At 48.9% G+C, this 70,063-nt stretch overlaps 3 protein-coding genes across 3 annotated transcripts; 2 read left to right on the plus strand and 1 right to left on the minus strand.

Moving 5' to 3' along the window:
* Positions 1-3,109: 3,109 nt before the first annotated feature.
* On the minus strand, positions 3,110-20,025 carry TMPRSS13 (transmembrane serine protease 13). Its single transcript, XM_067470824.1, has 12 exons — positions 19,912-20,025; positions 19,678-19,812; positions 15,092-15,214; positions 14,860-14,989; positions 14,669-14,761; positions 11,908-11,951; positions 11,629-11,788; positions 11,102-11,283; positions 9,154-9,252; positions 7,873-8,015; positions 4,886-5,038; positions 3,110-3,736 (listed from the first exon to the last, which is right to left on the minus strand). The coding sequence occupies exons 1-12, from the start codon at positions 19,931-19,933 to the stop codon at positions 3,722-3,724; spliced, it is 1,299 nt and encodes a 432-aa protein (XP_067326925.1). The 5' UTR covers positions 19,934-20,025; the 3' UTR covers positions 3,110-3,721.
* A 7,902-nt stretch (positions 20,026-27,927) lies between these two features.
* IL10RA (interleukin 10 receptor subunit alpha) lies at positions 27,928-36,778 on the plus strand. The gene is made up of 6 exons (XM_060787735.2): positions 27,928-28,203; positions 28,314-28,455; positions 31,410-31,591; positions 31,698-32,021; positions 34,891-35,006; positions 35,133-36,778. The coding sequence occupies exons 1-6, from the start codon at positions 28,158-28,160 to the stop codon at positions 35,739-35,741; spliced, it is 1,419 nt and encodes a 472-aa protein (XP_060643718.2). The 5' UTR covers positions 27,928-28,157; the 3' UTR covers positions 35,742-36,778.
* Positions 36,779-45,771: 8,993 nt separating this feature from the next.
* Positions 45,772-66,201, plus strand: TMPRSS4 (transmembrane serine protease 4). Its single transcript, XM_060787715.2, has 13 exons — positions 45,772-46,015; positions 48,481-48,514; positions 50,168-50,281; positions 55,301-55,453; positions 55,581-55,710; positions 59,246-59,347; positions 59,506-59,546; positions 61,327-61,486; positions 62,762-62,928; positions 63,936-64,031; positions 64,291-64,433; positions 65,762-65,914; positions 66,004-66,201. The coding sequence occupies exons 1-13, from the start codon at positions 46,013-46,015 to the stop codon at positions 66,013-66,015; spliced, it is 1,308 nt and encodes a 435-aa protein (XP_060643698.2). The 5' UTR covers positions 45,772-46,012; the 3' UTR covers positions 66,016-66,201.
* The last annotated feature ends 3,862 nt before the right edge of the window (positions 66,202-70,063 follow it).

Genomic DNA, 70,063 nt, shown 5'->3' on the forward strand with positions numbered 1-70,063 from the left:
CCAGACCCTAGATCTGCTCCCTCCTCCCTGTGGCTTCCTCTCACATATTTATACGTGGCTATCATATCTCCTCTCAGCCTTCTCTTCTTCAGGCTAAACATGCCCAGCTCCTTAAGCCGCTCCTCATAGGGCTTGTTCTCCAGACCCTAGATCTGCTCCCTCCTCCCTGTGGCTTCCTCTCACATATTTATACGTGGCTATCATATCTCCTCTCAGCCTTCTCTTCTTCAGGCTAAACATGCCCAGCTCCTTAAGCCGCTCCTCATAGGGCTTGTTCTCCAGACCCTAGATCTGCTCCCTCCTCCCTGTGGCTTCCTCTCACATATTTATCCATGGCTATCATATCTCCTCTCAGCCTTCTCTTCTTCAGGCTAAACATGCCCAGCTCCTTAAGCCGCTCCTCATAGGGCTTGTTCTCCAGACCCTAGATCTGCTCCCTCCTCCCTGTGGCTTCCTCTCACATATTTATACATGGCTATCATATCTCCTCTCAGCCTTCTCTTCTTCAGGCTAAACATGCCCAGCTCCTTAAGCCGCTCCTCATAGGGCTTGTTCTCCAGACCCTAGATCTGCTCCCTCCTCCCTGTGGCTTCCTCTCACATATTTATACGTGGCTATCATATCTCCTCTCAGCCTTCTCTTCTTCAGGCTAAACATGCCCAGCTCCTTAAGCCGCTCCTCATAGGGCTTGTTCTCCAGACCCTAGATCTGCTCCCTCCTCCCTGTGGCTTCCTCTCACATATTTATCCATGGCTATCATATCTCCTCTCAGCCTTCTCTTCTTCAGGCTAAACATGCCCAGCTCCTTAAGCCGCTCCTCATAGGGCTTGTTCTCCAGACCCTTGATCATTTTAGTCGCCCTCCTCTGGACAAATTCCAGCTTGTCAATATCTCACCATGTTCTCTTGACTTGAAGATAAACAATAACAACAACAACAATATATAGTCCTGTCTCCAACAGCCCAAGGGACCATGAACTGGCCCTCTGCAAAGTGTGAGGAACCCTGGGTTATCCCTTTGCTGCCTATGACCAACTGGACTCCCTCATCCCCAAATGATTTGGAGACTGTTCGTCTCGAAATTCGGAACATCGAAAGTCTGAGTGTGTAGACTGTGGAGAGTCTGTATGGCCATGTCCCAGTAGCATTCTCTCCTGACGTTTCACCTGCATCTGTGACTGGCATCCTCAGAGGTTTGTTTAGAGGAAGTCAGGAGAGAATGCTACTGCAACATGGCCATACAGCCAGAAAAAAAATCACAGCAACCCAGTGATTCCAGCCATGAAACAAATCAAAACAAATCAAAAATCATATTTTTTTCCAGTGCCCTTGGAGAACTGTAAATCATAGGGAGGTGGGGAGTGTTGTGATAGTGATAGCGTGTTCATATTCTTGGCGAACGGCTGTTATGTAATTGATCCTATATGTATTGGTTAATTTTGATGTTGATGTATGATATTTTAGATTTTAGTGTTCGCATTGAATTTTTGCTCAAAAGGCCGTCTAATTCAAACCTGTTCCTTTTGCCAGGCAAAGCACCATCAAAGCCCTCCTGACAGATGCCCATCCAGTCTCTATTTAAAAGCCTCCAAAGAGGGAGGCTGCACTACACTCTGAGGCAGTGAGTTCCACCGTTGAACAGCTCTTCTTATAGTCAAGAAGTGCTTAATAATAATAATAATAATAATAATAATAATAATAATACAGATGCCCACCCAGTCTCTATTTAAAAGCCTCCAAAGAGGGAGGCTGCACTACACTCCGAGGCAGTGAGTTCCACTGTTAGACAGCTCTTCTTACAGTCAAGAAGTGCATAATAATAATAATAATAATAATAATAATAATAATAATAATAATAATACAGATGCCCACCCAGTCTCTATTTAAAAGCCTCCAAAGAGGGAGGCTGCACTACACTCCGAGGCAGTGAGTTCCACCGTTGAACAGCTCTCCTTACAGTCAAGAAGTGCTTAATAATAATAGTAATAATAATAATAATAATAATAATACAGATGCCCACCCAGTCTCTATTTAAAAGCCTCCAAAGAGGGAGGCTGCACTACACTCCGAGGCAGTGAGTTCCACCGTTGAACAGCTCTTCTTATAGTCAAGAAGTGCATAATAATAATAATAATAATAATAATAATAATAATACAGATGCCCACCCAGTCTCTATTTAAAAGCCTCCAAAGAGGGAGGCTGCACTACACTCCGAGGCAGTGAGTTCCACCGTTGAACAGCTCTTCTTACAGTCAAGAAGTGCTTAATAATAATAATAATAATAATAATAATAATAATAATAATACAGATGCCCACCCAGTCTCTATTTAAAAGCCTCCAAAGAGGGAGGCTGCGCTACACTCCGAGGCAGTGAGTTCCACCGTTGAACAGCTCTTCTTACAGTCAAGAAGTGCTTAATAATAATAATAATAATAATAATAATAATACAGATGCCCACCCAGTCTCTATGTAAAAGCCTCCAAAGAGGGAGGCTGCACTACACTCCGAGGCAGTGAGTTCCACCGTTGAACAGCTCTCCTTATAGTCAAGAAGTGCTTAATAATAATAGTAATAATAATAATTATATACTTTATTTATTTTCTGCTCTATCTCCCCGAGGGACTCAGAGCGGATTACAGAATACATATATGACAAACATTCAATGCCATTATACAATTAACATGAAAAACATACAGTACATAGACAAAGATAAAGGCCTTCCCCCTTTTCATCTCCAGAATTGTGCTCAACTCCGGCCATGGGGAGGTGCTCTTGTTCCATTTTTCATGCCGAGGAGCTTGTTGTCCATGGACACCTTCCTGATCGTATTGCTGGCATGTCTGCACAGGTGTCTTTTATCTCCCCGATAAATCAGTACCTATTTATCTACTCACATTTGTATTTGAACTGCTAGGTAGGCAGAAGCTAGGGCTAACAGCAGGAGCTCAATCCATCCTGCGGCTTTGAACTGCCCATCTTCTGGTCAGCAAGTTTTTCTGCAGCTGGCGGTTTAACCCACTGTGCAAACATGCCCCTTCCTAAGGTTGAGTGTAATCTCCTTTTCTGCAACAGGTAGAACAGGTAGAAGGAGGCTGCCCGCACACAAAGCATCCTTAAATAACAAATTAATTTTTAATAGACTTCATTGTGTTGGCAAGATGTGCCATGTGCCGTGCCAGCTGAAAGAGGAGGTCTGGAAGCTACATGGCAGCAGAAGAGAGAGAGAGAGAGACAATCCCCGCAAGTGATATTCCAGGACAGGCCTGCAGAACCTCCAAGTCCAAGGGAAGTCTACCTGAAGACTGGCACAGCTTCCCTTCAAGTACCTTGAGGGCGGCACCCCGAATGCCCAGGAGGGGGAGGAGAAAAGAAGGCCCATCTCGGTCATTAGCGAAATGTGTCTGAACAGCTGGGCAGAGCAGAGAGGCCCTCTGTGTGTGTTGGGCTCTTGAACATCTGGATCTGTGGGTTTTCTGGAGCGAACAAACAGGACGTGAAGAGAGGGAGGGGACCCCAATGCGCCCCGAACAAGGCCGCATCCTCCTCTTCTTCTGGGGTACTCGCAGCCACTGCAATGGGTTCCTGAGCTCTTGCAGCTCCGCATCTGAGCCGAGCCTCCACTGAAGCTCCCTTTGACCACACAGGGAAGTCGCTTTGCCCATGTGCCTCCCTCCCATGTATGTGTGCGCACGTGTGTATGAGGCCCTTCCTTCACTCGCTCGTCAATGGCTTTGGCTCTGGAGATGGAGAGAAGGAGACAGAGAGATTGATTTAGCTTGTGGGAGGAACTCACAAGGAAGCAACACTGGACTATAATCACAGTCTCTTTCGCATTCGGAGGCATGGAGGAGCGAGCGGAGCTGTTACGTATGCGCAAGAGGGTGTGTGTCGGATGTCTATAAAGGCCAATCACGTATTTAAATAGATTAAGCCTATTTTTAAAGTAGCCCTGTGGCAAGTCTGAAAAATTAATGTTTTCTTGCTTATGGCCTGCCCACTTCACCACTCTAAACAGGAGAGAAGCCGAAATGGGCCAAGCACAGGCCAGATGTGGGCACCAGCTCAACTCAGGCCCAATTCCCACCCCTTTCTCCCATTTCCCCTGCACACGTTCCCATAGGTCAGTGTTTCTCAACCTGGGGGTCGGGACCCCCGAGGAGGTCACAACGTGGTGTCAGAGGGGTCGCCAAAGACCATAAGAAAACACAGTATTTTCTGATGGTTATGGGGATTCCATGTGGGAAGTGTGAGCCAATTTTATCATTGGTGGAGTTCAGAGTGTTCTTTGATTGTAATGAACTATAACTCCCTGCAACTACAACTCCAAAATGTCAAGATCTATTTTCCCCAGACTCCACCAGTGTTCACATTTGGGCATATCGAGTATTCGTGCCAAGTTTGGTCCAGATCCACCATTGCATGAGTCCACAGTGCTCTCTGGATATAGGTGAACTACAACTCCCAAACTCAAGGTCAATGCCCATCAAACCCTTCCAGTGTTTTCCATTGGTCATGGGAGCCAAGATTGGTTCAAACCCATCGCTGGTGGAGTTCAGAATGCTCTTTGATTAGAAGTGAACTATAAATCCCAGCAACTACAACTCCCAAATTACAAAATCAATCCTCCCCCAACCCCACTAGCATTCACATTTGGGTGTATTGGGTATTTGTGCCCAGTTTGGTCCAGTGAATGAAAATACACCCTGCATATCAGATATTTTCATTATGATTTATAACAGTAGTAAAATGACTGTTATAAAGTAGCAACGAAAACAATATTATGGTTGGGGGTCACCACAACATGAGGGACTCTATTAAGGGGTCACGGCATTAGGAAGGTTGAGAACCACTGCCATAGGTAAATACCCAGTCAGGTGCACACTCACCTCCATCTTGCTGTAAATCCAGCTGAGCATCTGGGTGACTTGTGTGTAGACCCCTGGCTTGTCCTTCTGGCCGCACCCAGTGCCCCAACTGGTGACGCCGGCCAAGTACCAGCGGTTGCCGTCCTCACAGACCAAGGGACCCCCGCTGTCGCCCTGAGAAAGAGGAGTCAATGGGGAAAACCCTCACCTTGGCCCTTTCATGCCCATGCATCTGGGCTGAGAGGCATGGCCAGGTTTTCCTTTCTAATGATCCTTTAATTGGGTTGTTGTAGGTTTTTTCAGGCTGTATGGCCATGGTCTAGAAGCATTCTCTCCTGACATTTTGCCTGCATCTATGGTAAGCATCCTCAGAGGTAGTGAGGTCTGTTGGAACTAGGAAAATGGGTTTATATATTTGTGGCATGACCAGGGTGAGACAAAGGGGAGGCCCTGCTCTCGATCCCACCTGTTTCTCAAGCACGGCTGGCGGGGACGAGAGATAGGGCCTTCTCAGTGGTGGCTCCTTAGCTGTGGAACGCCCTTCCTACGGATATTAGACTAGCACCATCTCTAATGGTATTCCGCAGGAAAGTGAAGACCTGGCTGTTTGAGCAGGCATTCGAATAATTAGTGCAATGATTGGTTAATGAACATTGGAACGGAATAATGGATGACAAATCTGGATCATGTTTTTGATGATGAGATGATAGTGAATAGTAAATGGTTATTGTAGTAATTGTTTATTAATTATGTAATATGTTAGGTTGTTAACTGTTTTTACACTGTAGCATTGAATTTTTGCTGTTCTTATTTGTTGTGAACCGCTGTGAGTCGCCTTCGGGCTGAGAACAGCGGTATATAAGTAAGGTAAATAAATAAATAAATAATAAATAAAGGACTCTTGTCTGCTGGAGCCAGGTGTGAATGTTTCAACTGACCACCTTGATTAGCATTTGATGGCCTGACTGTGCCTGGGGCAAACTTTGGTTGAGAGGTAATTAGATGTCCTTGTTTGTTTCCTCTCTGTTGTTGTGCTGTTGCAATTTTAGAGGTTTTTTTAATACTGGGAGCCAGATTTTGTTCATTTTCATGGTCTCTTCCTTTCTGTTGAAATTGTCCACATGCTTGTGTATTTCAATGGCTTCTCTGTGTAGTCTGACATGGTGGTTGTGAGAGTGGTCCAGCAACAAAAGTTTGCTCCAGGCACAGTCAGCCCATTGCATGCTAATCATGCAATGGTGGTCAGTTGAAACATTCACACCTATCTCCAGCAGGCCCTTTCATTTAATAATATGGTTGCACTGTTTACAAAAACAAGGTTTCCATAACACAAAGAAACAAATACGTAGTAGCTTTACACGGAACAGCCTTCACACTGGAGCTTTCTCACACGAGGCTTCTCTCACACTGAGGTTTACCCCACAAAAGGAAAGGGACTGAGGCTGTTAGGAATGGTGGGAGTTGAAGTCCAAAACACCTGAGCTACAGGCATTTGCCCCACCCTGGTCATTCCACAGATATATAAACCCTTTTCCCTAGCTCCAACAGACCTCACTACCTCTGAGGATGCTTGCCATAGATGCAGGTGAAACGTCAGGAGAGAATGCCTCTAGAACATGGCCATATAGCCCGAAAAAACCCACAAGAACCTAGTCAGCCCATTGTATGCAAATCAAGGTGGTCAGTTGAAACATTCACACCTAGCTACAGCAGACAAGAGTCCTTTGTCTCACCCTGGTTATTCCACAGATATATAAACCCATTTTCCCAGTTCCAACAGACCTCACTACCTCTGAGGATGCTTGCCACAGATGCAGGCGAAACATCAGGAGAGAAGGCCTCTAGACCATGGCCATACAGCCCAAAAAAACCTACAACAACCCAGTGATTCCGGCCATGAAAGCCTTTGACAATACATTGATCCTTTCATTCTCACAAAAAGACTCTTCTGATTATATTTTCCAACTTGGTGACATGTTATAGGCCAGGCATGGGCAAACTTGGTCCCTCGTTGGGAAAGCGAGTTCCACAGGCAGGGGGCCACAGCCAAGAAGGCCCTGTCTCTCGTCCGTGCCAGATGCATTTGCAACGCTGGCGGGAGCAAAATGAGGGCCTCCCAGGATGATCTTGAACTGTGGGACGGGACATAGAGGGAGATGTGTTCAGACAAGTAAGCTGGGCCAGAACCCAGGCATGGACCAATTTGGGCCCTCCAGGTGTTTTGGACTTCAACTCCCACCATTCCTAGGGCCGGCCCAACTGGCACAACGGGCTTGGGTTGGTTATCTTATCTGTCCCACTTGTAGGGCCTGCAGCAGGCATGCGCAAACTTGGGCCCTCCAGGTGTTTTGGACTTCAACTCCCACCATTCCTAACAGCTTCAGGTTCTTTCCTTTTGTGGGGTAAACCTCAGTGTGAGAGAAGCGTTGTGTGAGAAAGCTCCAGTGTGAAGGCTGCTGTGTGTAAAGCTACTACGTATTTGTTTCTTTGTGTTATGGAAACCTTGTTTTTGTAAATAGTGCAACCATATTATTAAAGGAAAATGCCTGTAGCTCAGGTGTTTTGGACTTCAACTCCCACCATTCCTAACAGCCTCAGTCCCTTTCCTTTTGTGGGGTAAACCTCAGTGTGAGAGAAGCCTCCAGTGAGAAAGCTCCAGTGTGAAGGCTGTTGAGTGTAAAACTACTACGTATTTGTTTCTTTGTGTTATGGAAACCTGATTTTTGTAAACAGTGCAACCATATTACTAAAGGAAAGGGTCTAAGGCTGTTAGGAATGGTGGGAGTTGAAGTCCAAAACATCTAGAGTGCCCAGGTTGACCCACAGGAACCATTCCCAAAGCTTTGTGCGCAGTTGCCAGGCAAGCTCTGGATTGGAGACCCCACCCCACAAATCCCACAATGGAAGGGGGTGCCGGGTGCTACTGACCTCTGACCAGGGGGCCTCTTTGTCCCTCACTTTGTCCCAGAACTTCCTATGTCCCCCCTCTCCCCTTTCCCAAGCCCCACCTGGCAAGAGTCCCGGCCCCCCTGCAAGTATCCGGCGCACATCATGCGTGGGGTCAGGAAGCCCTCATAGACATTGGGCTTGTTGCAGCGGCGGAAGTCAATGATCTCCACGGCGGCCTCCCGCAGCTTCGGATTTGTGTTTTCTGTGGGTAGAGAGATTCCCATGAGTATTTGAGGGCATCTTGAAAGAGGAGGACTTCCACGTCCAGCCCTTCCACACCTGACCTTTGCAAGAGGAGAAGGGTGATTGGAAAGTGATGCCGCTACCCACACCCTGGGTCAATGTTTCTCAGCCTGGGGGTCAGGACCCTAGGGGGTGTCAAAGGGGTCACCAAAGACCATCAAAAACAGTATTTTCTGTTGATCATGGGGGCTTTGTGTGAGAAGTTTGGCCAAATTGTATCATTGGTGGGCTTCAGAATGCTCTCGGATTGCAGGTGAACTAAAATTCCAGCAACTATAACTCCCAAATGTCAAGGTCTATTTTCCCAAACTCCACCAGTGTTCACATTTGAGCATATTGGGTATTCGTGCCAAATTTGGTCCAGATCCATCATTGTTTGAGTCCACAGTGCTCTCTGGATGTAGGTGAACTACAGCTCCCAAACTCAAGGTCAATGCCCACCAAACCCTCCCAGTATTTTCTGTTGGTCATGGGAGTCCTATGTGCCAAGTTTGGTCCAATTCCATCATTGGTGGAGTTCAGAATGCTCCATCATTGATTGAGTCCACACTGCTCTCTGGATGTAGGTGAACTACAACTCCCAAACTCAAGGTCAATGCCCACCAAACCCTCCCAGTATTTTCTGTCGGTCATGGGAGACCTATGTGCCAAGTTTGGTCCAATTCCATCATTGGTGGAGTTCAGAATGCTCCATCATTGATTGAGTCCACACTGCTCTCTGGATGTAGGTGAACTACAACTCCCAAACTCAAGGTCAATGCCCACCAAACCCAGAATTTTCTGTTGGTCATGAGAGTTCTGTGTGCCAAGTCTGGTTCAATTGCATCATTGGTGGAGTTCAGAATGCTCTTGAATTTAAATTAACTATAAATCCCAGCAACTACAACTCCCAAATGACAAAATAAATTCCCCCAACCCCACCAGTATTCAAATTTGGGCATATTGAGTGTGTCAAATTTGGTCCAGTGAATGAGAATTACAGTAATGGAGCCGCAACAAAAATAATGTTGTGGTTGGGGGTCACCACAACATGAGGAACTGCATTAAGGGGTCGCAACATTAGGAAGGTGGAGAACCACTGCCCTGGGTGCTCCTACCTTCGTGCTCATTGACTTTGCCATATCCGGTGATGAAGCAGGTCCGTCCTGGGTCAAACTTCTGGCCCGACATGGGGAGGCAGGCAGGGCGCACCTGAGCTGCAAAAAGGAAGGAGGCAATGTGAGTGAGTTGGGGGTCTCTGGGGAGGGGCCATGTGGGGAGCGAGCGTGGGTTCAACCCTTGTGCTGCTGAACTGCTGACCTGAAGGCTGGCAGTTTGAATCTGCGGAACAGGGTGAGCTCCTGCTGCTAGCCCTAGCTCCTGCCAACCTAGCAGTTTGAAAACATGCAAATGTGAATAGATCAATAGGTACTGCCTTGGCAGGAAAAGGCAAAAAGATGCTCTATGTAATCATGCCAATCACATGACCAGGAGGTGTCTATGGACAACACAGGCTCCTCAGCTTGGAAATGGAACAACAGCACCACCCCCAGAGCCGGAGATGAACACCACCTCCCAAGCTGGAAATGAAAGAAGAAGCCTTTGCCTTTGTTTGTGCCTTTGTGTCTCATTGTGTCTCACTGTAACAAGGCATTGAATGTTTTCCTGTGTCTGTTTATATGCTGTAATCTGCTCTGAGTCCCCTCAGGGAGAAGTGCGGAATATAGATAAAGTAATGAAAGGCGAAGCTTTTGCCTTTGTGTGTTTGTGTCTCATTGTATGTCATTGCAATGAGGCCCTGAATGTTTTCCTGTGTCTGTTTATATGCTGTAATCTGCTCTGAGTCCTCTTGGGGAGAAGCATGGAATATAAATTTATTATTATTATTATTATTATTATTAGCACCACCTCCAGAGCCGTGAATGAAAGGAGAAGCCTTTGCCTTTGTGTGTTTGTGTCTCATAGTATGTCATTGCAATGAAGCATTGAATGTTTTCCTGTTTCTGTTTATATGCTGTAATCTGCTCTGAGTCCCCTTGGAGAGAAATGCAGAATATAAATAATAATAATAATAATAATTATTATTATTATTATTATTATTAGCACCGCCTCCAGAGCCGTGAATGAAAGGAGAAGCCTTTGCCTTTGTTTTTGTGTCTCATTGTGTGACACTGTAACAAGGCATTGAATGTTTGCCTGTGTCTGTTTATATGCTGTAATCTGCTCTGAGTCCCCTCGGGGAGAAGCATGGAATATAAATAAATTATTATTATTATTATTATTATTATTATTATTATTAGCACCAACTCCAGAGCGGTAAATGAAAGGAGAAGCCTTTGCCTTTGTGTGTTTGTGTCTCATTGTATGTCATTGCAATGAGGCATTGAATGTTTTCCTGTGTCTGTTTATATGCTGTAATCTGCTCTGAGTCCCCTTGGAGAGAAGTGTGGAATATAGATAAAGTATTATTAATATTTTATTATTATTAGCACCGCCTCCAGAGCCGTAAATGAAAGGAGAAGCCTTTGCCTTTGTGTGTTTGTGTCTCATTGTATGTCATTGCAATGAGGCATTGAATGTTTGCCTGTGTCTGTTTATATGCTGTAATCTGCTGTGAGTCCCCTCGAGGAGAAGCGTGGAATATAAATAAATTATTATTATTATTATTATTATTATTATTAGCACTGCCTCCAGAGCCGTAAATGAAAGGAGAAGCCTTTGCCTTTGTGTGTTTGTGTCTCATTGAATGTCATTGCAATGAGGCATTGAATGTTTGCCTGTGTCTGTTTATATGCTGTAATCTGCTCTGAGTCCTCTCGGGGGGAAGTGTGGAATATATTTATTATTATTATTATTATTATTATTATTATTATTATTATTAGCACCGCCTCCAGAGCCGTGAATGAAAGGAGAAGCCTTTGCCTTTATGTGTTAGTGTCTCATTGTATGTCATTGCAATGAGGCATTGAATGCAGACCTGTGTTTGTTTATATGCTGTCATCTGTTCTGAGTCTCTTTGAGGGAGGGGTAACCGCGGAATGTAAATAAAGTGTTATTATTCCTCACCAGAGAGGGTCAGAGGTCGTGACAGCTTGAGGAGGGCGATGTCGTAGTCGTCGTGCTCCTCACTGTAGTTGGCGTTGATGATGACCTCCTTGACGGGGACCCCCTCCCACCCACCTCCTGGGCGCTTCAGGTCCGAGACCCCCGCCACCACTTTCCACCGGTCCAGGATCTTCATGTTGTTCCTAGGGAAGGGGCACAGAGTTCAATGAGGGGAGGTAAACAATAGGTATAGATCAGGCTTGGGCAAACTTGGGCTCTCCAAGTGTTCTGGACTTCAACTCCCACCATTGTGAACAGCCTCAGGCCCTTTCCTTTTGTGAGGTAAACCTCAGTGTGAGAGAAGCTCCAGTGTGAAGGCTACTGATTGTAAAGCTAGGGGAGGAAAGGAAGAGGCCTGAGGCTGTTCGGAATGGTAGGAGTTGAAGTCCAAAACATCTGGAGGGAGGGCCCAAGTTGTCCCATACTTGAGATAGCCCCCCCCACACCACCACCACCACCACACACTTTCCCTTTGTGTACTGACTTACATGAAGAAGCAGTGGGCGGCGGTGAGGACCCATTGGGGGTCGAGGAGGGTCCCTCCGCAGATGTGGCTGGAGCCGAACTGGAGGCTGACCTGCCAGGGCCACTTGCTGGACGGGGCCTCCGCGCCCTCCACGATGCGCCCTGACATGCGCTGTCCGCAACCTGAGCAACCCAGGAGGGAGGGGGAGCAGGAAGAGGAGACTGAGACCACTGGGAGCAATGAGGACATGCCCCCAGCCCCACCCCCTTTCCCCAAGACAGCCCACCCTGAGTCTACTTACTCAAGCAGCGGAGGGTGACATATCTTCTGGAAGGACACTCCGAACTTCAGGTGAGAGAGGGAGGGAGAGGAGGGTCGGAGGAGAGGGAGAGGGAGGACAAGTCAGTCAGGCTCCGAGGCCCCACCCCCACGAGTGCAAGTCCCACCCACAAGTCAAGGCTTCACCCTCAAGTCGGGCCCCGCCCCCAAGTTAATGCCCTGCCCAAGTTAATGCCCTGTCCAAGCCTCAACCTCAAGTACAGACCCCGCTCTCAACTACAGCCCCCTCCCCCAAGTCCAGGCTCCCAAGCCGGAAATGAAAGGAGAAGCCTTTGCCTTTGATTGTGTCTTTGTGTCTCATTGTATGTCATTGTAGCTACTTGAATGTTTGCCTGTATCTGTTTATAAGTCCAGGTCTCACCCTCAAGTGAAGGCCCCGCCTCCAAGTATAGGCCCTGCCCCCAGGTCCAGGTCCCACCCTCAAGTGAGGCCCTTCCTCCAAGTCTAGGCCCCTCCTCCAAGTACAGTTCCCCCACAGGTCCAGGTCTAGGTCTCACCCTTAAGTACACACCCCACTCCTAACTACAGCTCCCTCCCCCAAGTCCAGGCTCCCAAGCCGGAAATGAAAGGAGAAGCCTTTGCCTTTGTCTGTGTCTTACTGTATGTCATTGTAGGATGACACTGAATGTTTGCCTGTGTCTGTTTATAAGTCCAGGCCCCGCCACCAAGTCAAACCCTTCCTTCAAGTCTAGCCCCTCCTCCAAGTCTAGCCCCTCCCAGGTCCAGGTCTCGGCCTCAAGTACAGACCCCGCCCACAAGTCCAGGCCCCGCCCCCAAGTGCAGATCCCTTCTACAGGTCCTTCTACAGGTTTTTCCTCCAAGTCAAGGCCCCACCCCCATTCCAGCCCCCCTCAAATGCAGACCCTCCCTCTTCAAGTAGCTCAAGTACAGACCCTGCCCCGCAAGTCTAGTCCCCGCCCCCAAGTGCAGATCCCTTTCACATTTCCAAGTTTTTCCTCCAAGTGGAGGCCCCACCCCAAGTCCAGGCCCCGCCCCCAAATGCAGACCCTCCCTCTTCAAGTACCTCAAGTCCAGGTCCCGCCCCCAAGTGCCGACCCCTTCCACATTTCCAAGTTTTTCCTCCAAGTCAAGGCCCCGCCCCCTAAATGCAGACCCTCCCTCCTCAAGTACCGCAAGTGCAGACCCCGCCCTGCAAGTCCAGGCCCCGCCCCCAATTCAGGCCCCGCCCCCAAGTGCAGATCCACATTTCCAAGTTTTTCCTCCAAGTCCAGGCCCCACCCCCAAATGCAGACCCTCCCTCTTCAAGCACCTCAAGTCCAGACCCCGCCCCACAAGTCCAAGCCCCGCCCCAAAGTGCAGACCCCTTCCACATTTCCAGGTTTTTCCTCCAAGTCCAGGCTCTGGAGCCGGAAATGAAAGAAGCCTTTGTGTCTCATTGTATGTCATTGTAGGAAAGCACTGGATGTTTGCCTGTGTCTGTTTATTAGTCAAGGCCCCGCCTTCCAAATGCAGACCCTCCCTCCTCAAGTACCTCAACTCCAGGCCCTGCCCCCAAATGCAGATCCCTTCCACATTTCCAGGTTTTTCCTCCAAGTCCAGGCTCCCGAGCTGGAAATGAAAGGAGAAGCCTTTGCCTTTGTGTCTCATTGTATGTCATTGTAGGAAGGCACTTCAACTCCAGGCCCCGCCCCCAACTCCAGGCCCCGCCCCCAAGTGCAGATCCCTTCCACATTTTCAAGTTTTTCCTCCAAGTCGAGGCCCTACCCCCCAAATGCAGACCCTCCCTCCGCATATACCTCAAGTGCAGACCCCGCCCCACAAGTCCAGGCCCCGCCCCAAAGTGCAGACCCCTTCCACATTTCCAGGTTTTTCCTCCAAGTCCAGGCTCCCAAGCCAGAAATGAAAGGAGAAGCCTTTGCCTTTGTCTTTGTGTCTCATTGTTTGTCATTGTAGGAAGGCACTGAATGTTTGCCTGTGTCTGTTTATAAGTCCAGGCCCCGCCCCCCAAATGCAGACCTTCCCTCCTCAAGTAGCTCAAGTCTAGACCCCGCCCCCAACTCCAGGCCCGGCCCCCTCCACAGGTCCAGGTTTTTCCTCCAAGTCGAGGCTCCACCCCCCAAATGCAGACCCTCCCTCCTCATATACCTCAAGTGCAGAACCCACTCCGCAAGTCTAGGTCCCGCCCCCAACTCCAGGCCCCGCCCCCAAGTGCAGATCCATTCCACATTTTCAAGTTTTTCCTCCAAGTCAAGGCCCCGTCCCCAAGTCCAGACCCCGCCCCCAAATGCGGACCCTCCCACCAGTATCTCAAGTCTAGGCCTTGCCCCCAACTCCAGGCCCCGCCCTCAAGTGCAGACCCTCTCCACAGAGAGGAGATTCCACCTGAACATGAGGAAGAACTTCCTGACTGTGAGAGCCGTTCAGCAGTGGAACTCTCTGCCCCGGAAGGAGTGTGGTGGAGGCTCCTTCTTTGGAAGCTTTTAAGCAGAGGCTGGATGGCCATCTGTCGGGGGTGATTTGAATGCAATATTCCTGCTTCTTGGCAGAATGGGGTTGGACTGGATGGCCCAGGAGGTCTCTTCCAACTCTAGGATTCTAGAATTCTATGATTCTAGGTCCAGGTTTTTCCTCCAAGTCGAGGCCCCGCCCCCCAAATGCAGACCCTCCCTCCTCAAGTACCTCAAGTGCAGACCCCGCCCCGCAAGTCTAGGCCCCGCCTCCAAGTGCAGGCCCCGCCCCCACGCCAGGCCCACCCCCCTCACCTGTTGAGGCTCTGCTGGATGGTGTCCTTCAGGGCGGCGGGGAGGAGGCTCTTCCCGGCGTGGGGCAGCGCCACGGAGTCGCTCTCGGAGACGCTAGAGGAGGAGAAGAAGAAGGCGGGGCCGGGTCAGGCCCCCAGCAAGGCAAGCCCCGCCCCTTCCCTCTATACCCCCCCCCCCAAACCAGGACTCACTTCCCGAAGCCGAGCTGTCGGCAGGTCTTCTGGGCGAACTCCCCGGTCCAGGCTTGGCTGCAGACGGGGAGCCACTCCTGCTCCGCCGCCGAGAAGACCCACAGCAAGGACTGGTTCCAGCCGAAGCGCACTAAAGGGCAGAAGGGGTGGAGAAGGAGGAGGAGGATGAGGGAGGGGCGGGGCTTGAGCCTGGGAAGCCCCGCCCCTTTTCCCTCCCTCCCTCTCTCCTCACCGCAGTCCAGCTCGTCGCTCTTCTGGGAGCAGTCGGGGATCCCGTTGCAGCGGATGGCGGGGGACTTGCAGCTCTCCGCGGGCTCCTTGTACACAAGGTCCGTCCCAGAGCGCCAGAACAAGACTGCAAAGGGATGGAGCAACAAGCATGCCACATGGGGCCCTCCTCACAGCCTCAGCCCCCTTCCTTTTGCGAGGTAAACCTCAGTGTGAGAGAAGCTTTATGTGTGAACGCTTTGAAAATTTGCCAAAAATCCGTGGATAGGTGAAACCTTCTGAAATTGGGTGGACTCACAGTGGTGGGTGTGCTCTACCACTATGGAAAGTTTCACCCCAATGGCTTTTAAAATGAGGTAGATAGGAGCTTCTGAAGTTTTCCCAGTACTAGTCATTGAGTTACAGTGTTCCCTCGCTACTTCGCGGTTCGCTTTACGCGGACTCGCTGTTTCGCGGGGTTTTGCCACCCAGTTTTTGCAGCTCTCCGCGGGCTCCTTGTAAACAATGTCCATCACAGAGCGCCAGAACAAGACTGCAAAGGGATGGAGCAACAAGCATGCCACATAGTGCCACCTGGGGCTCTCCTCACAGCCTCAGCCCCCTTCCTTTTGCAAGGTAAACCTCAGTGAGAGAAGCTTTATGTGTGAAGGCTTTGAAAATTCGCCAAAAATCCGTGGATAGGTGAAACCTTCTGAAATTGGGTGGACTCACAGTGGTGGGTGTGCTCTACCATTGTGGAAAGTTTCACCCCAATGGCTTTTAAAATGAGGTAGATAGGAGCTTCTGAAGTTTCTCCAGTACTAGTCATTGAGTTACAGTGTTCCCTCGCTACTTCGCGGTTCGCTTTACGCGGACTCGCTGTTTCGCGGGGTTTTGCCACCCAGTTTTTGCAGCTCTCCGCGGGCTCCTTGTAAACAATGTCCATCACAGAGCGCCAGAACAAGACTGCAAAGGGATGGAGCAACAAGCATGCCACATAGTGCCACCTGGGGCTCTCCTCACAGCCTCAGCCCCCTTCCTTTTGCAAGGTAAACCTCAGTGAGAGAAGCTTTATGTGTGAAGGCTTTGAAAATTCGCCAAAAATCCGTGGATAGGTGAAACCTTCTGAAATTGGGTGGACTCACAGTGGTGGGTGTGCTCTACCATTGTGGAAAGTTTCACCCCAATGGCTTTTAAAATGAGGTAGATAGGAGCTTCTGAAGTTTCTCCAGTACTAGTCATTGAGTTACAGTGTTCCCTCGCTACTTCGCGGTTCGCTTTACGCGGACTCGCTGTTTCGCGGGGTTTTGCCACCCAGTTTTTGCAGCTCTCCGCGGGCTCCTTGTAAACAATGTCTGTCCCAGAGCGCCAGAACAAGACTGCAAAGGGATGGAGCAACAAGCATGCCACATAGTGCCACCTGGGGCCCTCCTTACAGCCTCAGGCGCCTTCCTTTTGCGAGGGAAACCTCAGTGTGAGAGAAGCTTTATGTGTGAAGGCTTTGAAAATTCGCCAAAAATCCGTGGATAAGTGAAACCTTCTGAAATTGGGTGGACTCACAGTGGTGAGTCCAGGGGACAGTTCCAATCTTGTCTCCTGCATATGCCATCAGTTGGGGACCTCTCCCCTCAGCACCAACTGCTGCTCTGGGCCAGAGTGAAAAGAGAGGGGCCAGGGGACAGTTCCACCTTGTGTCCTGTGCTATGCTGATAATATAATATAATATTGTATATTTATAATATTATAATGTAATACAATACATATATTTTATAGTACATGTAATATAACTAATAATATTACAATATAATGGTACAATACAATATGGAAATATAGGTAAAGGTAAAGGTAGTCCCCTGACATTAAGTCCAGTCATGTCTGACTCTGGGGGTTGGTGCTCATCTCCATTTCTAAGCCCAAGAGCCAGCGTTGTCCGTAGACACCTCCAAGGTCATGTGGCCGGCATGACTGCATGGAGTGCCGTTACTTTCCCGCCGGAGCAGTACCTATTAATCTACTCACATTTGCATGTTTTCGAACTGCTAGGTTGGCAGAAGCTAGGGCTGACAGTGGAAGCTCATGCTGCTCCCCGGAATCGAACCTGCGACCTTTCGATCAACAAGCTCAGCAGCTCAGTGCTTTAACCCACTGTGCCACCGGGGGCTCCTATAATGTAATACAATACATATACAGGGTTAGTCATAATGCATAGGCCAATAAGCCATTCAATTGAATGGCTTATTGGCCTATGCATTTTGACTAACCCTGTATTTTATAGTACATGCAGGCCTGTAGCCAGGATTTCAATTCGGGGGGGGGGGGGGGGGGGTGCTGAGTTTTTTTCAGGGGGAGTTTCGGGGGGGGGGGCTGAGTCTGAGTGAAAGAGGGTCTAGCCTAGCAAACCTTTTGTATCATTACCCCAATACCCCCATGCATATGGGATACATTGTGTATGGTGATCAGATCATGATATGAATAAACATAACAATTTAAATAATGCACCAGTAAGGCCTTCTCGTGAACCACCATGAGAATTTCGGGGGAGGGGGCTGAAACCCCTCAAGCCCCCCCCCCCCCCCCGGCTACATGCCTGAGTACATGTAATATAACTAATAATATTACAATATAATGGTACAATACAATATGGAAATATAGAATACTGATATTGTACTATGCTAATAATATAATGTATTGTATGTATATGTATCTTGTAAGCCGCTCTGAGTCCCCTTCGGGGTGGGAAGGGCAGCATATAAATGTTGTAAATAAATAAATTATAATAAATAAATAAAATAAATAGAGAAACATGACTATAGAAGGCTTGAAGAAGGTTGTCATTTCCAGCAGGCACATCCCTGCAGCATATTCGGCTCTAGTTTTTGAATTAGTATCTCATTGGGTCTCTAGGAATTCAATGTGGCGGCAACAAAAACAAAGTTTCTGGAGCAGAACAACTACTTCCAAACTCAGGACCGCACAATGAAACAGGAAATTACACTTCCAAACCAGGAACAGGGCATTGTTTTCCAAATTTGGTTAACCACTTAAGCAGAAAGGGAGCAGAGTATTTTCCCAGAGTGCTTTGCAAAACCTCCACGAGAAAAGAGGAGACCCTATGGTAGGCACAGGCAAACTTGGACCCTCCAGGTGTTTTGGACTTCAACTCCCACCATTCCTAAAAACATACATAGAACTTTCCCACACAGCAGCCTTCACACTAGAGCTTTCTCACTGGGGGCTTCTCTCACACTGAGATTTACCTCTCACTCCTCAGGATGAAAGTTTTAGACATCAACTCCCACCATTCCTAACAGCCTCAGGCCCTTTCCTTTAATAATATGGTTGCACTACTTACAAAAATAAGGTTTCCATAACACAAATAAACAAATGCATAGTAGCTTTACACACAAAACAGCCTTCACATTGGAGCTTTCTCACAAGAGGCTTCTCTCACACTGAGATTTACCTCTCACTCCTCAGGATGAAAGTTTTAGACTTCAACTCCCACCATTCCTAACAGCCTCAGGCCCTTTCCTTTAACAATATGGTTGCACTACTTATACAAATAAGGTTTCCATAACACAAATAAACAAATACATAGTAGCTTTACAAACAGCAGCCTCCACACTGGAGCTTTCTCACACGAGGCTTCTCTCACACTGAGGTTTACCTCACACTCCTCAGGACCACACTAGTTTTGGCCCACAAACTCTAATGGGCTTTGAACCTACTAACTCTTTTCAGTTAAGCTTAAATGGCTGAGGGGGGAAAGGAAGGGGCCTGAGCTTTCTCACACAAGGCTTCTCTCACACTGAGGTTTACCTCACACTCCTCAGGACGACAGTAGCTTTGGCCCACTAACTCTAATGGGCTTTGAACCTACTAACTCTTTTCAGTTAAGCTTAAATGGCTGAGCGGGAAAAGGAAGGGGCCTGAGCTTTCTCACACAAGGCTTTTCTCACACTGAGGTTTACCTCACACTCCTCAGAACGACACTAGTTTTGGCCCGCTAACTCTAATGGGCATTGAACCTACTAACTCTTTTCAGTTAAGCTTAAATGGCTGAGCGGGAAAAGGAAGGGGCCTGAGCTTTCTCACACAAGGCTTCTCTCACACTGAGGTTTACCTCATACTCCTCAGAACGACACTAGTTTTGGCCCGCTAACTCTAATGGGCATTGAACCTACTAACTCTTTTCAGTTAAGCTTAAATGGCTGAGAGGGAAAAGGAAGGGGCCTGAGCTTTCTCACACAAGGCTTCTCTCACACTGAGGTTTACCTCACACTCCTCAGGACGACACTAGCTTTGGCCCACTAACTCTAATGGGCTTTGGCCTACTAACTCTTTTCATTTAAACTTAAATGGCTAAGCGGGAAAAGGAAGGGGCCTGAGGCTGTTAGGGATTGTGAGAGTTGGAGTCCAAAACACCTGGAGGGAGGGCCCAAGTTTGCCCATGCCTGGTGTAACACCTGGTTATTTTGCGGGCTGTTGTCTGTAAAGCTACCACTTTTAAGAAATTGGAGTGACATGTTGTGGAGATCGTAATAAACACCCTCCTAACAATAATCCCCACCCCTCTGGACAACCAAGAAAGGGTCCCAGTGCCAGACTCACACAGCAGGATGAGGGCCAGCAGCAGCGCAATGAGGACCAGCAGGCAGGCGATGAGGGCCACCCGCTTCCTGCCCATCCTCCCCCAGGAGGCCTTGAAGGTGGTGGTGGTTGTCGTTGTCGTTGGGGCAGAAGAGGCTGGGGAGGGGGAAAAGAGGAGTGTGAAGTGAAGGAGTTAGCTGCTCCTTAACATCAGGTGTGGCCCCCATCCCAAACCCTTCTTCTCCCCTTCCTTACTGTTTGAGGTGGTCCGTGCCATGCAGAACAGAGGAGGAGGAGTGTTGCTTGTGGTCACTTCTGCAAAGGGTGTGAAGGCCACACCATGGACAGCACCTTTGCAGGGCTCAGGTGGTCCCACTCGGAAAAGGGGGTCGGGGCTCAGGTGGCTGTCCTGTGAGCCTGGGCCATCCTGCGGAGGGGCAAAGAAAGGTGGCACTGGAAGAGGGACCCATTACCCAGGAGGAATGGGACCCCTCCCTGGCTCCACTTTGCCAAAGGTCCCCATGACACTATGGGGACACTTCCCATAGGTATAGAATCATAGCATCTTGGAGTTGGGAGAGACCACAGAAGTCATCTAGTCCAACCCCTTTCTGCTTTCATGCTTTCACCATCAACGCCTGCCCAGCCCCAAACAAATGACCATCTAGCCTTTGTTTCAAAGCCTCCAAGGAAGGAGCTTCCGCAAAGCTCCGACGCAGAGAGTTCCACTGTTGGACAGCTCTCCTTATGGTCAAGAAGTTCTTCCTAAGGTTCAGGTTTGGGGGAGTTGGGTGAATCTCCTGGACAGAAGGCCAAAGTCAAGCCCTTCCAGGACGCAAGGTAGTTGGTGGGTGTCCCTTCCAGATGCAGGCTGACTTACGAGGGTTATCCGGAAAGTAAGGTGAGAAGGCACGTAGCTCTCACAGGGAATATTCGCAGGAGAAGTTGGTCTCACTGCCATGTAGCGTTAAGCCAGGGGTAGCAAACGAGCAGTGCCAGTCGTCAGTAGCTCATTGACTGGCGTTATGGGGAAGTTTAGAGATAAGCGTCCTCATTCCATTTCCCATCCAAGTGCAACGTTTGCACTGTAATACGCTACCTAAATGCTAAGGACATGAACGCTGCCAGGATTCATCACTAAAACATTTCAGTTTATAGAGAAGATGCAATGTCAAGACAGCACGTGACAAAATGGGTATGGAATTTCAATTATGGAAGGACAGAAATTCACAATGAAGACAGAAATGACTTGGTCTGACTTGGCCATGGTGGTACACACTCTGGTTACATCCCGAATAGACTACTGCAACGCTCTCTACGTGGGGCTGCCTTTGAAAATTTCTTGGAAGCTCCAGTTAGTCTAGCGGTCAGCGGCCAGGTTGTTAACTGGAGCGGCGTACAGGGAGCGAACCACTCCTCTGTTGCGCCAGCTCCACTGGCTGCCGATTAGCTTCCGGGCACAATTCAAAGTGCTGGTTTTAACCTTTAAAGTCCTGAATGGTTCTGGCCCAGATTACCTGTCTGAACGTATCTCCTGCTATGAACCATCACAAAGCTTAAGATCATCAGGAGAAGCCCTGCTCTTGATCCCACCACTCTCGCAAATGCGGTTGGTGGGGACGAGAGATAGGGCCTTCTCGGCAGTGGCCCCCCATCTGTGGAACTCTCTCCCTAAGGATATCAGGTTGGCCACCTCCCTCCTGTCCTTTAGAAAACAAGACCTGGCTTTGGGGCCAGACATTCAATTAGAGGCCAGCGGCAATAGGAAAAGGAAATTTGGGGTTTTGCGACATGGATTCTCCCGGCTCGGCTTGGTTTTACTGGCACGTTAATCTATTAATTTATTGTTAAATTTTATTGATGATGTACAATGTTTTAAAATGATTTTATTGTGAGTTGTAGTTTTTATGGTATTTATGCTGTTAGCATCCTCTGATGCTCATGTGAGGCCGCGCTGAGTCCCACTTGTGGGGAGAAGGGCGAGATATAATATATGAAATACAATAAATAAATAAATAAATAAATGGACAGCCATCCGTTGTGACTGATGATGTGGCTGAAAAAGGTGGTGGGAGACGTCTATGACACAGCCATTAAAAATTAGTCCCACAGATGACAAAATGTATTGAACTGTATGGTGATTATGTGGGAAAATAATGTAATTCCTATGCTACAATCCATTTAAGTTTTATTAAAATATATTCATTCTTTCTATTTAAAAAAAAATATTGTTACCTTACTTTCTGGATATCCCTTGTACAGAGAAAACTTCACACTTGGAGAGAAATGGAATGAGGACGCCCATCTCTAACCTTCCCCACAATGCCAGTTGATGAGCTACTGACGACTGGCACTGCTCGTTCACTTCCTCTTGCTTCCCACCACACGGCAGCTTCTCCCGAGAAACTTTCCCACAAGAACTACGTGCCTTGTAACCTTCCTTTCCGGATAACCCTCATATATTGAGACCCCATGGATTTCAGTAGAGGCCACCACTGAGAAGGGCCTGTTTCTCCTGTGCTTCATTCACATGCCTCTGTGTAAAGGGGTTGGTGGGATAGAAAGAAGAAGCCCCACCACCACCCGCCAGCAGATCTCAAAACTGGGGAGAATACAAAGCAAACTTTGCACTAGGAGGGAAATGGAATGAGGATGCTCATCTCTAACCTTCCCCACAACGCCAGTTGATGAGCTACTGACGACTGGCACCACTCGTTCACTTCTGCTGGCTTCCCGCTACACAACAGTGAGACCAACTTCTCCCGAGAATCTTTCCCACAAGAACTACGTGCCTTGTAACCTTCCTTTCCGGATAACCCTCATATATTGAGACCCCATGGATTTCAGTAGAGGCCACCACTGAGAAGGGCCTGTTTCTTCTGTGCTTCATTCACATGCCTCTGTGTAAAGGGGTTGGTGGGATAGAAAGAAGAAGCCCCACCATCACCCACTAGCAGATCTCAAAACGGGGAGAATACAAAGCAAACTTTGCACTTGGAGGGAAATGGAATGAGGACGTTCATCTCTAACCTTCCCCACAATGCCAGTTGATGAGCTACTGACGACTGGCACCGCTCGTTCACTTCCGCTTGCTTCCCACTACATAAGAGACCAATTTCTCCCGAGAAACTTTCCCTCAAGAACTACGTGCCTTGTAACCTTCCTTTCCGGATAACCCTCATATAGTGAAACCCCATAGATTTCAGTAGAAGCCACCACTGAGAAGGGCCTGTTTCTCCTGTGCTTCATTCACATGCCTCTGTGTAAAGGGGTTGTTGGGATAGAAAGAAGAAGCCCCCCCACCACCCGCCAGCAGATCTCAAAATGGGAGAATATGGCCCCTCAGCCTGGGCAGCAGCCGTGTCAATCTTTCTAGGTCAGAAGCACCTCTTTGAATTGTACCCGGAAACGGGAAATGCAGCCAGCCGTCCTGTTGCAACCCGAGAGTTATGTGCAAAGCCCCAGGTTTCTAAATGCAATGAGACAACAACACCTTCCTGGGTGCTGGAATGTGGCTGGGCCATTCGGAGGGAGAGACGTCAGCGGGGCCAACAATAACAAGAAGAAGCCGGGCAACCGGGCAGTTCCTCCCTCTGACTCATCGGCAGCCTCCTTTGAGGGCATGCACATCCTCTCCTTCTCTGCTGTTGACTCTTATGGCTTTATGGGGCTGCCCCACCTGGCAGGGAGGGAGAAGGGGAAGCACGCCAGTTCTGTGTTGTGACTGAATGGGACACCCTTGGATGCCCTTGGAGTTGTCCTTGGACCAAAGTAGGTGGTGCTCCTTGCGCTTGACCAGGGCTATTGAGGGCTGCCCAGATCCTATGTGTTTGGGTCAAGGCAAGCAGCCAGAGCTTCCAAACAGAGCAAAATGAGGCATTCCAACACACAACACCTGGTTTCCATTCCAGGCATTCCTCCCCCAGGCCCAGACACCCACCGTACCGCTCTTTTTTTCAGCAGGAAGCAACAGGCCCAAACACGACGATGGATGGGGTCCTGCCCACCTGCTGCCTCCCTTCTGAGGCCGACTCACCTGCCGCGGGTTGCCTGGCACTCCCTCATCTCTGCAGACAGACTGACCCCCATTGCCCATGCGCTCTGCCCCAGGAGGTCCAAAGTGCCTCTGCACACTCCTCCCGGGCAAAGGTAGGTATCGCCAAGCCCATGGGATTCGGCACACTCCCTCCTCAGGTGTGTGGCAACCCCTGCCAAGGAATCAAGAGACGCCAAGAAGGAGAAACTGGGCTGACCTGAAAGGCGGCTTGGCTTGGCCTGAGACAGCTTGGCGCAGCACTGAGACAGGTTCCTCGGTGGCAGGTGGAAGTCCTGAGGAATCTTCCCTCAAACTAGTGAAGGAATGGCAGAGACCTCAGAGGCATGGCCAGGAGGGCCATCCTCAGTCGCCTCGATCCCCAGTGGCCCTACTAGGCCCAGCAGGTTGCCCAAGTGGCAATCACAGAGATGCCCCACCCCTGGGAGGTCACCACGGAGGAGAAGGAGGGAAGGAAGGAAGGAAGGGACAAAGGGAAAGAGGGAGGACGCACCTGGCTCAGGGCAGGGCAAGGGGTCAAAGGGACTGAGGCAAGGTCAGAGAGGGGAGCAGGTGATGGTGGGCCCTCAGGTGGGGACCGGTCCTCTCCATGCTTTGCATCATAGAGACCCCCCCCACACACACACACACACACACCAGCAGCAGAAGAAAAGCATGGGTGGGACCCTTCTCCCCAGATCAAGGATGGTTGGAAACATCCTACCCTCGTCCCAGTGCTGCATCCCTCTGGGAGCGGTGGCACAGGTATTACTGGCCGTCCCCGAGTTACAAACGTCCAACTTAGAAATGACTCCTAATTAAGAACGAGGGTGAGACAACAGGAAGTGAGAGGAATCTTCTCCTTGGAAGGAAATCTACTACTGGGAGAGTCATTATCATGGGGGAAAGGGGTCTCCACTGAAGATCTCTCACCAATCATTGTTTCCACAACAAGCCAAAGTTCTCAAAATCCAATTCTCTCACAGGGACAGTTCCACAAGTCAAAGTTGTCAAAATCCAGTTATCACTGAGACAGAAAGTGGGGGGAAATCTTCTGAAGAGGGACAAAGACAGCCAAGGAAACGCCACAGGGGTGTTGACCCTTTCCTGTGCAATCCAAAGCTTATGTCTGTCTGTCTGTCTGTCTGTCTGTCTGTCTGTCTGTCTGTCTATCTATCTATCTATCTATCTATCTATCTATCTATCTATCTATCTGCACTGTTTGTTTTGACTCCATCTGTGTTCATATTTGGGCATATGGAATATTCGTGCCAAGTTTAGTCTAGATCCTTCATTATTTGAGTCCACAGCACTCTCTAGATGGAGGTGAACCACAACTCTAAAACTCAAGGTCAATGCCCACCAAACCCTTCCAGTATTATCTGTTGGTCATGGGAGTCCTGTGTGTCAAGTTTGGTTCAGTTCCATCATTGGTGGAGTTCAGAATACTCTTTGATTGTAGGTGTACTATAAATCCCAGCAACTACAACTCCCAAATGACAAACTCAATTTTTTTGAGTGAAGGACATACATTGGGTTGTTAGGTATCTTGTGTCCAAATTTGGTGTGAATTCATCCAGTGGTTTTTGAGTTCTGTTAATCCCACAAACGAAATTGACATTTTATTTATATAGATATATATATTAGGCTTGGGCAATCCATGGTTCTAAATGGTTCTAAAGTACTTACAAAACTAAAGTTCTGGTGGTGAAAATTTCAGAACTCTAACAAAACTTTCAAAATTTAATTATTATTTCATTATTGGTGATTTTAATGACAGAACCAATTAGGAACTGACATTTATTATGAAATTTTGAGAGTTTTGTTAGAGTTCTGAAATTTTCACCACCAGAATTTTAGTTTTGTAAGTACTTTAGAACCATTTAGAACCATGGATTGCCCAAGCCTAATATATATATATATATAGAGAGAGAGAGAGAGTGCGCACCATATCTTTGTCTGTTTGTGTGTCTGGAGTTATACTATAAGAAGTTCCTGTTCCGGCTTGCATACAAATTCAACTTAAGAGCAAACCTACAGAACCGGTCTTGCTTGTCCATATGTCCTGTCCATAGATTGGCCAATAAACAAACAAACAAAGTCACGGTCGGTTGGCGTGGGAGTCCACTCTCAGGCCGGCTCTTTCTGTGGGAGGAGCAGCCTCGTCTCTCCATGTTTCATCAGTGACTCAGGGAACACCCGAAAGGATGGTGATGAAAACAGAAACCGCGTGGGAAGAAGGAGTTGGAAAGGACCGGACGAGAGGAAGTGGCAGCAGCCCTGGGCAGCACCTCTGGGGTCAAAGGGCCGAGAATGCACAGTCTGGGGGGTGGTCTTGGTGGACCTTTGACCTGGGATCGTGCCAAGACTCCAAGGAATGGAGCTTTGCACATGCTCAGAGACACTGTCAGGATCTGCAATGCAGATGAAGATGGGCTGCCAGGCCCAGCACCTGGGCCAGCAACAAGCAAGAAACAACAACTTCAGCCTGACAATGAGGAAGCTCAGGCAAGTGGTCTCAGGCAAGTGGGAGTCTTGAGTTAGGGTCAAGAGAGCAACGAGGCAGAGCTAACTGTCCAAGAAAGACTGCAAATCAGGACCAATGCTATTCAGCTGCACAGATCTACCCGGTTGGCACACAGAAGGGCCTACAGGTGAGAGCACTTGTTTGGTGGCAGTTTGGATTTGGGTTGTTGTAGGTTTTTTCAGGCTATATCAGTGTTTCTCAACCTTCCTAATGCCGTGACCCCTTAGTACAGCCCCTCATGTTGTGTTGACCCCCAACTATAACATTGTTTTCGTTGCTACTTCATAACAGTCATTTTACTACTGTTATAAATCATAATGTAAATATCAGATATGCAAGATGTATTTTCATTCACTGGACCAAACTGGGCACAAATACTCAATGCACCCACATGTAAATGCTAGTGGGGTTGGGGGAGGATTGATTTTGTAATTTGGGAGTTGTAGTTGCTGGGATTTATAGTTCACCTATAATCAAAAAGCATTCTGAACTCCACCAGCGATGGATTTGAACCTAATTTGCCACACAGAACTCTCATGACCAACAGAAAACACTGGAAGGGTTTGGTGGGCATTGACCTTGAGTTTAGGAGTTGTAGTTCACCTATATCCAGAGAGCACTGTGGACTCACGCAATGGTGGATCTGGACCAAACTTGGCACAAATACTCAATATGCACAAATGTGAACACTGGTAGAGTCCGGGGAAAATAGGCCTTGTCTTTTGGGAGTTGTAGTTGCTGGGATTTATAGTTCACTACAATCAAAGAACTTTCTGAACTCCACCAAGGATAGAATTCCCACATGGAATCCCAATGACCATCATTGATATTGATATTGAGAGAGGCTGTGCAGGGCTGTGACAGGCAGGGGCGGCTCCTCCATTACGCGAAGTAAGCGGTCGCAGAACACTTTTTTTTGCCAGGGGTGCAGAGGCGCCTCTGTAAATGCCCCTCGGCCGCCACTTGAGGAGCGCCCCCCCAGCTCACAACAGCTCTAGCAGTCCGGGAGGAGCCTCTGCTTTCTTGCCTCATTGCCGGGCGATCCTCTTCCCAAAGGGGCCGGGCCCTTGAGCCTCGCCTTGCCCCTCTCGTTCCTGCTCCACCCGGCCACCGGGTGCGCAAGCAGAGCCGGCGCTCAATCGTTCTCCGCGTTTGATCCCTTCCCCATGACCGGCTCCCTTTCCCGATCCCCCGGCGCTCCACCCGCCTCCTCTCCTCTCCCCAATCCGCGGGTGGGCCAAGGGGCGGAGCCGCCGCGCCTGGCCCGCTTCAGGTCCGGAGGCGTGTCTGAAGACCCCAGCGTGAACACCAAAAGTCGCCTCTTCTCCTGACTTTCTCTTCAGCCATTGGGACCAAGAGAGAGAGAGAGAGAGAGAGCCCCTCCGGCTGGAGGTATCTCCCACCTCCGCTCCCTCCTTTGTTTTTGCACCTACCTTCAGGAAAGGTGGGCATCTCCACCTCTCTCTCTCTCTCAGGAGAAGAGGTGACTTTTGGTGCACACGCCGGGGTCTTCAGGCACGCATCCGGACCCAAAGCGGGCCAGGCAAGGGAGCAAATGCGGCAAGTGTAGTTACTGGGATGTATAGTTCACCTACAATCAAAGAGCATTCTGAACTCCACCAATGATGGAATTGAACCAAATATGGCAGAGAACTCCCACGCCGAACAGAAAATATATATCAATGATTGGTTTGGGGGGGGGAGGGCAAAATACTGTGTGCTTGAAAATTACCTAGGGCCGCCTCTGACGACAGGCCCTCTCCTGGGATGGTTTCCTCTTAAGTCAGGCAGAGGGGGGAGCTGTGGGGCAGGCCCTGAGGGGATATTCCCCTGGGTTTCGGGGCCAAGAAAGAGGAACTGGAAGAGCCAAGGCGGGCAGGGAAATAGCCCAGAGGAAGTGACAGAAGCGCCTGGCTGCTCATTCACTGCAGATGCCCAAAGATGCGGAGGCTGCTCCTGCTGCTCCTGTGTTGGCTCAGGGACCCCGGTGGGTGAGAAGGGAGACCCCCAGGAAGGTGGGGCTTAGGGCAGGAAAGGGATAGTGGGCAGAGGGCTCCTGGGGGGCTTCTCTCATAGGGACTCATTCCTGTCCCACAGGAGTCGGAGCAGAGAGACCCCCGGCACCCCTCCGTCCACGCGTCACAGGCAAGACCTTCCACCACCTTCTCCGGTGGGACGGGCCTGACCCCCTTGACGCCACCAAACATGAGCGGCTCCTCTACGAAGTCCAGTACCGAAGGTGAGTGATGGGGGGAAGGAGGGGGTCAAGGGGAAAGTGGGGTCCTCTTTCTCTGACTTTGCCAGGGTGATCCACGCCTTGGTTACATCCAAGCTGGACTATTGCAGTGCGCTCTACGTGGGGCTGCCCTTGAAGACGGCCTGGAAGTTTGATCTGTTACAGCGAGTGGCAGCCAGGCTCCTTACTGGAGCAAACTATAGGAAGCATACAACACCACTATTAAAACAGCTTCATTGGCTGCCGATAAGTTGCCGAGCCAAATTCAAGGTGCAGGTCATGAGAGAGCTTACCTCTCCGAACGCATCTCCACCTATGAACCGACTAGAACATTAAGATCGTCTGGGGAGGCCCTGCTCTCGATCCCGCCTGCGTCACAGGCGCGCTTGGCGGGGACGAGAGACAGGGCCTTCTCAGTGGTGGCCCCTCGGCTATGGAATGCCTTGCCGGTAGACATCAGACAGGCACCTTCGTTGCTGACGTTTCGGAGAATGGTCAAGACCTGGCTTTACGAACAAGCGTTTGGCTAAGCAATGCAACTAATTAAGGAAGACGGTAAATGGAGCATAGGAACGGCACAACGACTATGAGAACGGATCTGATTCAATTGAGGCGTTATATATGTTGTTTGTTGATTTGTCCTGTCTGATTGTTAATTGTTGTGGATCAACGTCGATCCTGGTGTTGTATTGTTGTGTTTTTAAATGCATTGTAAACCGCATTGAGTCGCCTGTCAAGGGCTGAAAAATGCGGTATAAAAATGAAGTAAATAAATAAAATAAATAAATAAATAAAGCCCTAAACAGTTCAGGCCCCGCCTATCTGGAATGTGTCCAGAGGAGGGCGACTAAAATGATCAAGGGTCTGGAGGACAAGCCCTATGAGGAGCGGCTTAAGGAGCTGAGCATGTTTAGCCTGAAGAAGAGAAGGCTGAGAGGGGATATGATAGCCATGTATAAATATGTGAGAGGAAGCCACAGGGAGGAGGAGGGAGCAAGCTTGTTTTCTGCTTCCCTGGAGACTAGGACGCAATTTATTTTATTTATTTGCTGCATTTGTTGACCACCGTTCTCAGCCCTAGGGCGACTCACGGCGGTGTACAACATATAAAAAGACAATTTACAATAAAGCCATAACAAAATATCAACATATCACTAATACCACAATAGTATAATTACAATGGAGCAAAGGCTTCAAACTACAATGAGGAGATTCCATCTGAACATGAGGAAGAACTTCCTGACTGTGAGAGCCATTCAGCAGTGGAACTCTCTGCCCCACAGTGTGGTTGAGGCTCCTTCTTTGGAAGCTTTTAAACAGGGGCTAGATGGCCATCTGTCAGGGGTGATTTGAATGCAATATTCCTGCTTCTTGGCAAGGGGTTGGACTGCATGGCCCATGAGGTCTCTTCCAACTCTTTGATTCTATGATTCTATGATTCTGTCTCCATGATCACATCTCCTTCTATGAACTGGCACGAGCTCTAAGATCTTCTGGGGAGACCCTCCTCTCGGTCCCACTACCGTTGGTGGGGACGAGAGAGAGGGCCTTTTCGGTGGTGGCTCCCTGCCTCTGGAACACCCTTCCAGGGGAAATAAGACAGGCCCCCATCCCACCCCTCCTTTTGTAAGAGCTTGAAGACCTGGTGGTTTCAACAAGCCTTTGAAAATGACCAGTTCTAACTCAGTCTTACACATTGTCGAATGCGGCCTCATTCTTCCTACCAATTACCCAGATCCTTTCCTCTCATCGGTCCCGGAATGAATGGCCACAGACACATACCTAATATTATGGTTGCCTGCCATAGCATTGCACTCAATTCCCGGCTCCCCTAAAAATTTTGGGGCTTGCACAAATCTTGGCTCAGCCTTTTAAATTTTTAAATTGCCTTGAATAGGCAGGATTACTTTTAATATGTGTGTTATGGTGACAATGGCGACAATTTTTATGTTTATATTTTTGTTTGTTAATCTTATGGTTATGTTGTTTTTGCTCTGTATGTTTTGTGATATTACTTGGGAACCGCTCTGAGTCCCCTCGGGGAGATGGAGCAGTATATAAATAAAGTTTTTATTATTTTATTATTATTATTATTTATTTGCTTGTGGCCCCTACTTAGAATCATAGAATCAAAGAGTTGGAAGAGACCTCATGGGCCATCCAGTCCAACCCCCTGCAAAGAAGCAGGAATATTGCATTCAAATCACCCCTGACAGATGGCCATCCAGCCTCTGCTTAAAAGCTTCCAAAGAGGGAGCCTCCACCACACTCCGGGGCAGAGAGTTCCACTGCTGAACAGCTCTCACAGTCAGGAAGTTCTTCCTAATGTTCAGATGGAATCTCCTCTCTTGTAGTTTGAAGCCATTGTTCCGCGTCCTAGTCTCCAAGGAAGCAGAAAACAAGCTTGCTCCCTCTTCCTCCCTGTGGCTTCCTCTCACATATTTATACATGGCTATCATATCTCCTCTCAGCCTTCTCTTCTTCAGGCTAAACATGCCCAGTTCCCTAAGCCGCTCCTCATAGGGCTTGTTCTCCAGACCCTTGATCATTTGAGTCGCCCTCCTCTGGACACATTCCAGCTTGTCAATATCTCTCTTGAACTGTGGTGCCCAGAATTGGACACAATATTCCAGATGTGGTCTAACTAAAGCAGAATAGAGGGGTAGCATGACTTCCCTGGACCTAGACACTAGGCTCCTCTTGATGCAGGCCAAAATCCCATTGGCTTTTTTTGCCGCCACATCACATTGTTGGCTCATGTTTAACTTGTTGTCCACGAGGACTCCAAGATCTTTTTCACACGTACTGCTCTCGAGCCAGGCGTCCCCCATTCTTGACCCTCCTGGGACGAAATCTCTCTTTTGGGATGAATGCGGCTCAGGTGCAGCTCCCTGTCCCTCTGTTCCTAAGAGGATGCTCCATGGCTGCCCTCTCCTTCATCCAGACTTGCCTTCCAGGTACGGCGAAAACAGCCACTGGGCATCGGTGCCGAATTGCGTGGGCATCACTCTTCCTTCCTGCGACCTCTCCGCCAAGACCCAGCAGCCTGGACAGCGCTACCACGTCCGGGTGCGAACCCTGGCAGGGTCCCAAGAGGCGTCCAAGTGGGTCCAGGCGCCCCCCTTCAAGCCAGAGGAAGGTGTGTGCCAATGTGGGTCTTCCCCCAGACCCCTCTGTGACCTGGCCAGCTGGAGGGCCACCTTTCCTTGCTGGCAACCCCATCACATGTAACTCTGTTTCTGCAGCAACCCTGTGGCTGTCCGGCGTGAGCTTGACCCCCCGCAACGGCCTCATCCACCTCTCCATCCGGCTTCCCATCAGCCCCTGGGGCAACCTCACCTATGAAGACCTCCACCCCAATGGCCGGCGGTTCCACGTCTATATCAGGACGGTGTCCCATGGGGCTGAGGTGAGCCTGGGCCAGGTGGAGAACAGCACGGAGTTCGACCTGCAGGGCCTCACGCCAGGCAAGGAGTACTGCGTCAGCGTGGAACCACGGCTCGCCTCCTCCGCAACGCCCGCCATCCGGACGGAGGAGCAGTGCCTCTTCCTCTTGCCTCTGGAGGAAGGTGAGGCCTAGCTTCGCTCCCACACAGGTGCATGCATTTGCCCAGCAGCTCCAGGGGCATCACAGGTGTAGCTCAAAAGCATCTCTCTTCCTTTGCTCAGCCTTCCCTCTGGTCCAGCTCTCACATCCATAGGTTGCTCCGGGGAATACCCTTCCTTTGACTATGCTTTTACTTTCTTGGCTTCAAACTACTGTTTTAGACTACTGCAACGCTCTCTACGTGGGGTTGCCTTTGAAGTCAGCTCGGAAGCTCCAACTAGTCCAACGCTCGGCAGCCATGATTTTAACAGGAGCGGAGCGCAGGGAGCATACAACCCCCCTGTTGCGCCAACTCCACTGGCTGCCGATCTGCTACCGGGCTGAATTCAAAGTGCTGGCGTTGGCCTTTAAAGCCCTAAATGGTTCCGGCCCAAGCTACCTATCCGACCGCATCTCTGCCTATGAACCCACCAGGACTTTGAGATCTTCCAGGGAGGCCCTGCTCTCGATCCCGCCTGCTTCTCAAGCTCGGCTGGCGGGGACGAGAGATAGGGCCTTCTCGGTGGTGGCTCCTCGGCTGTGGAACGCCCTTCCTATGGACATTAGACTAGCACCATCTCTAATGGTAATCCGCAAAAAAGTGAAGACATGGCTGTTTGAGCAGGCGTTCCAATAATTAGTGCAATGATTGGTTAATGGACACTGGAATGGAACAATGGATGACGAATCTGGAACATGTTTTTGATGACGAGACGACAGTGAATGGGTTGTGTAATGTGTAATGTGTTAGGTTGTTAACTGTTTCTATACTGTAGCACTGAATTTTTGCTGTTCGTATTTGTTGTGAACCGCTGTGAGTCGCCTTCGGGCTGAGAACAGCGGTATATAAGGAAGGTAAATAAATAAATAAATAAACTACAGGAAAGGAGATTCCACCTGAACATTAGGAAGAACTTCCTGACTGTGAGAGCTGTTCAGCAGTGGAACTCTCTCTCTGCCCCGGAGTGTGGTGGAGGTTCCTTCTTTGGAGGATTTTAAGCAGAGGCTGGATGGCCATCTGTCGGGGATGCTTTGAATGCAATATTCCTGCTTCTTGGCAAAATGGGGTTGGACTGGATGGCCCATGAGGTCTCTTCCAAGTCTAGGATACTATGATACTGCCCATCCTGAGTACCACTGAAATGGCAGGGAGAAGGTTTCAGGAAAAGAGACAAAGAGAGGTCCGGAGGTCTCAAAAGCACAGATTTTATTTCCAGCTGGGGCCCTGGAGTGGACTATGTCCAAAAGCACCAGAGCAATACTAGAGGCATTGACTATGGCTTTTATAGTCTCCAAATGCAAGCAAACAAAGAACATGCGTCTACATACGTTGACATCATTCACTGCGTCACCTTAGCATCAAATTCTATCTTCCAACATACAAAAAGCATGTCTCTGTGTTGCTGAAGAGCAAGCATCTTACATTCATCAATCAAGGGGCCCACTTTGACCTGTCATGAGGGAGAGGGGCGCTCCTTTTAGAGCCTAGTTGTACCAGCCTGTTGCTTCTAGGAGAGGCTTATCTCTCTCCTGGAATGTATAGACAACATGCCCCCTCTTCATCCCCTCCTTTGCTGTGCCTGGACACAGCTTGCTTGTCCTGTTAGCTTGGGTTTCTTATACAGAGAAAACTTGATTTTTCTATACATTTCAGTGCTTATAAAGTACATACAATTTTTACGTAAATAAATATCTATTTTTCCAATATCTCCTCATCACCACCATGTTGTGGACTTCTCTTTTGCTTCTGAGGAGGAGGTAGAACAGGAGGCTGGAGAGGTAACACTTGGGGATTCGGGGCCAAGTATAGTTGATTTTGCCCAGGGGAGCTCTTGAGGCACTCTTGGGGGAAAATAGACCTTGACATATGCGAGTTGTAGATACTGGGATGTATAGTTCACCTACAATCAAAGAGCATTCTGAACTCCACCAATGATGGAATTGAACCAAATATGGCACACAGAACTCCCACGACGAACATAAAATATATATCAGTGATTGTTGGGGTGGGGGGGGGGGGTGCTTACACTTGAAAATTACCTAGGGCTGCCTCTGAAAAAATATATAAAAAACATCAAAATCGATGTCAGCGCTGGCAGCAACCGACCTTGCAGACGGCCAATTCTCTCACGCCAGAAGCGATTTGCAGTTTCTCAAGTTGCTCCTGACATGAAAATAATAATAATAGTTTGTTCACTTTTACTCAGGTTGTAAGGCTGTGTCTGGAGAAAAACAAGACACACCACAGGACAAAAGGATGCCCTTTTTGCTGGGAACAGCCACCAACCCATAATAATAATAATAATAATAATAATAATAATAATAATAATAACAACAACAACAACAACAACAACAACACTTTATTTATATTCCATGCCCTATCTCCCCAAGAGGACTCGGGGTGGATCACAGTAAACATACACAGCAAACAATCAAGGCGTTTTGGATAGACAGGACAGAGACAAACAGAACAGAAAGGAGATTTGTTGTGTCGACTTCCAGTTTTTTGATGCCTTGGAGGTTGTGCTCAATTCCAGCCACAGGAGGGTGCCATCACTCCATCCTCTATCACAAAGGTCTTCCTTCTTCCTTTTGGTCGCTGGGCATTTTCTGATCTTTTTCTTTATGGTATCGTTAAATACCTCCCCTCTTGTTTTAGCGCTACCTAATTTCTCTACTTACATCTCAAGCTGTTTTCGAAATGCTTAGGTAAACAGTAAGCTTGGCTGCCAGTTGACAGGTCACGCCAACCCGGGGCTTTGAACTGGCAACCTTTCGGTTGGTCGATCTTATCATTGCTGGTGATTTACCAGCTGTGCTAAATCCCGGCCTGTGCTTGTCTTCTCTTGCAGGACACACCAGGACAACTCTCCTACTGAGTCTGCCCCTTCTTGGAGCCTTGTTGGCCAGCTTGGGATTGGCCCGGGCCTACGTTAAGAAGCCCACCAAGACCTGGCCAGAGGTGCTGGTAAGTGTGTGCAATTGCTTCCCACTTTGGTGACCGGGAAGGGCAGGGGCTGCATGGGGTGCTCCTTAACGCACCCAACCAAGCACTCAACCTCTTCCCATTGTGTTCATCTCTCCTTGGTGGCAGAGGTCCATGCCGAAGAGCGAGTCTCCGCACTCACCACTGGTCCTGCAGATGGAGAGGGAGCCCACCTACCCACTTTCTCTCCTGGGCCCAAAGGGGCAGAGCATCTCTGGCCAGGCTCAGCCTTGGGGTGCAGGGTCCGTGCCCCCCTTCTTGGCACCGGAGAAGCCCTGCCGGTCGGTGGCATGGACTACAGAGGGGCTTCTGGCTTTCGGAAGCAGCCTCGCAGGCAGCAGTAACAGCAGCATTGGAGGCAGCACCGACAGTGGTATCTGCCTGCAGGACCCCTCAGGCAGCCTGTCCCATGGGGTCGGCCAGTCAGAAGACTCCACAAGCAGTATTTGGGAGGAAACAGAGGCACCAACAGCGGCACTCCAGGAAGGAGGTTTCTCTGGCTACCAGAAGCAGGCGGGACCCCCAGTTTGTTGTGGCACAGACGGAACCAAGTACCCTAAGGTCGCCATGGCTAGCGGTTACTTGAAGCAGAGCTCGTTCCATGGCCCCAGCACTGTGACCCCAGAGAAGGGACTCGGACAAAGCAATATTCCAAGCTGTCAGGACCCTGGAAGTATCAGCATTCCCAGCAGCCCCCTGGGCATCAAGCTTCTCTAAGCAGCTTCCCTCACCTCCCGTTGGCACACTCAAAATACTGACACGTCCATGGTGCTGCTGGTGCATCTGGAAAGATCTTTTGTGACCAACAAGAAGGAGCGACAAGGTTTACATATGTATGTAAACCAAACTTGTGCCAACTTGGGCTCTCCAGGGGTTTCGGACTCCAATCTCACCATTCCTAACTGCCTCAGGCCCCTTCCTTTCCCCCCACAAACGCTTAAGCGACTGAGGAGGGAAAAGGAAAGAGACTGAGGGTGCAGAGGGGGGAAAGGAAGGGGATCGAGGCTGATGAGGAGGAAATGGAAAGGGACTGAGGCTGCTGAGGGAGGAAAGGGACTGAGGCTGCCAAGGGAGAAAAGGAAAGGGACCGAGGCTGCCGAGGAGGAAAAGAAAGGGACTGAGGCTGCCGAGGGGGGAAAGGAAAGGGATCTAGGCTGCCGAGGAGGAAATGGAAATGGACTGAGGCTGCCGAGGAGGAAAAGGAAAGGGACTAAGACTGCCGAGGGGGAAATGGAAAGGGACTGAGGCTGCCGAGGAGGAAATGGAAAGGGACTGAAGCTGCTGAGGGGGGAAAGGAAAGGGACTGAGGCTGCCGAGGGGAAAAGGAAAGGGACCGAGGCTGATGAGGAGGAAAAGGAAAGGGACCGAGGCTGCCGAGGAGGAAAAAGAAAGGGACCAAGGCTGTCGAGGGGGAAAAGGAAAGGGACCGAGGTTGATGAGGAGGAAAAGGAAAGGGATAGAGACTGCCGAGGGAGGAAAGGGACTGAGGCTGTTAGGAATGGTGGGAGTTGGAATCCAAAACACCTGGAGGGCCCAAGTTGGCCCAGGCCTGATGTAGAATTCTTGCTGGGAGAGTGGACCACCCAGCAGCTCACTTTCCAAATCTGATATTGTCTTTTGGTACAGGTCTGCATTCTTATTATTTATTATATTTAATTATTTATTTGTGTGTTGTTGTTTTTTTACTTGGAGTGTGAAATATGTTTTGGAGATATATTTTGGAGTGTCTTTTCATAAAAAATGGAGTTTCAATACATTGTGTTTGGAAACTTTGCTTTGGGATCATGCCGTTGTGCTTTGAGATCATCCTCTCCGTCAGAAAACCTGACTGCTTCCCATGTCCGTCCTTGCGTCCTTTGAAGCGGTGGCTTCCAAAATCTACCTTAGTGCTTCCCCTAAATTTACCCACCCAGATACACGCAGTCAGGGAAACTCCTCAATCGGTTGCGTAGTTTTGCTTTGCTCCTGATGCTAAACCGAAACCTCTGGGTTAAGCAATCACTGGTATTCCAGACCCATTAAATTCCCCGTAAAGTCCTGTTTTGCTTTTGAACTTCGTTGTTAATAATTTAGTGCAGTTTCGCCAGAAAACCGCCGAAAGCTGTCCAGCTCACCCAACTCCTTGGCCTGAAACACACGGTTTCCTTCTCCGCCCTGCTAACCGAAAACACCAGCTTCCACTCTTGGGGAGGCCCTTCGCATCCGTGCTCCCCAGCCCTTCTTCGCCCCTCTTAGCAGGGTGTGTGATGGGTGTGTGTGTGTGCCCCATCACCCTTCTCTTCCAGGCTTTTCAAACCCACCCACCCACCTCCTTTCTTGGGAGACTTTCAGGGGAGTGTAGAGACCCCTTGTTACAAAGCAGAAGGAAATGCTTGAAGAGAGAGGCCTTCCTTCTGAGAATGGAAAGTGTGGTGGTTTCACTTCCCCTTCAATAAGAGGAAGGAGCCAGGAGAGGAAACCCCCACCTTCTCATTCAGTCACAGCTGGGAACATTAAGCCCACCCCCTGTTGCTGGTATGGTGGGGTGGGGGTCTAGGCGAGAAAGAGAGAGAGAGACTGGGGTCCCAGGCCTAGGGGGATGCCATGGGCCCCTTTGTCTACGCTGGAAACACATAGAAAAAAACACAACATCAATCACATAATCATACAATAATAGAGTTGGAGGAGACCATCTAGTTCAGCATTTTTCAACCTGGGGGTTGGGACCTCTGGGAAGGGGTTGTGAAAGGGGTGTCAGAGTGGTCACCAAAGACCATCAGAAAACACGGTATTTTCTGTTGGTCATGTGATATTCTGTGTGCCAACTTTGGTTCAGAATGGTCTTTGATTGTAGCAACCACAACTCCCAAATGTCAAGGTCTATTTCCCCCAAACTCCACCAGTGTCCACATTTGGGTACATGGTGTATTCGTGCCAAGTTTGGTTCAGAATTGTCTTTGATTGTAGCAGCTACAACTCCCAAATGTCAAGGTCTATTTCCCCCAAACTCCACCAGTGTCCACATTTGGGTATATGGTGTATTCGTGCCAAGTTTGGTTCAGAATGATCTTTGATTGTAGCAACCACAACTCCCAAATGTCAAGGTCTATTTCCCCCTAACTCCACCAGTGTTCACATTTGGGTACATGGTGTATTCGTGCCAAGTTTGGTTCAGAATAGTCTTTGATTGTAGCAACTACAACTCCCAAATGTCAAGGTCTATTTTCCGCAAACTCCACCAGTGTCCACATTTGGGTATATGGCGTATTCGTGCCAAGTTTGGTTCAGAATGGTCTCTGATTGTAGCAACTACAACTCCCAAATGTCAAGGTCTATTTTCCGCAAATTCCACCAATGTTCACATTTGGGTATATGGTGTATTCGTGCCAAGTTTGGTTCAGAATGGTCTTTGATTGTAGCAACTACAACTCCCAAATGTCAAGGTCTATTTTCCGCAAATTCCACCAATGTTCACATTTGGGTACATGGTGTATTCGTGCCAAGTTTGGTTCAGAATGGTGTTTGATTGTAGCAACTACAACTCCCAAATGTCAAGGTCCATTTCCCCCAAACTCCAACAGTGTTCACATTTTGGCATATCATGTATTCGTGCCAACTTTGGTTTAGAATGGTCATTGATTGTAGCAACTACAACTCCCAAATGTCAAGGTCTATTTCCCCCTAACTCCACCAGTGTTCACATTTGGGTATATGGCGTATTCGTGCCAAGTTTGGTTCAGAATGGTCTTTGATTGTAGCAACTACAACTCCCAAATGTCAAGGTCTATTTTCCGCAAACTCCACCAATGTTCACATTTGGGTATATGGTGTATTCGTGCCAAGTTTGGTTCAGAATGGTCTTTGATTGTAGCAACTACAACTCCCAAATGTCAAGATCTATTTCCCCCTAACTCCACCAGTGTTCACATTTGGGTACATGGTGTATTTTGTGCCAAGCTTGGTCCAGATCCATCATTGCTTGAGTCCTCACTGCTCTTTGGATGTAGGTGAACTACAAACTCCAAAACTCAAGGGCAATGCCCACCAAACCCTTCAAGTATTTTCTGTTGCTCATGGGTGTTGTGGCTCTCTGGCCTGCAAGCTGCATCAATGAGAGGAGCCCAGCACAGATGCAAAAACAGCCCTTGGAGAAGACGGTGGCTGAAGCATATGGATCCAGGATGCTCTGGGATCAATCTCCTCTGCCATGGAAACATGTGTCACTTTGGACACCACTACGGCCTTCGCCCACGGAGCCACTGATGGTGAAAAGGCCCGGCTCCTCCTCCACGGACCGCAAGTTGCTGCAGGGACAGAATCAGAGATTAATATGACTTCATCCCACTGAATATGTCGAGTAGGTTTACCATACAGTCCAGTAATACTCTGTTTACCATACAGTCCAGGCATACTCATTTAAGGTGGAATCAGGTGTCAAACAGGGACGTGTTATTGCCCCAACTTTATTCTCCATCTTCATTGCTATGATACTTCACCTTGTTGATGGGAAGCTTCCCACCGAAGTGGAAATCATCTATCGGACAGATGGCAAGCTATTCAACCTCAGCAGACTGAAAGCCAAAACCAAGGTCACAACAACATCTGTTATAGAACTCCAGTATGCTGATGACAATGTCATCTGTGCGCATACAGAAGAAGATCTACAAGCCACTCTCAACACCTTTGCAGAAGCATACGAGAAGCTCGGCTTGTCACTGAACATTGAGAAAACCAAGGTGCTGTTCCAGCAGTCACCAGCCAATCCCTCTCCAGTGCCAGGAATACAGCTTAATGGTGTCACATTAGAAAATGTGGACCATTTCCGCTCCCTTGGCAGCCACCTCTCCACCAAAGTCAACATCGACACCGAAATACAACACAGCCTGAGCTCTGCAAGTGCAGCATTTTCCAGAATGAAGCAGAGAGTGTTTGAGGACCGGGACATCCGTAGGGAGACCAAGGTGCTTGTCTATAAAGCTATTGTCCTCCCAACCCTGCTCTATGCCTGTGAGACGTGGACTGTCTACAGACGTCACATGCAACTCCTGGAACGATTACATCAGCGCTGCCTCCGGAAAATCCTGCAAATCTCTTGGGAAGACAGGTGGACAAACGTCAGCGTGCTGGAAGAAGCAAAGACCACCAGCATTGAAGCGATGGTCCTCCGCCACCAACTCCGCTGGACCGGCCATGTTGTCTGGATGCCCGACCACCGTCTCCCAAAGCAGCTGCTCTACTCTGAACTCAAGAACGGAAAATGGAATGTTGGAGGACAGGAAAAGAGATTTAAAGATGGACTCAAAGCTAACCTTAAAAACTCTGGCATAGACACTGAGAACTGGGAAGCCCTGGCCCTTGACTGCTCCAGCTGGAGGTCAGCTGTGACCAGCAGTGCTGCAGAATTTGAGGAGGCAGGAGTGGAGGGTGAAAAAGAGAAACGTGCCAGGAGGAAGGCGCATCAAGCCAACCCCGGCCGAGACCGCCTTCCACCTGGAAACCGATGCCCTCACTGCGGAAGAAGATGCAGAGCAAGAATAGGGCTCCACATACGGACCCACAAGAATATTGGAAGACAATCATCCTCGGAAAGCGAGGGATCGCCTAAGTAAGTACTCTGTTTTGAAATTAAATGGATGGTTTCCCAACCTCCATTATACACAAGCAAACTATCTGTTTTATTCAGTTCTCAGTTGATTTGCCATCACATTGGAGAGTGTTGTCCTCGCCCACTGTCCCTTGGTGAAAAGAAACAACTCCTCTCCTGGACTAGGATTTTGGTTCCTGGGTTATCAGTATCATTTCCTAATTGGTTCTGTCCTAAACACGTGGGACAAGTTTATGAAACTGCACAAACTTTGTCTTTGTAGGATGGACATCATCCTGCTGGAGCACATTTGGCTCTAGTTTCTCAATGATTGAATATCTTGTAGAGTAGGTGTGGGCAAACTTGGGGCTTCATCACATTGAGGCATGGAAGTGTCTGGTAGAGTAGGGCTTAGCCATGCTCAGTTTGGAAATGAAACGGATGATTTCCCTACCTTCATTGCACTCTTAAATGTATCCGTGTTACTCAGTTGCACTCAGCATTCTTTCAGTAGATTTGTCATCACATTGTAATAGCTGAGCACTGCCTACCATCCCTCCCCGTGTTCTTTGTGGAGAAAGAAACCTACTTTCTTTGAAATGCCAGCTGTTATGTCTCTTCAATTCGAGGAACAAGGAAGCAGGGAGGGAGGGAAGGAAAGTGAAGATGCATTCTCCCTGCACCCTCTCTCTCGGCTGCCCCACAGAGAAGGGTGTGGACCTTGGAAAACTATAACTCCCAGGACTGCATAGTGTAGAGACACCCAGAGAAGGTTCATGGACCTTGGGAAACTGCAGTTCCCAATGCCATCTCATGGAGATGGTATTTAAAATAAGGTCCAACTGTATTCATTCCACAGTGTAGATCAGTGTTACTCACCCTGAGAGTCGGGACCCCTGGGGGACTTGCAAGGGGGGTGTCAGAGGGGTCACTAAAGACCTTCAGAAAACACAGCATTTTCTGTTGGTCATGGGGGTTCTGCATGGTAAGCTGGCCCAATTCTATCCTTGGTGGGGTTCAGAATGCTCATTGATTGCAGGTGAACTATAAATCCCAGCAACTACAACTCCCAAATGTCAAGGTCTATCCCCCCACCCACCCAAAAAAAAGTCCATCTGTGCTCATATTTGGACATATAGAGTATTTGTGCCAAATTTGGTCCAGATCCGTCGTTGTTTGAGTCCACAGTGCTCAGAGTTCTGTGTGCCAAGATTGGTTCAATTCCATCATTGGTGGAGTTCAGAATGCTTTATCATTGTTTGAGTCCACACTGCTCTCTGGATGTAAGTGAACTACAACTCCCAAACTCAAGGTCAATGCCCCCCAAAACCTTCCAGTATTTTCTGTTGGTCATGGGAGTCCTATGTGCCAAGTTTGGTCTGATTCCATCATTGGTGGAATTCAGAATGCTCCATCATTGTTTAAGTCCACAGTGCTCTCTGGATGCGGGTGAACTACAACTCCCAAACTCAAAGTCAATGCCCACCAAACTCTTCCAGTATTTTCTGCTCGTCATGGGAGTTCTGTGTGCCAAGTTTGGTCCAATTCCATCATTGGTGGAGTTCAGAATGCTCCATCACTGTTTAAATCCACAGTGTCTCTGGATGTAGGTGAACTACAAATCCCAAACTCAAGGTCAATGCCCACCAAACCCTTCCAGTATTTTCTGTTGGTCATGGGAGTTCTGTGTGCCAAGTTTGGTCCAATTCCATCATTGGTGGAGTTCAGAATGCTCCATCATTGTTTAAGTCCAGAATGCTCTTTGATTGTAGATGAACTATAAATCCCAGAAACTACAACTCCCCTCCCAAACCTCACCAGTATTCAAATGTGAGTGTATCGAGTATTTGTGCCAAATTTGGTCCAGTGAATGAAAATCCATCCTGCATATCAGATATTCACATGACGATTCACAACAGGAGCAAAACAAGTTATGAAGTAGGAACAAAAATAATGTTCTGGTTGGGGGTCACCACCACATGAGGAACTGGATTAAGGGGTTGCAGCATGAGGAAGGTTGAGAATCACTGCTATAGATGCACCCAGAGAAGGGTATGGACCTTGGGAAACTATAACTCCCAGGAGAACTCTGTCGAAGGGACCCACGGAAGGAAGGGAAGGAAATGGAAGTGACGGATCAACTCAGTGTCCCCGCGAAGTCCCTGCCTGTCTCTCCCTTCCCCAGCTCATCGTGATCCATCCCCTTCCTCGTTCCTCTTGGCCCAAGTCAAGAGATCACACCACGGCACACAATGTTCTGTTCCTGGTTTGAAAGTGTTCTTTCCTGCTTGATGGCGCGGCCCTTACTTTGAAAGGGGAGGCTATTCTCCGAAAACTTTGTTGTTTTGTGGCGCCACAAACTATGTTGAACTGGTGGTGACTCTACGGTGGAGAGATTCACGGAAAGACTGGAGCAGTGGTTCTCAACCTTTCTAATGCTGCAACCCCTTAATACAGTTCCTCATGTTGTGGTGACCCCACAACTATAATATTATTTTTGTTGCTACTTCACAACTACAATTTTGCTAGTGTGATTAATCATAATTTAAATATCTGATATGCAGAATGTATTTTCATTCGCTGGATCAAATTTGGCACAAATACCCGATATGCCCCAATTTGAATACTGGTGGGGTCGGCAGGGTATTGATGTTATTTGGGAGTTGTAGTTGCTGGGATTTATAGTTCACCTACAATCAAAGAGCATTCTGAACTCCAACAATGGAATTGAACCAATCTTGGCACACAGAACTCCCGTGACCAACAGAAAATACTGGAAGGGTTTGGTGGGCATTGACCTTGAGTTTGGGATTTGTAGTTCTCCTACGTCCAGATAGCACTGTGGGCTTCAACAATGATGGAGCATTCTGAACTCCACCAATGATGGAATTGGACCAATCTTGGCACACAGAACTCCCACGACCAACAGAAAATACTGGAAAGGTTTGATGGGCATTGACCTTGAGTTTTGGAGTTGTAGTTCACCTAGATCCAGAGAGCACTGTGGACTTAAACAATGATGGAGCATTCTGAACTCCACCAATGATGGAATTGGACCAAACTTGGCACACAGAACTCCCATGACCAACAGAAAATACTGGAAAGGTTTGATGGGCATTGACCTTGAGTTTGGGAATTGTAGTTCACCTACATCAAGAGAGCACTGTGGACTTCAACAGTGATGGAGCATTCTGAACTCCACCAATGATGGAATTGGACCAAACTTGGCACACAGAACTCCCGTGACCAACAGAAAATACTGGAAAGGTTTGATGGGCATTGACCTTGAGTTTGGGAGTTGTAGTTCACCTAGATCCAGAGAGCACTGTGGACTCAAACAATGATGGATCTGGACCAAACTTGCCATGAATACTCAACATGCCCAGTGTGAAAGAACACTGGTGGAGTTTGGGGAAAATAGACCTTGCATTTGAGAGTTTTAGTTGCTGGGATTTATAGTTCGCCTACAATAAAAGATCATTCTGATCCCTACCAATGATAGAACTGGGCCAAACTTCCCACATGGAACGCCTATGACCAACAGAAAATACATTTTGGGATGGTCTTTGGTGACCCCTCTGAAACCCCCTCGTGGACCTTCCAGGGGTTCCGACCCCCAGGTTGAGAACTACTAGACTAGAGACACACGTTTTGCAGGACGTTTCATAAACTCCCCCACCCCATGTTTTCATGACAGAACTAATGAGGAAATGCTGGCATGATGTATAAGCGTGTGACAGCGTGGAATGTGGCCCGAGGGGACCCCTGCCCTGCAGGAAGGGGCACCTACCGGATGTGGTAGAGGTTGAAGACAAGGCTGGTGCCTGGAAGAGAAAAGAGGGCAGGCCCAAGCATCAGGAGCAGTGGGGACTTTCCCGGGGTCTCCTTGCAAGGGAGCCCAAGGGGAGCCCAAGGGGAGGGGGGGTCTCTACTCACTGGGCCAGCAGCGCCCCTCCCGGCACCACTTGGCAAAGACCCATCCCGACAGGCCCAGCACCAGGAGGGAGAGGCAGGTGCCCAGGATCAGGCCCAAGGCGCCGAGGGTCTCCCCGCCTGCAGGAGGAAGAGGAAGAAGAGAAGGAAGAGGGGAAAGTATGCATTGGTTCGAGGGGGGCCCTTCCAACTCACCACCCTGCAACCCACTCCCCAGCAAAACAAGGGACAACCCACTGGCTTTGTGTTTTCCTTCTCTGGAGGCTTTGAAACAGAGGCCGGATGGCCATCTGATGGGGGTGCTTTGGTTGTGCTTTTCCTGAAGGCAGAAGGGAGTTGGACTAGATAGCCTTTAGAGATCCCTTCCAACTATGATTCTGTGACTGATGGGGGAGAGTCCTCCTCTTTGCTCCTCAGATCAGTCCTTCCTTCCTTTCTCTCTCTCTTCCTTCCTTTCTTTCTTCCTTCATCTCTTTCTCTTTCTTTCTCTCTCTTCTTCCTTCCTTTATCCTTTACTTCCTTTCTCTTTCTTTCTCTCCCTCTCTTCCTTCCTTTCTCTTCCTTCTTCCTTTATTCCTTCCTTTTTCTTTCACTGCCTCTCTTCCTTCCTTTGTCTCTCTCTCTTCCTTCCTTCCTCTCCCGCTCCTCCCATTCTTTCCTTCATCCCTTCCTTTCTCTCACTCTTCTTTCCTTTCTTCCTTTCTCTCTCTCTTCCTTCCTTCCTTTCCTCTTCTCTTTCTTCCTTTTTCTCTCTCCCTTCTTTTCTTTCTTTCTTTCTTTCTTCCTTCCTCTCCCTCTCCCTCCTTCCCTTCCTTCCTTCTTCCCGTCCTTTCTGTCACTCTTCTTTCCTTTCTTCCTTCCCTTCCTCTTTTCTTTCTTCCTTTTTCTCTCTCCCTTCTTTCCTTTCTTTCTTTCTTTCTTTCTTTCTTCCTTCCTCTCCCTCCTTCCCTTCTTCCCTCCCTTCCTTTCTCTCACTCTTCTTTCCTTTCTTTCTTTCTTTCTTCCTTCCTTTTTGTCTCTCTTCCTTCCTTTCCTACTTTCTTTCTTCCTTTTTCTCTCTCCCTTCTTTCCTTTTTTCTACCTTCCATCCTTCCTCTCGCTTTTCCTCTTTCCTTATTTCCTTCCTTTCTTTTCCCTCTCTCTCTTCTTTCTCTCTTTCCTTCCTTCTTTCATTCCCTCCTTCTTTGCTTTCTTTCTCTCCCCCCCCCTCTCCCCCCCTCTCTTCCTTCCTTCCTCCCTCCCTCCGTCTCACCTCCGCCTGGTTTCCAGCCCAGTGGGCCCCATAAAGGGGGGGAGGGCTTCCTCCTCCTCCTCTCCCCCCCCCCCCACTTCCCACACAGGTGACTCAGGCGGAGGGCGCGCGAGGGCGGCGTCGAGGGACAGAAAAGACAGACAGACAGACAGGTGGGGCTCCGGATCCGACCCACCGCTCCTCAGTCCCGTCCAGACAAGGTGAGCGAGCGAAGAGGGAGCCCCAGAGACCCCCGCCCAGATGGTAAGCCCCCCAATCCGCCTTCCCCCCGGGGGAGGGACTAGGTGCCCTTTGGGGGACCTTCCCAATAGTCTGGGTCCCAAAAGGGGCATCCAAAGGGGGCAGGGGGTTGACGGAAAGAGGGGGGGGACTGCTGAGACACCCCCCCCTCCCCTCCCATCCCCTCCCACCCCCTCCCACCCAGGTGAGCTCTTCTCCAACGCTGTTGGTCCTGCAACCCTCAACTGAGCCAGCAGAGGGCAGCAGAGGATTGGGTGGAAATGGACAGAGCTGAGTCCAAAGCAGGCTTGAGCAAGCTTGAGCCTTCCAGGTGTTTTGGACTCCAACTCCCACCATTCCTAACAGCCTACCTCAGGCCCTTTCCTTTTCCCCCTCAGCCGCTTAAGCGGCTGAGGGGGAAAAGGAAAGGGCCTGAGGTAGGCTGTTAGGAATGGATGGGAGTTGGAGTCCAAAACACCTGGAGGACCCAAGTTTGCCCATGCCTGGTCCAAAGGGTCAACAGGATGCTTGACCCACCCTTCTCCCAAAGCAAATGCCTCCGCCCCTTGCCCACTTGACCAGTGGCATCACATATGCCTTACCTGCCATTGTGGAATCCAAGCTGGGCCTATGATGGGAAAGATTCCCACTCCTGGACCCAAGAGATGCTCAAGTGGCTCATAGATGGACCATGGCAGCCACAAGTCTATGGTGCCCATCTGCATAGGAGAGCTGAGAGTGGCTCTGGCAAGGGCAGGCCAGAGGGAGACCTACCTTCTTGATCCTTGGGATGCCAGGTGTGTTGACAGTGTCTCCTAGCAGCCGCCCTCCTGCATCCCTCGGAGGTGCTTCCCTCCAGAGTCTCGCCTTCTTCCTCCGCCTTCTCTTCCTTTGACGGGAAAAGTTGGGCAAAAATACACAGTAATGGGTTCAGAATACGTTGGGAACACCTTGAAGGCACAACAACAATGGCAGCCATCTCCTTTCTTGTTGTTTGAAGCCACTAGGATGCGGAGCAATGGCTTCAAACTACAAGAACGGAATTTCCACCTGAACATGAGGAAGAACTTCTTGAACAGAAAAAAAAAAATGAAATCCAAAGAGACAGAATGGGGGACATGTGGCTCAAGGGCAGTACATGTGAGAAAGATCTTGAAGTCCTTATAAACAAGAAGTTGAACATGAGCCAACATGAGCTTGTTCTCCAGACCCTGGATCCTTTGAGCTGCTCTCTTCCTCTGGACACATTCCAGCTTAGATTTGTGGACAACAAGGTAAACATGAGCCAACAATGTGACGCGGTGGCAAAAAAACTAATGGGAGTTTGGCCAGCATCAAGAGGAGCATAGTGTCTCGATCCAGGGAAGTCATGCTCCCCATGCTCTATTCTGCCTTGGTTAGACCACACCTGGAATCACATTGTGTCCAGTTCTGGGCACCACAATTGGAAGGGAGATGTTGACTAAGCTGGAATATGTCCAGAGGAGGGTGACTACAATGATCAAGAGTCTGGAGAACAAGCCCTATGAGGAGCGGCTTAAAGAGCTGGGCAGGTTTAGCCTGCAGAAGAAAAGGCTGAAAGGAGACATGATGACGGCCATGTATAAATATGTGAGAGGAAGTCATAGGGAGGAGGGAGCAAGCTTGTTTTCTGCTTCCCTGGAGACTAGGAGGCAATGTGGCAATGGCTTCAAACTACAAGAAAGGATATTCCACTTAAACATTAGGAAGAACTTCCTGACAGTGAGAGCTGTTCAACAGTGGAACTCTCTGCCCCAGATTGTGGTGGAGGCTTCTTCTTTGAAGGCTTTGAAACAGAGACTGGATGGCCATCTGTCAGGAGTGTTTTGAATGCGATTTTCCTTCTTCTTGGCAGAATGGGTTTGGACTGGATGGCCCATGAGGTCTCTTCCAGGTCTAGGATACTATTATCTAAGAGCTTCCTGACTGTGAGAGCTGTTCATTAGTGGAACTCTCTGCCCTGGAGTGTGCTGGTAACTCCTTTTTTGGAGGCTTTGAAGCAGAGGCTGGATGGCCATCTGTTGGGGGTGCTTTGAATGCGATTTTCCTTCTTCTTGGCAGAATGGGTTTGGACTGGATGACCTATGAGGTCTCTTCCAATTCTATGATTCTATGATTCTATGACTGTGAGAGCTGTTCAGCAGTGGAACTCTCTGCCCTGGAGTGTGGTGGCGACTCCTTCTTTGGAGGCTTTGAAGCAGAGGCTGGATGGTCATCTGTCGGGGGTGATTTGAATGCGATTTTCCTGCTTCTTGGCAGAATGGGGCTGGACTGGATGACCCACCAGGTCTCTTCCAACTCTAGGATTCTATGATTCTAATATTGAAGGAAACCTACTTTGCTCTGCAGATCCTCCTGCAGCCCAGGCCCGGACCCCACAGATATTGGGCCTCACTCCCTTGTTCTGGAAGGGGGTGTGTGGGGAGAGTGGACGGGCTTCAGGGGTAACTCTTTGCTTGCCTTTCCAGGAGAAGGACCCAGAGCAGCCCTGCAAACACAAAGGTAAGGAGGAGCCCTGAAGAACCCCGCTGCATGTCCATTTATTTATTTACTTTATTTGTATGCCGCCCCTCTCAGCCTTGCGGCGAATCGAGGCGATTTACAAGGCAAAATTCAATGCCACAGAATCCAAATACGATTTAACACATTAACATCAATAAAATCATAGCAACAGCAGTAAAAACAAAATCAGGAAATCCTCAATATAAACATTGTCCAATTCCATCTTATAGTTGTTCCATTTTCCTATGTCCATTACTCAATGTTTGCAAATGCTTGCTCAAACAGCCATGTCTTGAGTTTTTTCCGAAATGTTAGGAGCAAAGAAGCCGATCTAATCTCTTCTGGAAGGGCGTTCCATTTATTTATTTATTTATTTATTTCAATTACTTCTACCCCGCCCTTCTCACCCCCGAGGGGTGACTCAGGGCGGCTTACAAGCGAAGGCACAATTCGATGCCTATATCACATTATACAAAACATACAAAACAATTTAAGCAAATTAACAGGTTAAAACATCAATACAATATCAAAACATAAACAATCTCATGCTCAGTGTTTAGAGTTCTGAGTGTCCATTACGTTTCATCAATTCCTGCTCATCGTCGGGTTTTTTCCTTTAGCTGCCAGAATGCCCGAAGGCTTGGTCCCACATCCAGGTCTTCAGTTTTTTCCTGAATGATAAGAGGGAGGATGCCAATCTAATCTCCCCGGGGAGTGAGTTCCACAGGTGAGGGGCCACCACCGAGAAGGCCCTGCTCCTCGTCCCCGCCAACCTCACTTGTGACAGTGGCGGGGTCGAGAGCAGGGCCTCCCCAGAAGATCTTAAACTTCGAGGTGGGACATAGAGGGAGATCCGTTCGGACAGATACACTGGGCCGGAACCGTATAGGGTTTTGTAGGTCAAAACCAGCACTTTGAATTGTGCTCGGAATTGGATCGGCAGCCAGTGGAGCTGACGCAACAGGGGGGTGGTATGCTCCCTGTACGCCGCTCCGGTGAGCAATCTGGCTGCTTCTCGCTGGACTAGTTGAAGTTTCCGAGCAGTCTTCAAAGGCAACCCCCCATAGCCAAGGGGCCACCACTGAGAAGGTCCTGTCTCTCGTCCCCGCCAACCGTACTTGTGACGAAGGCGGGACTGAGAGCGGGGGCTCCCCAGATGATCTTAACATCCTTGATGGTTCATAAGTCAAGCCCCACAAGTGGGCATTCCAGGGTTTGTCTTCCCATGGGCTACAGCACCTTCAGGCACCCCATCTGCTCCCAAGTCTGGCTCTGGCATTGGAGCAGAGGCCCACCAGCTTTGGCCCTGCAGGTGTTTTGAACCAAAACAAACCTCAGAAAGCTGGTTAAGTTCAAAACCCCTCTGAGATAAGAGCGACTTAGGAATAATTTATCAGTTTTAGGAATAACTTATCAGCTTAAGCAGCTGAGGGGGGAAAGGAAAGAGCCTGAGGCTCACATCCTCTGAGGATGCTTGCCATAGATGCAGGCGAAACGTCAGGAGAGAATGCTTCTAGAACATGTCCATATGGCCCAAACAACCTACAACAACCCAACTCAACATTTATGCCAAAGGGACCCAGACAAAACCCAGAGGGGCGCAGAAGGATCCCCCCTCCTGATACAACTCAAACACCCCCATTGTCTTTGCAGATGCAGAATGTGTGCACGAGACCCTCTCAACCTGGCACGCTTTGGTACGCTTTGGCATCCCTGTGGCAGTATCCGTCTTCGGCCTCACTGCCCTCCTGGCGCTCGGCTTCCTCAGTAAGAGCCTCTCCTGGAATAATAATAATTATAAATATAATAATGATGATTTTCTTTATTATCCACTATGCCTTTTGGTCAGAATACATTGCGATCGTCATCTTTATCATCACCTCTCAGCAGCAGATGTGAATTATGGCCACGGTGACAGGAAGCATTTGGCCGAGTTAGGCAGGGTGAGAATTAATGGAGATTATTTATTTATTTACTAGCGATCCCCTGCCACGTGTTGCTGTGGCCCAGTCTGTGTATATGTGTTTTGTGTGTGTATATATGAGTATATGTTTGTATAGGTAAAGGTAAAGGTTTTCTCCTGACATTAAGTCCAGTTGCGTCCGACTCTGGGGTGTGGTGCTCACAGAGGCGGTCCTAGGTAATTTTCAGCGGTAAGCAAACGGTATTTTGGCGCCCCCCCCCCCCCCGACCAATCATTGATATATATTTTCTGTTCATCGTGGGAGTTCTGTGTGCCATATTTGGTTCAATTCCATCATTGGTGGAGTTCAGAATGCTCTTTGATTCTAGGTGAACTATACATCCCAGTAACTACACTTGCCGCACTTGCTCCCTTGCCTGGCCCGCTTTGGGTCCAGAGGCGTGCCCGAAGACCCTGGTGTGTGCACCAAAAGTCACCTCTTCTCCTGACTTTCTCCTCAGCCATTGGGACCAAGAGAGAGAGAGAGAGAGAGAGAGAGAGAGGTGGAGATGCCCACCTTTCCTGAAGGTAGGCGCAAAAACAAAGGAGGGAGCGGAGGTGGGAGATACCTCCAGCCAGAGGGTCTCTCTCTCTCTCTCTCTTGGTCCCAATGGCTGAAGAGAAAGTCAGGAGAAGAGGCGACTTTTGGTGCGCACGCTGGGGTCTTCAGACACGCCTCCAGACCCAAAGCGAGCCAGGCGCGGCAGCTCCGCCCCTTGGCCCACCCGCGGATTGGGGAGAGGAGAGGAGGTGGGTAGAGCGCTGGGGATCAGGAAAGGGAACCAGTCATGGGGAAGGGATCAAACACGGAGAACGATTGAGCGCCGGCTCTGCTCGCGCACCCGGTGGCCGGATGGAGCAGGAACGAGAGGAGCTAGGCAAGGCTCAAGGTCCTGGCCCCTTTGGGAAGAGGATCGCCCGGCAGAGAGGCAAGAAAGCCGAGGCTTCCCCCGGACTGCTGGGGCTGTTGTGAGCTATGGGGGCGCTCCTCAAGTGGCAGTCAAGGAGCATTTACAAAGGCGCCTCTGCACCCCTGGCAAAAAAAAAGTGTTTTGCGACCGCTTACTTCGTGTAATGGACGAGCCGCCCCTGGGTGCTCATCTCCATTTCTAAGTCAAAGAGCTGCATTGTCTATAGACACTTCCAAGGTCATGTGGCGGGCATGACTGCTCGGAGTGCCGTTATATGTGTGTATATATTTGTGTATATGTGTATATATGTGTGTTTGTGTATATATGTGGTTTTGCACATGCGTACTGTGGCCCAGTCTGTGTATATGTGTTTGTGTATATGTGTATATGTGTGTGTGTGTGTATGTGTATATGTTGTTTTGTGCATGTGTTGTAATGCATTTTTTTTTGGCTTCTGCTGTGTTTTTCAGTGTTTTTATGAGTGATGATCACTCGTTGGCCCGATAGGTATATTGTGTCCAAATTTGGTGGCAATTCCCCCAGGGGTTTTTGAGTTATGTTAATCCCACAAATGAACATTACATTTTTATTTATATAGATTTGTTTATTTGTTTATTCATTTATTTACAGTATTTATATTCCACCCTTCTCACCCTGAAGGGAACTCAGGGTGGATCACCAAACACATGTATACGGCAAAGATTCAATGCCGATTATAACAATGACAAGCTCAACAAATATCCCATTTATACAGGAAATAGAAAATAATAGAATTCAACGTATAATTGTCTAAACTTGAGTTTATACAATTATACGTTGAATTCTATTATTTTCTATTTTCTGTATAAGTGGGATATTTGTTGAGCTTACTAACTCAGGAACCCATTCCTATTGTATAACAATGACAAGACAGACAACAGATAGAGATGTATATATGTAGGCTTTTCCATCTTTTGGCCTCTTTGGAAGCAGTGCTCGGTTCCGGCCACCGGGGGAGCTGTTGTTCCATCTTCCTGCCAAAGGGCTTTGTTTGTTTGTAAACTTTGATATGCTGAACCTAAATACTTTAATGCCGTTCCTATTTATCTACTCCCATCAAACTGCTAGGTCAGTGTTTCTCAACCTGGGGGTCGGGACCCCTATGGGGGTCGTGAGGATGTGCCTGAGGGGTCGCCAAATATCATCAGAAAACACAGGATTTTCTGTTGATCATAGGGCTTCTGTGTGGGAACTTGGGCCCAATTCTATTGTTGGTGGGGTTCAGGATGCTCTTTGATTGTAGGTGAACTATAAATCCCAGCAACTACAACTCCCAAATGTCAAGCTCTATTTTCCCCAAACTCCAACACTGTTCCCATTTGGGCATATTGAATATTTGTACCAAGTTTAGCCCTGATCCATCATTGTTTGAATCCACAGTGCTCTCTGGATGTAGGTGAACTACAACTCCTAAACTCAAGGTCAATGCCCACCAAACCCTTCCAGTTTTGTCTGTTGGTCATGGAAGTTCTGTGTGCCGAGTTTGGTTCAATTTTGTTGTGAGTGGAGTTCAGAATGCTTTTTGATTGCAGGTTAACTATAAATCCCAGCAACTACAACTCCCAAATGACAAAATCAACTCCCCACCTCCTTCAACCCCACCAGTATTGATACAAAATTACAGCTATGAAGTTATGGTTGGGGGTCACCACAACATGAGGAACTGTATTAAGGGGTCGTGGCATTAGGAAGGTTGAGAACCACTGTGCTAGGTAGTGTTGTGACACAGCTGGAATCAGAGAGTGTTTCTGATGAGGATGATGGAACTCAGGTTCACAGTTGGGTTCAAGATGTCCCTGCTCTAGAAAGTGAAGAAGAAGGGCAGTTTCCCACAGCAAGGCATGAGAGTGTGGAAACTGAAGATAGCAGCCAGGTGCAGATTGATTCCAAAAGAGAGGATAGCTCTTTGCCTGGTTCTCAGCCTGATAATGAGCAAGCAGGAAAACAGGCTACTAACAAGGAGATTGACCTTGATGATACGGGAACTTTAGATAGGGCCGCCCGGTTGGAATTCCATGTTCAAAGGAGTGAAAGAATAGCTAACAAGAGGGAGGCCAGAAGCCAAAGAAACGCCTTCATGTTTTTTGTAAAAGGGTATTAAACAGGGGGTTTGAGACCAGATCTTTGTCAAAGCAACTTTTGTGTTTACCTAAGGAGTTTGCCTAAGCTAGGCTGGATTTACTTTGCAGTCTTTGTGTTCATGGTTCCAGGGCTTTGTCAGGTTCTCTTGGGTCTTGCCTTGCTGATGCTTCAAGTGCTATGTGATCCTGATCTTTTAAAACAGTGTTTCTCAACCTGGGGGTCGGGACCCTTGGGGGGTCATGAGGAGGGGTCAGAGGGGTCACCAAAGACCATCAGAAAACACAGTATTTTCTGTTGGTCATGGGAGTCCTGTGTGGGAAATTTGGCCCAATTCTATTGTTGGTGGGGTTCAGAATGCTCTTTGATTGTAGGTGAACTATAAATGCCAGCAACTACAGCTCCCAAATGTTAAGTCTGTTTTCTCCAAACCCCACCAGTGTTCACATTTGGGCACATTGAGTATTCATACCAAGTTTGGTCCAGATCCATCATTGTTTGAATCCACAGTGCTCTCTGGATGTAGGTGAACTACAACTCCAAAACTCAAGGTCAATGTCCACCAAACCCCCTCCAGTATTTTCTATTGGTCATGGGAGTTCTGTGTGCCAAGTTGGTTCAATTCCATCGTTGGTGGAGTTCAGAATGCTCTTTGATTTTAGGTTAACTATAAATCCCAGCAACTGCAACTCCCAAATGACAAATTCAACCCCACACCCTCCAACCATACCAGTATTCAAATTTGGGCATATTGGGTATTTGTGCCAAATTTGGTCCAGGGAATGAAATTACACCCTGCATATCAGATATTTACACTGCAATTCATAACAGTAGCAAAATTACAGCAATGCAAATAATTTTATCGTTGGGGTCACCACAACATGAGAAAGTGTATTAAGTGGTCGTGGCATTAGGCAGGTTGAGAAACCCTGTTTTAAAACATTACCTTTGCTTTTAAGAACTTTTAACCTTTTACTTTTAACAAACCATAAAGACTACAGACTGTGTGCTGCTTGGTGTCTTAAGCAAGGTGATTCTACTCTGAGGTGCGATAGGTAGGCAGAAGCTGGGCTAAAGGTTAGGCGCTCACCCTGACCCAGGCTTTGAACTCTCCACCTTCTGGTTGGCAAGATTTATCACATCTGGGTGATTAATCTGCTGTGCTAAAGCCCGGTCTCCTCTATTGGGAGATAGAGGAAAAACAGTTCACATAGCTTGGCAATGCTTTGATTTATTGAAGCTATCAATGGCATGTATGGCTTACTTACTTACTTACTTACTTACTTACTTAGGTGATCCCTCGTTGGTTGAGTAGGATAGTCTTCCAGGATCAGTGTTCTGGTGGGTCCGTAGGTGACTGTGGAGCCCTATTCTTCATCTGCATCTTCTCCCGCAGTGAGGGCATTGGTTTCCAGGTGGAAGGGGGTCCCGGTCAGGGTTGGCTTGATGCACCTTCCTCTTGGCACGTTTCTCTCTTTCGCCCTCTATTCGTGCCTCTTCAAATTCTGCAGCACTGCTGGTCACAGCTGACCTCCAGCTGGAGCGCTCAAGGGCCAGGGCTTCCCAGTTCTCAGTGTCTATGCCAGAGTTGCATGTGTGGCATCTCTTGGGTGGAAGAGGGGAATGCACAATAAGGCATAGCAAAATCAGTCAGTACTGCCTGATGGTTTGCCAGTTATAGTTTTCTGATGATCTCCCCTAGTGTGGTGTAAGACAGAGAACTCCTTTAACCATTTCTCATTGGAGCATCTCTTGAACCCCTTGACTCTCTTTCTCGTTCTCTTCTTTCTCCAGTCAAGGCAGCCCTGGGGTCCTACTACTTCTTCTGCAGCCAGAGCTTCCACTTCGTGCCCCTGTCCCTCCTGTGCGACGGCCAGGCCGACTGCACCTGGGGGGAAGATGAAGGGGTCTGCGTGGAGCCGGTGCCGGAGGGGAGCCCCCCGGGAGGTGAGTGCGCTTTGGGTCAGGAGGTCCCTCGGGGAGGGATCAGGGAGGCTGCAGCCCAGCAATGGGGTTCCTAGGAAGCCGGTGGCCTCTTCCAATGTCCCTCCTGCACCCGCTGCTCTGCCCACAGTGCGCCTCGCCCAGGAGGGGTCCGGCCTTCAGGTGCGGAGCCAGGAGAGTGGGGCCTGGGCCTGGGCCTGCCGCCACGGCTTTGACGCAACCATGGCTCAGGCTGCCTGCGCCCAGATGGGATACAGCAGGTAGGCATGGATGGATGGGTGGATGGATGGAGAGAGGGAAGGGAGGTCATGGGGGGGGGGGGGGTGCTTTGCTTTGCAGCTGAACCTAAAGAGGGGACCCTCCACTCTGCAACACGCCTCTTGCCTCAAGCAATAGTTCCCAACCTTCCTAATGCCACGACCCCTTAATAGTTTCTCATGTGGTGGTGACCCCCAACCATAACATTATTTTCGTTGCTGCTTCACAACTGTCATTTTGCTCCTGTTATGAATCGTCATATAAATATCTGATATGCAGGGTGTATTTTCATTCACTGGACCAAATTTGGAACGAATACCCAATACGCCCACATTTCGAAACTGGTGGGGTTAAGGGGGGGGGGGTGTTGATTTTGTCATTTGGGAGTTGTAATTGCTGGGATTTATAGTTCACCTACAATCAAAGCAAAGCCTAGAGAAGACAATTATGCTGGGGAAAGTGGAAGGTAAAAGGAAGAGGGGCCGACCAAGGGCAAGATGGATGGATGGCATCCTTGAAGTGACTGGACTGACCTTGAAGGAGCTGGGGGTGGTGACGGCCGACAGGGAGCTCTGGCGTGGGCTGGTCCATGAGGTCACAAAGAGTCGGAGACGACTGAACGAATGAACAACAACAACAAACAATCAAAGAGCGTTCTGAACTCCATCAACGATGGAATCGAACCTCTCTTGGCACAGAGAACTCCCATGAGCAACAGAAAATACTGGAAGGGTTTGGTGGGCATTGATCTTGAGTTTTGGAGTTGTAGTTCACCTGCATCCAGAGAGCACTGACAATGATGGATCTGGACCATACTTGGCACGACTACTCACTATGCCCAAATGTGAACACTGGTGGAGTATGGGGAAAATAGGCATATGGGAGTTGTAGTTGCTGGGATGTATAGACCTCTTACAATCAAAGAGCATCCTGAACCCCACCAACGACAGAATTGGACCAAACTTCCCACACAGAATTCACAAGACCAACAGAAAATTGTGTGTTATCTGATGGTCTTTGCCGACCCCTTTGACACCCCCCCTTGCAAGCCCCCCAGGGGTCCCGACCCCCAAGTTGAGAAACATTGACCTAAAGGGTCCTGAGGAGGGGGTGTTTATGGGCCTTTTTCTGGGGCTGGGGAGGGTCTGCAGTGGATATTTCCTGTCGATAGAGCCAGGAATGTCCCCCATGACCAATGGAAAATACTATTTTTGATGGTCTTTGGTGACCCCTCTGACACCCCTCTTATGACCCCCCCAGGGGTCCCGACCCCCAAGTTGTGAAACACTGACCTAAAGGGTCCTGAAGAGGGGGTGTTTATGGGCCTTTTTCTGGGGCTGGGGAGGGTCTGCAGTGGATATTTCCTGTTGATAGAGCCAGGAATGTCCGCCATGACCAATTGAAAATACTATTTTTGATGGTCTTTGGTGACCCCTCCGACACCCCCCTTGCGACCCCCCCTCCCAGGGGTCCCGACCCCCAAGTTGAGAAACTTTGACCTAAAGGTTCCTGCGGAGGGGGTGTTTATGGGCCTTTTTCTGGGACTGGGGAGGGTCTGCAGCAGACATTTCCTGTAGATAGAGCCAGGAACGTGTTCTCTGTCTCAGTCTTTTTCTTTTGCACCAAATGCTCTCATGCGCACACTGGCAAAGGCTGCTTTCCTGTCCAGAGCGTTTCAGAGATGCAAAGCTAGCAGGAGCCAGACTTTTCTGGGATTTAGGGGAACTTTCCTCCAAGCAGCATTGCCTCCTTCGAAGCAAGGAAGAAGAGCCCCTTGCTCACTTGGGGCTGCACTGGACTGGACTTTTGCAGTGCCTGCTCCATTTGCCCTTCTGCTCCGGCCACAGAGAGGTCAAGGCGGCCTTCGCTTCCTCCCTCCCTCCCTCCCTTTCTTCTTTCCTGGGACACGGCCACTCTCCCCTCCCCCTCCGGCACCCGTCCTGTCCTCCGCACTGCAGCCCAGATCTGCAGCTGGCAGCCTGACAGCAACTCCTGCTGCAGCTCCGCATCGCTCCCAGGTGCTGCAGCAGTGGCAGCAGCATCTCCGCCACATGCGCACACCCCTCCGCCAAGGGCCTGTCCATCTCTCTGGCAGGAAAAGAGCTCTGGAAGCAGAAAGGAGCCCTAGGAAAGGGATTTGTATTTATCACGTCAGAAGCAAGTTGAGTTAGAATGTGTTTGGAAACACAAAGAAAGTTAAAAACTTGGCATGATACTAAAGTAGCCGTGTTCTTGGGAGTGCCTCCGGTGTGGCGATAAGAAGGCCCTCCCTTGTGCATCTGGCAGGACTCAGGGTGCATTGCAGTAAGTGGTCTGTGGTTTGCTCTTCTCCACACTCCACTTTGTGGCCCCATTTCCGAAGGTTGGCTCTGCATCTCGTGGTGCCAGAGCGCAAGTCTGTTCAGCACCTTCCAAGTCGCCCCGTCTTCTGTGTGCCCAGAAGGAAGTTTCTCATCCATTCTCAGCCACTGATTAAGCTGCTGGGTTTGAGCCTGCCACTTTTGGACTCTTGCTTGCTGAGGTGTTCCTACAAGTATCTCTTAGGAAGCTACTTCTTGATTTAAACTGTTGGTACGCTGGCTGGTATCCAAGCAGAGGATGGTCCAGAGATGTCAATGCCTTACTCCTTTCATTGCTGGCCAGGCATGTAGCCAGGGGCCCTCAAGCCCCCCCCCCCCCCAATTCTCAGGGTGGTCTGCGAGAAGGCCTTACTGGTACATTATTTAAGCTGTTATGTTTATTCATATCATGATCTGATCACCATACTCAATATATCCCATATGCATGGGGTGGGCATGTAGCTGGGGGGGGGGGGAGGTTGAGGGGCTTCAACCCCCCGAAATTCTCATGGTGGTCTGCGAGAAGGCCTTACTGGTACATTATTTAAACTGTTATGTTTATTCATATCATGATCTGATCGCCATGCTCAATATATCCCATATGCAAGGGGGTATTGGGGTAATGCTAGGGTAGACCCTCTTTTACTCAGACTCAGCCCCCCTCCCCATCAAAATCCTGGCTACGGGCCTGACATGGGGGTATTGGAATAACGATACAAAAGATTTGCTAGGGTAGACCCTCTTTCATGCACATTCAGCCCCCCCCCCCCAATCAAACTCACCCCCCCCCCCCCCCCCCGAATCAAAATCCTGGCATGGGGGTATTGGAATAACCATACAAAAGATTTGCTAGGGCAGATCCTCAGTCTCCCCCAAATCAAACTCAGACCCCTCCCCCCAATCAAAATCCTATCTACGGGCCTGTTGCTGACTGCTACTTCCTGGCAGATATCAGGTAGTGCGATATTGGACAAACAGTATAATTTCTCCAGTGGCGTAGGGCATAGACATCCTGTCTCATTAAGAGCCACATCCACTGTTTTAGAGTGGTGAGATGTTTGCCATGCTGGGCATGAGTACTCAGCAGCAGAGTAGCCAAGCGCAAGGGCAGATGAGTGCAGTGTGTATGGGGTGGCGAGCCCCACTGAAATACTATTGTCCAAAGCACCAAAGCCTGCCTTATTCTCCTGCCTTGCAGCATCCCTTCCTTTGGTGATGTGGCCGTAAGGGAGGACCAGGAGGTGCCCCTCAAGGACGTGGCCCTGCAAGGTGGAGAGCTGCGCTGGAGTGACTCCGGAAGGTGAGGGCACTGAAGGGCGGAGGGGCAAGGCAGGACCCCCCCTCCCCCGGCATTTTACCCTTGGCAGGGTGGTGTCCCCCTCTGCATCCTCCTTTCGACTTCCTACAGCAGGAGTGGGATGTAGGGCTTTCTCTCACACGGAGGCCTTTCTCTTTCAGGGGATGCCCCTCTGGCCTGGCCGTGGCCCTCACCTGCTCCAGTGAGTACAGCCCTTTCATAGAATCAAAGAATCATAGACTCAAAGAGTTGGAAGAGACCTCCTGGGCTATCATGCAGTCCAACCCCATTCTGCCAAGAAGCAGGAACATTGCATTCAAAGCACCCCTGACAGATGGCCACCCAGCCTCTGCTTCAAAGCCTCCAAAGAAGGAGCCTCCACCACACTCCAGGGCAGAGAGTTCCACTGCTGAACGGCTCTCTCAGTCAGGAAGTTCTTCCTCATGTTCAGATGGAATCTCCTTTCTTGTAGTTTGAAGCCATTGCTCCATTGCGTCCTAGTCTCCAAGGAAGCAGTAAACAAGCTTGCTCCCTCCTCCTCCCTGTGGCTTCCTCTCACATATTTATACATGGCCATTATCATATCTCCTCTCAGCCTTCTCTTCTTCAGGCTAAACATGCCCAGCTCCTTAAGCCGCTCCTCATAGGGCTTGTTCTCCAGACCCTTGATCATTTTAGTCGCCCTCCTCTGGACACATTCCAGCTTGTCAATGTCTCTCTTGAATTGTGGTGCCCAGAATTGGACACAATATTCCAGGTGTGGTCTAACCAAAGCAGAATAGAGCATGGGGGGCATGACTTCCCTGGATCTAGACACTAGGCTCCTCTTGATGCAGGCCAAAATCCCATTGGCTTTTTTTGCTGCCACATCACATTCCTGGCTCATGTTTAACTTGTTGTCCACAAGGACTCCAAGATCTTTTTCACACGTACTGCTCTCAAGCCAGGCATTGTCCCCCATTCTGTCTCTTTGCATTTCGTTTTTCCTGCCAAAGTGGAGTATCTTGCATTTGTCCCTGTTGAACTTCATTTTGTTAGTTTTGACCCATCATCTCTCTAACCTGTCAAGATCCCTTTGAATCCTGCTCCTGTCCTCTGGAGTCTTGGCTCTCCCTCCCAATTTGGTGTCGTCTGCAAACTGGATGATCCTGCCTTCTCGCCCTTCATCTAAGTCATTAATCAAGATGCTGAACAGGACCGGGCCCAGGACGGAACCCTGCGGCACTCCGCTTGTCACTTCTTTCCCATTCACTCCACAGGAAGCCCCCTTTGTGGTGGACCTGATGCTCCTGGGGGCTCTGAGCAGTTGAGTAGCCCCCTCCAAGCTATTCTGGTCCCAGGGCTCCCCCCAATGCCTCTCTGAGCCTGAAAGTCCCTTGACTTGAGATTATGATTATGATTATTATTATTATTAAACTTTATTTGTACCCCGCTAGCATCTCCCGAAGGATTCGATGTGGCTTACACAGGCCGAGGCCTCAACACACAACACAATACAATCTAAGCAAATCAAACAATTAAAAACAGAATAAAGCAAAATAAACAACAGGCACAATACAGTAAAACACAATAAAACTGGGCCGGGCCAGAGCAATGGGTACAAGATTAAAAGTGCTGATGTGACAGGAGGTGTATATAGGGCTTCCAGGGCAAGTGCGATGTGCGATGTGCAGCAATCATTGGTTCTGGTAAAGTGCTTCTGGGACTTGGTGGTGGAGATTTCCTAATCTGGGAAGGCGCATTGGAAAAGCCAGGTCTTCAAGTTCTTTCTGAAGGCAGCCAATGTAGGGGCCTGTCTAAGGTCTTTGGGGAGGGTGTTCCAGAGTCGGGGGGCCACCACGGAAAAGGCCCTGTCCTGCGTCCCCACCAGAGATGGGGGTCCAGCTCCCAGACCAGGCAGCAGCAGCAGCAGGTGGGAAGGGGCCAGCTTCTCAGGTAAGTGTTCCCTGCCCTTCCATCACTTCTTTGCCTCTTATGTGCAGGTTGTGGCCTGGCTCTGGGGGCTCCGCGTGTCGTGGGTGGGGCCCCTGCTTCTATCCGGTCGTGGCCGTGGCAAGCCAGCCTGCAGCACAAGGGAAAGCACATCTGCGGAGGGAGCCTCATTGCACCCCGCTGGGTCCTGACGGCGGCACACTGCTTCAGGTGAGTTCTCCTGACTCCCACCCTTGGAACATCCCTTCTTGGGCCTAACTGTGACCGACTCTCTTGCAAAACATGTCAAAGGAACACAGATATCTATATACAATACCACAATAGAAGTTGCAAAACATATTCAAATAAACAGTGTATATAAATCACAAAACTAAATCTAGAAAGCAAGTTCCTTGTTTCTTTTATATTCCTTAATGCAGTCAGTAAACTTGCAATAATGTCCCAACGGTCTCTAATGCAAAATATCTTCCAAATGATGATATTTGTAGTCCTTAAGACCGTGAATAAACTGATAATGTATTGTCGAAGGCTTTCATGGCTGGAATCACTAGGTTCTTGTGGGTTTTTTCGGGCTATAGAGCCATGTTCTAGAGGCATTTCTCCTGACGTTTCGCCTGCATCTATGGCAAGCATCCTCAGAGGTGTGAGGTCTGTTGGAATTAGGACAATGGGTTTATATATCTGTGGAATGGCTGGGGTGGGGCAAGGAGCTCTTCCCTGCTGGAGCTAGGGGTGAATGTTTCAGCTGATCACCTTCATTAGCATTTGAAGGCCTGCCTGAGCCTGGGAAAATCTCTTGCTGAGAGGTGTTAAGATGTGCCTGGTTGTTTCCTCTCTGTTGTTTTGCTGTTGTAATTTTAGAGCTTTTTAATGCTGGTAGCCAGATTTTGTTCATTTTCATGGTCTCTTCCTTTCTGTTGAAATTGTCCATAGGCTGATAATGTTCTCAAGGACAAATTTGTTTACGTTCTCTAGGACTACAAGTTTTCATTGTTGACGTTCTCAAGGACTACAAGTATTATCAATTTATTGACGGTCTTAAGGACTACAAATATCAACATTTGGAATATATTTTGCATTGGAGACTGTGGGGACAATATTTGAAGTTTACTGACTGTCTCAAGAACTATATTACATTTTGATTACGTTCTCAAGGACTACAAGCATTATCAGTTTATTCACGGTCTTAAGGACTACAAATATCATCATTTGGAAGATATTTTGCATTAGAGACCGTTGGGACATTATTGCAAGTTTACTGACTGCATTAAGGAATATAAAAGAAATAAAGAACTTGCTTTCTCGATTTTGTTTTGTGATTTATATACACTGTTTATTTGAATACGTTTTGCAACTTCTGTTGTGGTATCTCTTGCAAAACAACCAGGCAGCAGAAGTGGTGTTGCAAGGAGTGTCGCCTTCCTTCCCTGGCTACGGAAAAGGAGCCCAGGGAGACAGGTGCGCCTCTTCTGCCCGTCCTCGCAGGTACCACCCCGTGACAGAGGAGTGGCAGGTGAAGGGGGGCTCCGAGACCCTCCTAAAGGCCACAGCAGTCCCCGTGGAGAGGATCTTTGTCATGGAGGCCCAGGACGCACTCCCCAAAGACAAGGACATCGCCCTGGTCAAGCTGCAAAGGCCCCTGAGTGGCCCAGGTAAGGGAGAGAGAAGAGGCCAGGGAAGGTGGCCGCACCATCACCAGTTGATTGATTGATTGATTGATTGATTTCGGTTGCTTCTACCCCGTCCTTCTCACCCCCGGAGGGGACTCAGGGCGGCTTACAAAAGCAAGGCACAATTCGATGCCCGCATCACATAACAGCAATAAGACGAATAACATCAGTTAACAGAAAAACAGCAATTCTAGCAATAACATCAATTAACAGAAAAGAATAATTATTGCAAGGCAAAAACAACCATAAAACCAATAAAAGCAATAAAACCAATACAAAACATTTCTCCTCATTGACGATCAGCGTTTCGCAATCTCATAGTTCAAGTTCCAATTCCACAATTGTCAGTCCCTTCAGTCCTATCCATCTGGTTGTCCATATCTAGTTGTCAGATTGCCCAAAGACCTGCTCCCACAACCACGTCTTTACCTTCCTCCTGAAGGAGAGGAGGGATGTTGATGCCCTAATTTCCCCCGGGAGTGAGTTCCACAGGTGAGGGGCCACCACTGAGAAGGCCCTGCTCCTCGTACCCATCCAGCCTCACTTGTGATAGCGGTGGGGTCGAGAGCAGGGCCTCCCCAGAAGATCTCAAATTCCGGGGTGGGACGTAGAGGGAGATACGTTCGGATAGATACACTGGACCGGAACTGTAAAGGGTTTTGTAGGTCAAAACCAGCACCTTGAATTGCGCTTGGAACTGAACCGGCAGCCAGTGGAGCTGACACAACAGGGTGGTGGTGTGCTCCTTGTATGTCGCTCCAGTAAGCAATCTGGCTGCTGCTCGCTGGACCAGTTGAAGTTTCCGAACAGTCTTCAAGGGCAACCCCACATAGAGTGTGTCGCAGTAGTCTATTCGGGATGTAACAAGAGCATGGACCACTGTGGGGAAAGCTCTGGTGATGCAACTGGGCTGCAATATGGAGCACGGACACACAGTTTGCAGTCTAGGACCCAGGTTCCACCCATACCACCCTTCCTTCTGTCTGCAGATCCAGTGGTGCCTATTTGCCTGCCCTTCTTTGATGAAGAGATTGCCCCAGGGACTTCCTTGTGGGTCACAGGCTGGGGCTTCACTAAGCAAGGCGGTGAGTCTCTTGCGTTAGGAGGGGAAACATCTTTTTTTGGTCACCTCCTCCTCAGTGGGAATGCAGTGGAATTTGGGGAGTGGCACCCAGCTCTTTGCCCCAGAAATGGAAACCGGACCCCCAAAGAGACCAGAGAAGGAGGCCTATCAGGGTCACAGGCCTCCCTTCCCAGCTGTTGGGTGGGCTGGAGGAAGCAAGGTGGAAAGTTGGCTTGGAGCAAACCCCTCCGGCCCTACTGAGCCCCCAACTCCTTCCCCAGGGAAGCTTTCCAAGGGTCTGCAGCAGGCGCAAGTGGAGCTGATGGACAGGGAGACCTGCAACAGAGCAGAGGGCTACCAGGGCGAAGTGACCGACAGGATGCTCTGCGCAGGCCGCCCAGAGGGCAAAGCGGACACCTGCCAGGTAAGTCAGCCCAGACGTCCCTCTGCCCCTCATCCCAGTTGGGGTGGGGAGGTGTCATTGGATGAGAGACAGGTGCAGGATGGGAAGCACACACATATACACACAGGTCAGCAACAACCCTTCTTTTCCTCCTGGTGGACAATGCCTGGCTCGAGAGCAGTACATGTGAAAAAGATCTTGAAGTCCTCATGGACAACAAGTTAAACATGAGCCAGGAATGTGATGCAGCAGCCAAAAAAGCCAATGGGATGTTGGCCTACATCAAGAGGAGTCTAGTGTCTAGATCCAGAGAAGTCATGCTCCCCATGCTCTATCCTGCCTTGGTCAGACCACACCTGGAATCACACTGTGTCCACTTCTGGGCACCACAATTGAAGGGAGAGGTTGACAAGCTGGAATGTGTCCAGAGGAGGGCGACTCAAAGGATTAAGGGTCTGGAGAACAAGCCCTATGAGGAGTGGCTGAAAGAGCTGGGCATGTTTAGCCTGAAGAAGAGAAGGCTGAGAGGAGACGTGATGAGGGCCATGGATCAAGAGGTGAGGGGGTGCCACAGGGAGGAGGGAGCAAGCTTGTTTTCTGCTGCCCTGGAGACTAGGACGTGTTGCGCTGAATCAATTTGTTGCACAGTAGCAATGTCCAACATGCCCAAAACCCAATGCCAAAGACACAGACCCGTCAGAAGAAATAAAACAGTAGAGCTTTACTCTTGGTTGCAGAGTTGAAAACAAAACAGCTTGGCACACTTACATAGTCTCCGTAAGTGATTCAGAATGAATCTTCTGTGTTATAAATTATAGAGCATAACAAAAGTACATCGTTACTTCACCATAGCATAAGCTTCTTGCATCTGCTCTCCAGCAAGTCCAACAGCCAACTGCTAACCGTTTTGCAAAAGCCTCAAAACTGTTACATTCAAGAGGCGTGGCCTAGCCTTGCTTAGCTGAGCTAGTTTTGCAGCACCAGTTGATCGTTAACATTTTGCAAGGCTTTTCTGCAAGGCTTTCTTTAACACACACACACTGGACTTGCAACAATATACTGTAATAGGACACAATGGAACAATGGCTTCAAACTACAAGAAAGGAGATTCCACCTAAACATGAGGAAGAACTTCCTGACTGTAAGAGCCGTTCAGCAGTGGAACTCTCTGCCCCGGAGTGTGGTGGAGGCTCCTTCTTTGGAAGCTTTTAAACAGAGGCTGGATGGCCATCTGTTGGGAGTGCTTTGAATGCAATATTCCTGCTTCTTGGCAGAATGGGGTTGGACTGGATGGCCCACGAGGTCTCTTCCAACTCTTTGATTCTAGGATTCTATGGTTCTTGTTCCAGGGAGATAGCGGAGGGCCCCTGATGCACGAGTGGCAAGGGCAGTGGTACTTGCTGGGCGTGGTCAGTTGGGGCCAAGGCTGCGGCAGCCCCGGCGCTCCCGGCATCTACACCAAGGTGCAGGCCTACCTCGGCTGGATCTACACCATCCTCGGGGTCAGTATGGCAAGGGGGGCAGCCCTCTTTGGGGTGGGAGGAGGCTTTGCTGGCGCCCTCATTCACCCCTATTCTCCTCTGTGTTGCAGTCTGAATCCTGAATGTCGTCCAGTCCCTCGCCAAGAGACTGTGCTTTCCGATGAGACAAAGCAGGACCCACTTGCAAGCGGAACACTGAATTCCATTGGGACTCTCCCACTGTGCCAGCTGTGCCCTGTTTCTTTCCTGGCCCATTTGCAAGACAAGCGGCTCCATCAGCTCCCCTGAGGTTGTTCCCAAACAAAGGCCTAACACAGTGTTTCTCAACCTCCCAAATGCCAGGACCCCTTAATCCAGTTCCTCATGTTGTGGTGACCCCCAACCATAACATTATTTGCGTTGCTACTTCATAACTGTAATTTTGCTATTGTTATGTATCGTAATGTAAATATCTGATATGCAGGATGTATTTTCATTCACTGGCACAAATATCCGATACTCCCAAATTTGAATACTAGTGGTTTGGGGGGGGGGGGTGTCGATTTTGTCATTTGGAAGTTGTAGTTGCTGGGATTTGTAGTTCACTTACAATCAAAGAGCATTCTGAACTCCACCAGGGATGCAACTGAACCAAACTTGGCACACAGGACTCCCATGACCAGCAGAAAATACTGGAAGGGTTTGGTGGGCATTGACTTTGAGTTTTGGAGTTGTAGTTCACCTACATCCAGAGAGCACTGTCGACTCAAACAATGATGGATCTGGAGCAAACTTGCCATGAATACTCAACATGCCCTATGTGAATGAACACTGAACTCCACCAATGATGGAATTGGACCAAACTTGGCACACAGGACTCCCATGGCCAACAGAAAATACTGGAAGGGTTTGGTGGGCATTGACTTTGAGTTTTGGAGTTGTCGTTCACCGACATCCAGAGATGATACATAATGGGTTACAAAGCCTTTTTATTGCGACTTTGGAGCTAGACTCAAACAATGATAGATCTGGACCAAACTTAGTACAAATACTCAATATGCCCAAATGTGAACACTGGAGGAGTTTGGGGACATTAGATCGTGACATTTGGGGGTTGTGGTTGCTGGGATTTATAGTTCACCTACAATCAAAGAGCATTCTGAACCCCACCAATGATAGAATTGGGCCAAACTTCCCACACAAGACTCCCATAACCGGTAGAAAATACTGTGAACACTGGTGGAGTTTGGGGATAATAGATTGTGACATTTGGGGGTTGTAGTTGCTGGGATTTATAGTTCACCTACAATCAAAGAGCATTCTGAACCCCACCAATGATAGAATTGGGCCAAACTTCCCACACAAGACTCCCATAACCGGTAGAAAATACTGTGAACACTGGTGGAGTTTGGGGATAATAGATTGTGACATTTGGGGGTTGTAGTTGCTGGGATTTATAGTTCACCTACAATCAAAGAGCATTCTGAACCCCACCAATGATAGAATTGGGCCAAACTTCCCACACAAGACTCCATAACCGGTAGAAAATACTGTGAACACTGGTGGAGTTTGGGGATAATAGATTGTGACATTTGGGGGTTGTAGTTGCTGGGATTTATAGTTCACCTACAATCAAAGAGCATTCTGAACCCCACTGTAGAGATGTGTTCATTATAAAGTGTTATTTATAATGTGTTTAAACTGTATTTATAATGTTTATTATAGAGTGTTTAATGTACTGTGTTTAAACTGCATTTATGTATTACATTTATTGCCATGGCCTAGCTGTGAGGGATAGGTTGCCATGGTGACAAGACAAAGCCTCAGAGAAGGTGGGCGGAGCTTAAGGAAAAAAAGGTTAGAGTGTGGCAGTTAAGCTCCAGTCCGGTGGAGGAGACCCGGAGAAGAGCAGAGCCAGTTAAGGGCTCTGGAAAATAGCAGAGTCAAGAAAGGACTCTGGGGAAAGTAGTTTAGTCCGGTGGAAGAGACCCGGGGAAGAGGAGAGCCAGTTAGGGCTCTGTTGTGAAGCTGTGAGAATTCAGCAGTTCTTAGAATTTGTGAATATTTCTTCAGCAAGAGAGCTGAAGGTGTTACCTTGTTAGATTACTTAGGTTAAAGAATCTAACAGAGGGGGTTTTAAGGATCGCCAGTAAGGAAAGACTGGTGATCAGTGGTTTGTTCCGAGTATAGGGCAAACAGTGTGGACATTCACAATAGGGAACTCTGAAATAGTATAAGCACTTCACTAAAGAAGGAGTTTGTAGATTTGTAACATTCAGAAGCCTGAAAGTATCTCAAACCAGCCATTTTGTAACATCAAGCCTTGTGCCAAGTTCAAACTCTCAAAACTGCAACAATTACGTTCTGTTAACAATAAAACTTGTTCTCTTTGTATTTCAAACCTGCCTCCTCCATTGCTGTTATGCTTGGTGCATTCCACACTACCAAAATCACCTCACAACCCAACTAAAGATAAACAGAGACATAAACCAGCGTCTCTAAACATATTGGTGGCAGCTTAATTGATATTTAAAAGAAGGTTCCTCACAGAATATTGGTGACATTAAAGAAGATTAATACTTCCTCACATAATTTTTGGTGGCATCTAGTGGGATTAGCGCTGCTTCTTTACATTTTTGGTTGACAAGCGGTGGGATTAACGCTTCTTTACACCCACCAATGATAGAATTGGGCCAAACTTCCCACACAAGACTCCCATAACCGGTAGAAAATACTGTGAACACTGGTGGAGTTTGGGGATAATAGATTGTGACATTTGGGGGTTGTAGTTGCTGGGATTTATTGTTAAGCTACAATCAAAGAGCACTCTGAACCTAGCCAATAATGGATCTGCACCAACCTTGGCCCACTACCTACATGGCCAACATTGAATACTAGTGGGGTTGTGGGGGAGGGGTCTGTTTTTGAATTCTGGGAGTTGTAGTTGACCAACAACAAAAGGGAATAGAAGGACACGCGGAGAGATCTTCAATGTTCTCTGCCAAAAGTGTTCCTAAGACCATAAGAACTATGTGTTTTCTGATGGTCTTTGGTGACCCCTCTGAAACTCCCCTCGTGACCCATCCAGGGGTCCCGACCCCCAGGTTGAGAAACACTGGTCTAACAGGATGGCCCAGGAAGGAAGAGTTCTCCGCCGGCCACTGACCGTGGCTTCCCTGCCTTGGCCTTTGCCAAAGCCTTCCTCTGTGCCCTCCCAGGACTTGGCCCTCCTGGCTCTTTGAAGGGCACCCACTCATGGCCAGGACTTGTATGTCTTTGGAGGATGCCCACCTCTCTGCCAGGAATAAACCAAGGCCATCCTTTCCCTGTCTGTCCCTGTGCCAAGATCTGGGTTCCGTCTGGGGCTTGGTTTTTAAGTCGTTATGTGTGTTATTGTTTATATGTGATTTATACTAATTGTATTGTTTTTGTTTATTGCTTTCTTGTTTTATTGATGTGTTGTTGGGTTTGGCCCCATGTAATCCACTCAAAATCTCTTGGGGAGATGGTAAGGTAAAGGTAAAGGTTGTCCCCTGACATTACGTCCAGTCATGTCTGACTCTGGGGTGTGGTGCTCATCTCCATTTCTAAGCCGAAGAGCCAGCGTTGTCCATAGACACCTTCAAGGTCATGTGGCCGGCATGACTGCATGGAGCGCCGTTACCTTCCCACCGGAGCGGTACCTATTGATCTACTCACATTTGCATGTTTTCGAACTGCTAGGTTGGCAGAAGCTAGGGCTGACAGCGGAAGCTCACGCCGCTCCCCGGAATTGAACCTGCGACCTTTCGATCAACAAGCTCAGCAGCTCAGTGCTTTAAACCACTGCGCCACTGGGGGCTCCAGATGGTGGCGGGGTATAAATAAAGTATTATTATTATTAGGTTCTTGTGGGTTTTTTCGGGCTATAGGGCCATGTTCTAGAGGCATTTCTCCTGACGTTTCGCCTGCATCTATGGCAAGCATCCTCAGAGGTAGTGAGGTCTGTTGGAATTAGGACAATGGGTTTATATCTCTGTGGAATGGCTGGGGTGGGGCAAAGAGCTCTTCCCTGCTGCAGTTAGGTGTGAATGTTTCAACTGACCACCTTCATTAGCATTTGAAGGCCTGGCTGAGCCTGGGGGAAACTTTTTGTTGAGAGGTGTTAAGAGTGCCTGGTTGTTTCCTCTCTGCTGTTTTGCTGTTGTAATT

Source organism: Anolis sagrei, chromosome 7 (genome assembly GCF_037176765.1).
Source record: "Anolis sagrei isolate rAnoSag1 chromosome 7, rAnoSag1.mat, whole genome shotgun sequence".
In the NCBI taxonomy this organism is placed as follows: Eukaryota; Metazoa; Chordata; class Lepidosauria; order Squamata; family Dactyloidae; genus Anolis; species Anolis sagrei.

What these genes read in the sequence shown, in the direction of transcription:
- TMPRSS13 (XM_067470824.1), bottom strand. Translation starts at nt 19,933, where the DNA reads ATGGCACGGACCACCTCAAACA. An exon ending in GCTGGCCCTCATCCTGCTGT is followed by an intron (nt 15,215 to 19,677) that starts GTGAGTCTGGCA and finishes ATCCCTTTGCAG; the next exon opens with TCTTGTTCTGGCGCTCTGGG. An exon ending in GCCGCCCACTGCTTCTTCAT is followed by an intron (nt 11,284 to 11,628) that starts GTAAGTCAGTAC and finishes CCCCTTCCCTAG; the next exon opens with GAACAACATGAAGATCCTGG.
- IL10RA (XM_060787735.2), top strand. Translation starts at nt 28,158, where the DNA reads ATGCGGAGGCTGCTCCTGCTGCTCCTGTGTTGGCTCAGGGACCCCG. An exon ending in GTGTTGGCTCAGGGACCCCG is followed by an intron (nt 28,204 to 28,313) that starts GTGGGTGAGAAG and finishes CCTGTCCCACAG; the next exon opens with GAGTCGGAGCAGAGAGACCC. An exon ending in CCTCTTGCCTCTGGAGGAAG is followed by an intron (nt 32,022 to 34,890) that starts GTGAGGCCTAGC and finishes CTTCTCTTGCAG; the next exon opens with GACACACCAGGACAACTCTC.
- TMPRSS4 (XM_060787715.2), top strand. An exon ending in GGAGGGGAGCCCCCCGGGAG is followed by an intron (nt 55,454 to 55,580) that starts GTGAGTGCGCTT and finishes CTCTGCCCACAG; the next exon opens with TGCGCCTCGCCCAGGAGGGG. An exon ending in GCAAAGCGGACACCTGCCAG is followed by an intron (nt 64,434 to 65,761) that starts GTAAGTCAGCCC and finishes TTCTTGTTCCAG; the next exon opens with GGAGATAGCGGAGGGCCCCT.